We start from the raw sequence: 72,089 nt of genomic DNA on the forward strand, positions 1-72,089 counted from the left end.
GGGTCCATACTTTTACTTTGGTATAGGTTTATGCAAAGTGATTCTATTAGTAATGTGTAATTTAAACACACACACAAACTAGCAGGCCTTGCCCCCATCAATGTCTGGATGATATCAGAGAAAGCCATGTGGGAATCTAGAACTTTCTACCCTACCAGGTAGTTACAATGTGCCCCATCCTTCCCCACCAGGTTCCTTAGGTGTCAAAGTAAACTAAGTGAGAAGTTGGAACTTTCACCATCATCTAGTGGTAATGAGGTCCAAGGCCTCCTGATATTTGCTTTCCCTTCAGTGTAGGCCATAGTGGAAGTAGAAACAAGAAAAGAATCCCCCCGCTCTCCAAAGGTGGTTGAGGAGGGATACATTTTTATCACCACCTAGCAATAACAAGGCACCCCCACTTTCACCGTGTGTGGTGTCACAGGAGGTTTATTTCCAAGAATTAAAATACAGAGCCTTACAGCATAATATCCAAATTACCCCAGATACATTGAAAATTACTCACATATCAAGCACCAGAAAAAAATCTCATCTTGAATGAGATAACACATGCCAACACAGTAATAACACATAAATTAGATTTATTCACAAGGATTTTAAAGCCACCACCATAAAAATGTTTTAATGAGCAATTCCAAATATGCTGAAACAAATGAAACAATGGAAAGCTTTACAAAGAAATAGAAGATGCCAAGAGACAAATAGAAATTTTGGCATCGATAAATACCATTGAAACTTTAAAAAATACTTGATGGCTCAACAGGGTAATGGAGGAAACAGAGAAAAGAATAAGTGAACTTGAAAATAGGACATTAAAAATTTACTAATCCAAAGACCAGAGGGAATATAGACTGCAAATGAAAAAGAACAGAGCCTCAAGGACATATAAGACTATAGCAAAAAATCCACTATTCGTGTCATCAGAGTCCTAGAAGGAAAGGCAAAAGTGGGTTGGGCCAAAAATATATTTGAAAAAATAATGTCCGAAATGTTTTCGAATTTGGCAAAAGACATACAACTACAGATTCAGGAAATGAGAAAACCTAAAACGGGACAGATACAAAAAAAATTAACATAGAAACAAGTCAATTTCAGAAAACTTCAACAGAAGAAAAAACCTTGGAAGCAATGAGGTAAAACAATGCTTCATCTCTCCAGAAGAAAAACAATTTGAATGACAATGATTTTCTATCAGAAATAACGGTGGCCAGAAGGAAGTGATATATTTCTCAAGTATCAGAAAACAAGAACTGTCAATCCAGAATTCTGTATTAGGCAAAAATATTCTTTAGAAATGAAGGAGAATTAAATAAATTCTCAGAAGAAGAAAAATTAAGAATTGGTTGCAAACAGACCTACCCTAAAGAATAGCAAAAAGTTCCTGAAACATAAAGAAAATGAGTAAGGTGCCTGAAATCATCAGAAAAATGCAAGAGTAACAGAAAGAGCAAAGATATGAATAAGTACAAGAGATTTTTCTTGTTGAGTTTTCTAAATTATGTTTGACTTTTGAATCAAAACCTGTAACATTAAAATGGCTATCAATACCTAAATTTAAAAAATTTAAAAATTATATAAACAAGGATTGGTAAAGAGACTTCTAACGAGATAAGGTTTTTACACTTCACGAGAAGTGTTGGATATTTTGATACTGGTAGTGGTCACAAGAATTTACACATGTAATAAAATGACAGATGGATACACACATATTTTTTCAATGTCATTTTTTTGGTTTTAATGTTTTACTGTAGCTACAAAAAAATGTAACCACTGGGGAAACTAGGTGAAGAGTACGAGAGACTTCTCTGCAGTGTATTTGCAGCCTTCTGTAAAACTGTAATAATTTCAAAATCAATAGTTAAAAAATCAAAATACATCTAATAGACGAATAGTTTCATATGGAGAGCAGAATGATTAAAAAATGAGATATTTTGTTAATATACACCTGTAAAGGCATCCATGGAAGGTATCAACATTTGAAATTATGTAAGTCCAATGCTGCAGGAACATGGGCATACTTCAGCTTATTTTAGATGTTTTGGAAAGCCAAAGTCATCTCTGATACGTTCTACATTGATAACAATAACTTGGGAGACTTCTCAGTCTCCAAAATTATACTATTTCTAAAATATAGGTAAATATTATCTTCATCCTAAATCTTTCAAAGTTTAAGAATGTCGTTGATAGTCATTGCTCTAGAGGAAAATACAGAGATCAAGAAAAAAATATCTGGAAAAATGAAAAAGAATAATTTTAAAAGCTTCCTCAGAGAGACAGAGTTTCACATGGATATAGTTTACAACTCAGGCATGAATTTCTCACTTCTCTTCTAGTACTAGTTACTCTTTTGCTGAATGAATCTACCTTATGAACATAAGTAAAAAAAATGTTCCCATGATAAGTACAACATCATCAAATACAGCTATTTGTATAAAAGTTTCAAGTCAAAATGGACCCATTTCTGTTGTTCTTCTTACAGGGAGATGCTTATTCCCCTATCCGTCATTAAAAAGGTCAAAAAGTATACTCGCCTATAATAGAGAATATGCATAACATTTATTAACTCGTGCTTATTATAATGTTAACACATTATCTGCCACTTCAAGAATGTGGGCATATTTAGAAAATGTTCAATATGGTATCTATAAATTATTCCGTGGCAGATTTTGATTTAATTTTTTTCACCTTCATTTTAATAACAATGGAGTGGTTCTTAATATAATATTTTCATTATTTGCACATCCTTTACAAGAAGGCTTGGGATCCTATGTGTAATATTTACCCCAAAAGAAGTTCCAAACAGGTCAGACTTCTAATTGTTCATAACAAATAATTAAGGATTAGAAATATAGATGCTATACAATTCAAATATGAATCTTTTGGTATTAACCCCTCACCACTGAAAACACATTAACTGACTTGTAGTGTTTGAGCATTTCCACATGAAGAAAATGGATCACTGTATGTCTCTTAATATCTGCATAGCCTTAAACCAGAAGATAGAACATGATTGCTCAGGAGACACAAATGATTTCAAATCAAGTTATTTTAAGTACGTCATTTGAGCAGAATAACACAATGTGCAGAATACTGCAAGTGAGTTTTCTTTTCTCCAAACAGTGTGAGCTAAATCATGTTTACTATAATGATAATATTAATTATTCTATGGATATGCTAGAATTACGACTGATCTTATGTTGTTTACTGATCACGTTTTCCAAAACACTTTAAATTGTGCTTAACCCTTTCATAGCCTTTTATTGTTTACTGATTCATTCAACAAACTAAAATTATTTAACTAATTGGTAATAATGTGTACTGAAATAAAAAATAATAATGTCACTTCAGATTGTTACTGATTCTTAAGTATTCTCACCTATGGTCTTCATGGCCTAATGGTTTTAAGTTATACACAGTATTTCACTTAAAATATTATGGAAAACAGCATCTGCAGCTTTAAACAAATTACATAGTTCATATCTGTACTTTTTAAATCATGATGTGTTAAACTTTATTACAATCTTACAAGTTGAATTTAATTCTTTTATAATGTCCTCTAGGCTCTCTCTCCTGATGATAGATAGATAGATAGATAGATAGATAGATAGATAGATAGGCAGACAGATATTTTCCTTTTAGAAAACCTCTTGCTTTTCTGATATCCCACTCTCTCTGACAGCATTATACTCAAGTGCAAGGGTGGGAAATGTGTTGACTGCCAGGATATTAGATAGCTGGGTTAAATGCCATAATTAAACTGATATAATATAAAAGGTAATACAGAATCAAGAAAAAAAGTAGACAATGAAAATATAACTTTGTAAAAAAGTTTTTATTCTAATATACAGGTATGTTAATGAAAATAATAGCGTGAATGGTTTCTAAAAGACATACATGGACAGTATTGTTTTATGTTTTATGAATATGCCAGTAAGAAAATACTTTGACAAGAAGCAGAAATTCTAAAGGTTCAGTGTGAGATTTCCACCTATAATTTTCATTTGACTGGCTAGAGTTACTTGCATTACTTGAGTTATACTATTTTAAAAGTATTTGTCAACAGTATGTACCCCTTTGATATTTTTCCTCCCTTCTACGGTGACTTTTAAAATCCAAATCTAATCAAGCTGCCACTGAGGACACACTGATTGTTATATTAAACATATACATGTTTAAGCCTTGTTAAATACAGACTGGGTTTCAGTAAATCAGAAATGGTTAAAAAACACACAAAAAAGTGAGGCCCAGCGCGGTGACTCATGCCTGTAAACCCCGCACTTTGGGAGGCCAAGGTGGGAGGATCACGAGGTCAGGAGATTGATACCATCCTGGCTACCATGATGAAACCCCGGCTCTATTAAAAATAACAACAAATCAAGGGTATTCAGTTAGGAAAAGAAGAAGTCAAATTGTCCCTCTTTGCAGATGACATGATTGTATATTTAGAAAACCCCATTGTCTCAGCCCAAAATATCCTTAAGCTGATAAGCAACTTCAGCAAAGTCTCAGGATACAAAATTAATGTGCAAAAATCACAAGCATTCTTATACACCAGTAACAGACAAACAGAGAGCCAAATCAGGAATGAACTTCCATTCACAATTGCTTCAAAGAGAATAAAATACCTAGGAATCCAACTTACAAGGGATGTAAAGGACCTCTTCAAGGACAACTACAAACCACTGCTCAGTGAAATAAAAGAGGACACAAACAAATGGAAGAACATACCATGCTCATGGATAGGAAGAATCAATATCGTGAAAATGGCCATACTGCCCAAGGTAATTTATAGATTCAATGCCATCCCCATCAAGCTACCAACGAGTTTCTTCACAGAGTTGGAAAAAACTGCTTTAAAGTTCATATGGAACCAAAAAAGAGCCCGCATCTCCAAGACAATCCTAAGTCAAAAGAACAAAGCTGTAGGCATCACGCTACCTGACTTCAAACTATACTACAAGGCTACAGTAACCAAAACAGCATGGTACTGGTACCAAAACAGAGATATAGACCAATGGAACAGAACAGAGTCCTCAGAAATAATACCACACATCTACAGCCATCTGATCTTTGACAAACCTGAGAGAAACAAGAAATGGAGAAAGGATTCCCTATTTAATAAATGGTGCTGGGAAAATTGGCTAGCCATAAGTAGAAAGCTGAAACTGGATCCTTTCCTTACTCCTTATACGAAAATTAATTCAAGATGGATTAGAGACTTAAATGTTAGACCTAATACCATAAAAACCCTAGAGGAAAACCTAGGTAGTACCATTCAGGACATAGGCATGGGCAAAGACTGCATGTCTAAAACACCAAAGCAACGGCAGCAAAAGCCAAAATTGACAAATGGGATCTCATTAAACTAAAGAGCTTCTGCACAGCAAAAGAAACTACCATCAGAGTGAACAGGCAACCTACAGAATGGGAGAAAATTTTTGCAATCTACTCATCTGACAAAGGGCTAATATCCAGAACCTACAAAGAACTCCAACAAATTTACAAGAAAAGAACAAACAACCCCATCAAAAAGTGGGCAAAGTATATGAACAGACATTTCTCAAAAGAAGACATTCATACAGCCAACAGACACATGAAAAAATGCTCATCATCACTGGCCATCAGAGAAATGCAAATCAAAACCACAATGAGATACCATCTCACACCAGTTAGAATGGCAATCATTAAAAAGTCAGGAAACAACAGGTGCTGGAGAGGATGTGGAGAAATAGGAACACTTTTACACTGTTGGTGGGATTGTAAACTAGTTCAACCATTATGGAAAACAGTATGGCGATTCCTCAAGGATCTAGAACTAGATGTACCATATGACCCAGCCATCCCATTACTGGGTATATACCCAAAGGATTATAAATCATGCTGCTATAAAGACACATGCACACGTATGTTTATTGCAGTACTACTCACAATAGCAAAGACTTGGAATCAACCCAAATGTCCATCAGTGACAGACTGGATTAAGAAAATGTGGCACATATACACCATGGAATACTATGAAGCCATCAAAAAGGATGAGTTTGTGTCCTTTGTAGGGACATGGATGCAGCTGGAAACTATCATTCTTAGCAAACTATCACAAGAACAGAAAACCAAACACCACATGTTCTCACTCATAAGTGGGAACTGAACAATGAGATCACTTGGACTCGGGAAGGGGAACATCACACACCGGGGCCTATCATGGGGAGGGGGGAGGAGGGAGGGATTGCATTGGGAGTTATACCTGATGTAAATGACGAGTAGATGGGTGCTGACGAGTTGATGGGTGCAGCACAGCAACATGGCACAAGTATACATATGTAACAAACCTGCACATTATGTACATGTACCCTAGAACTTAAAGTATAATAATAATAAATAAATAAATAAAAATATTTGGGAAAAAATAAATAAATAAATAACAACAACAACAACAACAAAAAATAGCCGGGCGAGGTGGCGGGTGCCTGTAGTCCCACCTACTCGGGAGGCTGAAGCAGAATGGCGTGAACCCGGGAGGCGGAGCTTGCTGTGAGCTGAGATCGCGCTGCTACACTCCAGCCTGGGCGACAGAGCAAGACTCCCGTCTCAATAAAGGGCGGGGAGGGGATGAAAAGTAATGTAAAAGGAGTTGCTCCCTAATTATTTATATTGTACTAAACAAAATTCTCAGTTCCAAAACCAAAATGTAATGACTGCACCATTTTTCACTTTTTCTAGATGTGGTCAGAGAGTTTAAATGAAAGATATGATACATGAATACACTTGGTGAGTAATAGGTATTGCTGAATGATATAAAGTTTGAGAACACACTTTTTTGCTTGAAACATAAAATGGGTGATTTATATTATTTTATTTTTAAATTTAGAAATAAAGTATAAATTTTATATAATGCAAGTGCTTTTCCTAGGTTTCAGTTTTGTTTTAATTTGGGAGTAAGGATAAAAGAAGCTATTTATAAATAGTACTAAGTCCATGTGTTCTTTCCTCTAAATACATCTCAATGTGTTATGAAGATCAAATGTTCTGAAAAAGCAAATTTCCTCTAAACCTGAGTCCTCTCTTTCACTAGCAGAGAGAAAAAGTCTCTGCCAAAGTTACTGGATAAAAACAGAAACTGAATACTTTATTAAAGGAAAAAATAATTTTTTTTTTTTAATATTAAGTCAACTTGAAATAAAAGAAAAAAGTTAGCTATTCAGGCCTGTCCCTAACATTTGTGGGAGCTCGGAAGTATTGTAAATCTAGATCCACATATTAATGACTACATATTTATAAGACATCAATCAAGCTTAAGAATTGTTAAACTGTATTGAAATTCCTACATTGACAACTTCATAACAACTTAAAAAATTAAACTGAAATCTGCATTCTTGGACTGTCAGGAGGAGGTCCACATTGGAATGTGAGGATTGGAAAGAGGCTCCAGGTCAGTCAATTTCATTCTCTTCCCGTCTCTCTTTCCATCTTGCTTGATGAGGGGTTTGCTACATTCAAGATACCGCAGCCTATTTGTCCAACATCTTCTCATGAGACATCCCCTTTGACCAAGGGTTGTACACACCAGTCCACCTTCAAAAAGATTGGTTTAGGGAATAGCCTTGAACAGACCTTGAAAGCAATCTTAGGACCTTTTATTTCTCCTAAAGAGGAATCCAGAATCCTGAGTATTGGCAAATTGGCATAGCACATGGATGGGCATGACTTTTGTTTCACATGAGTACATTCACTTATTTTGTGGACTCCTCGCCACCTCCCTTCTTTTCTCCTTCCCAGCCCCCATGGGAGGAAGGTAAAAGTGGTTTATGGTTCACTCTAAAGGGCTGGCCTAGAACCTGAGTTCTTCTTCCGTTTGGTCTAAGTTTAGCATTGCAACTATCTTGTTCCACTGTTTACATTTACCACGAAATGGGTCAAACATATAAAGAGAGACTAAAGACACTTTTAATACATATATGTAAATGAAAGTTTATTAATAAAATTGAAGGACACATATCAACACATAGTCACTTCTTTTCTAGAAAGAAAACACTCCCTATTTTATAGAATTGATATGTGTATAGTTCTTTAGTAAGTGCTATGTGTGAGCAGAAAATGTAGAATACAGATCTTTTATCTTCAGGTCACTTAATACCCAGGTCTAAACATAAGAAACATAAACATAAAAAAGTAACTTGCAGAAACGTGCTGTGCAATATATATTGGGAATCTTCTAACGAGGGAGATGTCATCGTGGACTATGATAATCAAAGGAAGGTTAATAGAGCTTCCTATTATGTGATACTTGGAATAATATTATGGGGAAGAGGAAAAATGCTTTATGGATAACTTAAAAGACTAGTGCAAATTTGGTGATAAGCATAGAAAACATATTCAGAGGTATAGAATGCATACATTAGACAGAATAATGTTATTGTTTCAGAATATTTAAATATACAATTAGAAGTAAATGTTGGGACAAATTATGAAGGATTTAGAATATTAGATGTGAGAATTTGAACTTTATTCATAAATAATCAAAAAAAGAAAGAATGATTGTAAATTTCCCAAGAAAGGGCTATCCATCAAAAGGAAAGTCAGGGAACAACATGTACTGTGTATTCAAAAAAAAAAAAAAATCAAAAGACTCTCTTCCACTTTCACCTTTTAAGTATAAGGGTCACAGGAGGTAAAGAAAGTAGAAATAAATGTGAGAATTCATTGAAAAAAAGAATTTAAGTATATGAGTAGACATGGACAAACCAAGGTAATGACAATGTCTGTGACCACAAATTTTTAATCAGTTTGACAATAGTACCTTTGACGTAAATAGGAGAAACTTGAGTCAGGAACTTTGGCCTTTACTCATAGCACCTGGCATAAGAGCTGGAGCCAGTTTTAGGTTTTTGCTAGCTTTTGTTTTTTTGTTTTCTTTATACATAAATAACAGTAAAAAATGAAAATGGCTGGAAAAAAGTTGGAAATTTGAGACTGGAGCTCAGGATAGGATTATGATGTAGATTTAGTATACTCATTTACATAGAGGTGACGATTTACACTATTTTGAGAAGAAAAATGATGATTCTGACGGAAAGTTAAAAATCAAGAAAAGAAATAAAGTATTGGATAGACAGGAAAGGATTCAGGATAGGTTCATGTTATAAAAGCCTTAAAAGGACAGGTTGATAGAGTTTTAAAATATTACAGTAAATAATAATGTTAGAAAGAAATTGATGGCAGATTTCTCCCACCAAACATGCCATCATAATCAGACTACCTCCCACCAGAATTTAATCAAAACCATTGCCTTTTTCTCTAACAACAAAGATTACTATTTACTACTGCTATAGAATTTTGATACATTCAGGTCTATAGGAAAGGAATAAAACACCAAATGATTCTCAGCACAAAAAATGGATAATGAATATCCACTTATTGTTATTAAAATAATGGGCACGATTATGCTAATAGGTAATATTCTTTCTTTAGTATGAAATTGCCTTGTATTGTGTCTAAGAAAAAGTGTTGGTTGTTTTTGCAAAGTGTGTTTCAGGAGATTAAGTGTATTCATCAATCCACAGACTTCACTAATGAGAAGTGAACTGGAATTTGAAAGCACATACACTTTTCCCCTTAAACAATTGTCCACTTCATTTTGCAAGCTGAGAAATGGAGAAACAGGGATATCAATCTAGGTAAAGTCTGAGGTGCTACTCATATTAGGAGGACTCAGGAATCCAAAATCTGTACTTCCTCCCATAAAAAGGGGTGCGATTTGGACAGTGAGTTAATGTGGCTGCCTTCAAAGGCAAACAGACTTCGATGTGACTAGAAGAAAAAGACAATAGAGAGTCCCCAAAAGAGAGGCATGATTTTTAATGAATGAAAAATCAGAGGTACTTTACAAAATAATAGAACTTGGCTTAGTTAGTTTCATTACATTACAATACATTTGGTAGACTGTCCTATCCTTCAGAAATAACAAGAGCCACAGTGAAATGACAATAATGCATAGTAACTCTTTACTATGAGCCTAACACTAAAAATATTAATTATTTTGTATTTATTGTTTTATTTAATTCTCACAAAAATATAATGCCTATGCTACCAATACACACTTTTGCAGATGAAAAAATTGTATGAGAAGATATAATGAAATTCTTCAACTTTACATACCTAATAACTGCTAAGATTGACATTTGAATATACTTTGTCTGATTTTAGAGATTGTGACCTTAACCACTATGTCATACTTCCTCCCTGAAGTGTTATTGATTTATAGCATCAAATGCCAAGAACCTGGAACTACAGGCGTGTGTCATCACGCCTGGCTACGTTTTGTATTTTTGTAGAGATAGTTTCACCATATTGGACAGGCTGGTCTCATGTGATCTGCCCACCTCGGCCTCCCAAAGCACTGGGATTACAGTCATGAGCCACCACACCTGGCCTGTATTCCATTTTTATAAACAATTGTGTGTGTGTGTGTGTGTGTGTGTGTGTGTGTGTGTGTATTACAGTGATAGATTCTTTGCCTCCTTTCAACTCCCTGCAACAACAAATGTCTCTAATGGATATCATATCCTTTCATGAGTTTAAACTGAAGGTGATTTGCCATGTGGATCAAGAGTAGGATTGCTGGGTCATAGGTTTGGATTTCATTTCACTCCACTTTCCTCTCTGGATAGTTGCATCAGTCTGTACTCCCATCAGCAGTACATGTGAAGTCTAGTTTTCTAAATTTTTTAAAAAATATTTGTTATTATTTGAACATTATCTTCTATCTCACTAATGAGCTGTCCTCAAATTTAACCCTTCTGCTGTTTATATCATATATTTAATCCTTCATTTCAACAGATATGGTTTTCATACTCAAAAAATATTTTATGATTGCTAATTTCTTCTTTGGGTTTCAAATATTTTGCCTTATGTCTTTGAGAACATTTACTATACATATTTAGGTTTTTTTTTTTTAACTTTTTTTTTCTTCAGTGACAGTGTCTTTCTCTGTTACTAAGGCTGGAGCAAGTACAGTGGTGACAGCCTCCTAGCTAACTGCAGCCTCGACCTCCTGGGCTCAAGAGATTCTCCTGCCTCAGCCTCTTTAGTAACAGGGACTACAAGTGCATGCCACCACACCTAGCTAATTTTTTAAAATTATTATTTATTTTGTAGAGACAGGGCCTCTCTTGGTTGCCTGAGCTGATCTCAAACTCCTAGCTTCAAGCAATGCTCCTGTCTCGGCCTCCCACAGTGCTGGGATTACGGACATAAACCACCACACATGGTCACATATTTTAAACTATTGTTAATTTTTGTACATTAAACTGGTTGTCTTTGATATACATGTATTTTATTTTAGAGTCGTTGAATTCTTTTGAGGCCTATTTTTTTTCCTAGTAAGATTTATGATGTTGATTAAGAATACATGGCACTAAAAAATCAGGCTCAAGACTGACCTGCCAGAAGTGAGTTTAGAATTAAGGACTTCTTAGGAAATAACTGGATTCTGCCACCCTTTGTTTGCCCTCCTCCTCCATAAAAGTTGGTGTATTCATGTGTCCTGGGTGGTGCTGTTTACCAAGACTGGTCTCCCTCAGTTTTAGTCACCATCCTAACACTCATTGTATGGAGGTGCTGGATTAGAAGAGAATGCCTAGGGTTCAGATGATCTTTCTGCACTGGTCACTATTTCCTCATTTTCCAAGCCAGGTTGAGCCATATTCTGCCTGACCGACTCCAAAATGGCTTTAAAGGACTTAGCAATGGTCTCTTTTCAACTCTAGTTTTGCTAGAATGGGAGCTCCATTTGGTCAAGGTTTTGTCTTTCTGGCTCTGTAGTGTATTCACATTATTTGGAAGAGTGCCTTGCACACCGTGGGTACTCTAACTATTGAAAGAGAAGAAAAAAATACAGGAATGCAATGAAAAGAAATGGTGACCACTAAAAACTTCTGCCTCAGCATATTCTGGTTTCCTTACATCTCACTTTTCCGCTCTTTGCTGTCATTTTATTTCTCTACTCGCAGACTTTACTGTAGTTTGTAACTGCAAGGGTTTCTCACATTTTTTAGTATTAGATGCTTATTTCTATGTCATTTCCACAGTTGTGGTCACAGAAAGAAGCCCACATCATGTTAGTTATCCATCTTACCAGATAAAGCTTAGCTTAGTGTACTTCTATGCCGATTTGTTTGAATGACTAAACTTTCAATAATTTAATCCATCACTGATTAATCCAAGATTTGTCTCAGATGGAGCACAACTTCCACAACCTAATGTAGCTTCCACAACCTAATTTTTAATCTCCCAAAATGAAATTTACCAATTATTTTGTTATAATCATACAAACATAAAAATTCTGAACATCTCAAAAGTAAGAGTACTCTTGGAAAACAACAGCTAAAAAAGTGTAACAAATATGAAAATATGCAGGCTCTGTCTCTGACCTTTAATCATTCTATACTTCTGGGGAACACATTTATTCTGAGACTCAGTTTTTACAGAAGTTAAATGGGTACAAAAACCGTTCCTCTGCCTGGCTCATAGAATTTGTGTGAGAATAAGAGACAATTAATCTTTATAAAGGTATATTATATATATAGTAAAGTACCACAATTATAAATACAGGAGAATACTTGCTTCTCTTCATATCCATTTTTCTATTTCCAATGCTTGTTTGGTTTTAAAATTTTAATAGTATTTTCCTGCTATTCAATGTTTGACTACTAAAATTCTTATGTAAATGTTATCTGCAAAAAAAAAATTATGGACATAGAATAATAATTGTATGTGCTCAGTTTCTTGATTAAAATACTTTATTGTGATTATTTGTAAAGAAAATAATTGCACTGTAATTTTGATGTTGTACAAATTATAACAATTAAATATTTAGACTAAAAAAGATAATGCAAGAAGGCTAAATTTTATTGTTGTCATATTGTTAAGATTACGTTTTATTTATTCAAACCTGTTAATTGTTCCTAATCAGAAGTGAACCATTATCTATGTAAAAATAATTTGATCCAGAAAATTTTGGTCTCAAATTTACATAATGTCATCATTATTCTTTTTATGTTCTGAAAAATTTATTCTAAATTACCTAAAAAAAAAAGGGGGGGGGTTGATTCTATACTGCTATCTTTTATTCTCTATATCTCAGGTAAGAATAAAGGGAAACAAGTAAGTAAAAGAAAAACAAAGACAAAAAAGGAAATTGTACTCAAGTCACATAGACATCTAAAGTCTCAGATTTATATGAAACTTTCTGTTTGGTAGAGGATATAGAAAAGAGAAAGGGATATTGAATTTCTGACAACCTACGTGCTTAGTGCTTTGTCTACCAATGTGATGAGCACATATTTGTTTTTTCCTTGTTTTCTGCATTGAGACAAGTACATTATAAGCTTATCATACAAATGATTCAAAAAAAAATACTTCCCATTTATTTTCTATTAGTTCTTTTTCTCCCGAGGTTACTGCCCTGCAAGGAGCTATTTTAACCTCCTCCTGTCTTTGCCAGTGAGAACATCTTGACATGACTCCAATTCCAATTCTGATGTACTGGAAGAATAAAAACATGTTTATTTAAAAAATCAAAAGCATATTAACGATGCCATAGAAAGACATCTTGCTGAAGGTAAGTCCATTAATTTTACCTTTGTAAACATGTTTCAGCATGACTGTGTGATCAAGGTTTCACTGTGCAGACTACAACTGTAGCAATGGCAGCAGTCAAGAAAAAAATAGCAAAATATTTTTTAAAACAGAAGAAAACAGCAAGGCTTTCACAAGCCATTGTTTAAATTCATCTTTTATATCTTGTTTTGTTATGTTTTTCTCTCTTACTTTATGTATATAATGAAATACCATTATCACTGTCATCATCCCCAGATTAAGGTTTCCAGAAAGAAAGAAAGCTTATCCTAGAATTGATTTTTAGGCCAACTTACTTGAGATAATCAAAAACCAGAGGATTTTCATTTGCTTTGTCAGTGTAAGTTGGCTGCTGTGCATCTGCAGTGAAGGCAGCACAGGTCTCTGTTTGCATTCTGGGGTTTATTAGCAGCAATGACCTGTCACAGAGAGGCTCTGCAGCACAATATTTACACAGATCATTAGCAGAGCAGACCCTGTTTGCCTGATCGCTAATCTGTTTTGTGACTGCCTCAATTTCATCAAGGCTATAAATAAAATAAGCAATCGGAAAAAGCCCCAAAATGGGCATTGTCAGAGCTGGTGACACTTCTGGCAGCTATGGGCATATAAATCCTCTGATAATAATGCAGTGGTAGTGACAAATAAAAGACTGCATTTAAACTGTGAATCTGAAAATGAGTGTGTATGTTACTGCAAGAGGACTTTCTTTTCTTTATACTCTGTTGATTTCATCTTACTCTAGCCCTACCTATTGTGTAAACAAGCTTGCAATAGTCAAGTAGGATTTGCTTTTTTCTCCTTTCACTCAGGATTGAAATTTGCTTACTGCAGTTTGCAATGTAGAGGCCATGACATGTGAACCCATGGTGAAAAGTCACAAAAGAAGGGGAGTTCATAAGTGAGAGGGCACGCTGGACTTACTGGCCTGTCTGACCTCTGTTGCAAATATTACTCACAGAATCAGTAGCATTCAAAATGCTGACAGAAAGATTGTAAGAGGTCAGCAAAGGGTGAACCTGTATAAGAGCCTAGGGACCAACCTTTAAGAGTTACGATAAACTATTAGCTGTATGGTGGCCACGATTGAAATGCAACTGTTCATTTATTTCTCTTTTTTGCATTTTTTGATATGTGCCCAAATCAATAGTGATTACTTTCTCCTTTGTTGTAAAAAAAATGTATATAAAAGACTCAGAAGAGTCAAGCCCTGGGATGTTTTAATAAGCAGTTGACATTGAATAAAAACATTATTTGCAAAGAGAGTTTATTAAAATCTTTCAGCTTTGCTCCCTCTGTCTCCCTTGTCACTTGACTCTTACTGAGAACCACAAGGCCATCTACTAAAGATTACATGGTAATCATTAGTAGACAGATGCAATTTTGTCTACCATGTCATCTTTACTTTCTGTTCCAGGAAAATAAGAGTATTTTTAAAGTTAGTGGAAATTTACAGGTTTTCTATATACAGGGCATTGGCAGGCCAGAGGAATGCTAATTAATTCATGTCATAAATGTTTATTGTGCAGCTACTATGTGTACTGGATAGAAAGTAGTATCTGACAGACATGTTCCTTGCCCTCTGAAACTCAGTTTAGAACAGAGAATACAGGTTCAAATATAATGAACATTTGTTTTATTTTATATTACATCATATCTTTTTTTGTTTGTTTGTTTCTATCTTCATTTTCACCAGGGGAAGGGAATGTGTGGCTATTGGAACTCTTTTCCTATATTCATTTTAGGATTGCCATACCTCTGGTTTCCCAGGTATAGTTCATCAACTCTAGAGACAGATCTAGTCTTTGTGGGAACTGCAGCTTATAAAATGTGCAGTTCCTCTTTAGGAAAAAGGATATATAGCCCTAGAAAATGAGAAGATCCAACTTTAAATAATCATCTAAAATTTTGGAAGAAAATGAACTTAGTACAGTATAGTCTTACTTCTTTTCTGAGTGGAAGATACCTTATGTACCATACCAATTCCCAATAAGGTTCATCCTTTTGTCTGGGTTATTTTTAGTTTTCAGTAAAATAAATGCGTGTATACCACAATCCCTAAGTACTTCCTTTAGACCTTATGGTTTAAATTTGGTATGTAAAAGGAAGCTTCTAAAAGTGTTTTCTGTTTGCATGATTTATAGGCAAATATACCAGCACATATAGTTACATTAAAACTTAGATATTTAAGTATATGTTGGAAGAATGAAAAAATTGAAGAACAGAAAAATTTGAAAACAAAAGAAGGAAGTCAAATATCTTGTGAGAGTTCTTGAATGGAAAGTAGAAATTTAAAATGTAAAGTTTTAAAAAATAGAAATGTCCAGTAAATGCATGCACATAAACATGAAATAACTTAAATGTCATTATGCTCATTTTACTTGCATAAACTTTCAGGACACAAATACAGATAAGGACATAGTTACAGTAGTTAGAATGATTAAAAAATAGTGTGCCCCATACTATGAATTTCACACACATTTTGATTACTGGGAGACATTTAGAGTCAGCAGACTAAGTGTATAGGTGCTATATTATAAATTGTAAATTGGATGGGAGGCCACCAACTTTGGTATTGGCTATAGTACTTCAATTAAAGAAAAGTGGCTGGGCCTGGTGGCTCATGCCTATAATCCCAGCACTTTGGGAGGCTGAGACTGAAGGATTGCTTGAGCCCAGCAGTTCAAGACCCCCTTGGGCAACAAAGTGAGACTGTCTACCAAAAACTCAAAAAATTAGTCAGGCATAGTGGCACGTGTCTGTGGTCCCAGCTAAATGGGAGGCTGCCTTGGGAGAATTACTTGAGCCCAGAAGGTCAAGGCTGAAATTAGCTGTGATCATGCTACTGCACTATAGCCTGGGTGACAGAGTGAGATCCTGTCTCAAATAAATAAACAAACAAACAAACAAACAAATAAATAAATAAATAAAGGAAAAATAAAGAAAAGTGTCATTTACATCTGTTTGTGTGTTTTTTTAAAATCCTGTTTGAGGTATTTTCTTGTCACTGTACAAAGACACTAAACATATGCATTCTACAATAGGGTAATCAAGTTAAAAAAGAGAAATTTATTTTTTCATAGTATTTCTGTTAAAATTCATTGAAGGATATCTTACAGAAAATGTGACATTCTTACATTCTGATTATCAGGGCACAACTTGATACAATTGTAACAGGTGAATAATACTCTGGTAATCAGAATGCAGATTAAGAAAGAGACCACTAAAACCTCAGAACACTGCCTTCCTTGCACTATTTACTTTAAACTCTATTCCATCCATTAAAGATAGTGATGACTGAATTTTAACATAGACTGTTTGCCTGGTTGTACATTGACGTGTGTGTGTGTGTGTGTGTGTGTGTGTGTGTGTAACTCTTATTTTGATTTTATTTATATATATATATTTGGAGATGGAGTTTTGCTCTTGTTGCTCAAGCTGGAGTACAATGGTGCAATCTTGGCTCACTGCAACATCTGCCACCTGGATTCAAGTGATCCTCCTGCCTCAGCTTCCCGAGTAGCTGGAATTACAGGTGCGCACCACCATTCCAGGCTAATTTTTTGTATTTTTAGTAGAAACAGGGTTTCACCATGTTAGCCAGGCTGGTCTCGAACTCTTGAACTCAGGTGATCCACCCGCCTCAGCCTTTTGAAGTGCCGGGATTACAGGCGTGAGTCACCACGCCCAGGCATTTTGACATAATTTTAAACTTACAAAGAAGTTGCAAGAATGGTGGAAGAAAGTCCTATATTCCCTTTTCTCCAGATATTTTTTCTTAATTACATTGGAATATATTGGTAGTATGCTCTCTCTCTCTCTCTCTCTCCTTTCTATATTATTCGCAAATTGGAGCCATCTTATTATTTTAATCCTAAGTACGTTATTGTATATTTCCTAAAAACCAGAACATTCTCTTAATCATATTTTATTATACAATTCCTACATAGTTTAAAAAATCAGGAAAATTTAGAGTATATTTCAGTGTTTTTAAAAATATATACTAGGTATGAATTATGTCTTAATGGGTTAAACACAGACTTGTAACTAAATAACTCTTAACTAGGGCCGCTCTTTCCTTATAGAAGTTATTGACATTTTTTCAAGGAGAACAGATGAAATTCTAGGAGGCATGCCTTGCAAATTCATCATTTAACATGAGAACTGCTACTGGAAGAGCAACTGTTATTTGGGGCCCTAGATTTCAGTGAGGCCCTAAATGGCAACAATTTTAGAATTAACGGCAAATGCAGTCCCTGATTCTTTTTGTTTGCTTTTGTGAATAGACTCACTTCAGCGTCCATCAAATATTCCATTAAAGGTCAGCCTCTTGGTTTCTTGATGCAGTTGCTATTGGTGATATTTCTTAATATATTAAGATGGAACAACTTACCATTCCATTTTGAGTCATATTTTAATTCATTAAGCTATAATGTTTGAGTAAGTATAGGGTCTAGCATAGTACTTTGCACAGAATACTTTCAAAAATACAGATGTTTGAAAAGCAATCTTGCTCTTAAGGACCTTCAATGCTAATAGAAAGACCATTCCTGTAAGAATATGTGATGTGATTCCAAGTGCACTAAGGATTTTGATGAGGGAAAAATGATTTCTTCTTGGGTTTTTCAGAGAAGATTTTGAAAGAGCTGGCATCTGAGATGTGTGTGAAAGTTATGTAGGTTTTTTACAGGTGACAATAGAAAGAAAAAGAGTATACTGAAATGAATATGTGTGTTATGCCACAAAGACAGAAATTTTAGTAGAATTTAAGGTAGTGAATAGTTTGATGAGAAGGTGGTTTAGCATGAGCAAGAAAAATGAAATATTACTGGAACAATTGTGAAAGTTTATAAATTATTGGCTAAAGAGTTGGATATTTCTCAGAAAATGTAGGGAACAGTGAACATTATTTTATTTTTTGAATAGGTGATATATTTACATAACGCAGAATTGGAAAATTCCACAGTCTATCCTTTTCTATTGTCTTCCTGGTTCTTACCTCTTAACTACAGCTTCTTGGTGTCTGAAGTATTTTATGTATATATAAGAAATAGCAATATACATTATTGATTTCCTTTATTTGGATAGCATAACACACATCCTTTTGGCACATTGCTTTATTCATTAGCAATATATCTTGAAAAGCTTTCCGCATTAATACATATGGAAAATTTTCAGCATTTTTACTGCTGCAGAACATCAAAGGGATGTATCATCATTAAGTCATACTATATTAAAAACTTTTTTGTTTTCAGGATCTTGTTCTTATATATTTTTCTGCAATGAATATAGTCATATATGTCATTTTATACGTAAGTAGTTATTTAGGATAATCTGCCTAGAGTATAATTGATTGGACATGCACATACTCATTTTTTGTTTGATAAATATGTACTAATTTATACTCCAACTATGAGGATGCATGAATGGAAGTAACTATGTTTGCAGAAGTTCGTTATTAAATATGCTATTCTAATAGGTGAAATAATATTGATATAGTTTTATTTGTAGTTTTATTATGGTTGAACTTGAATATGCTTTTATATACTTTAAAGTCATTTGCATTTACTTAATTTTTTATTTTTATTTAATTTATTTATTTTTTTGAGACGGAGTCCCGCTCTGTTGCCCAGGGGCGCGATCTCGGCTCACTGCAAGCTCCGCCTTCCGGGTTTACGCAAATTCTCCTGCCTCAGACTCCCGAGTAGCTGGGACTACAGGCGCCCGCCACCACGCCTGGCTGACTTTTTTTAGTAGAGACGGGTTTCACCGCATTAGCCAGGATGGTCTCGATCTCCTGACCTCGTGATCCACCCGCCTCGGCCTCCCACAAGTGCTGGGATTACAGGCGTAAGCCACCGCACCCGGCCTGCATTTACTTTCTATCAATTGTTTATATGCTTGCCTATCTTTCTTTTGAGTTTGAGTCTTTTGCTCATAAATTTCTACAAACACTTCATATAGTAAAGGAATCATGCTATATGGAGAGTAAATATTCTTTAATTGATTACTTGTAGTTTCAATTGATTACAATTTGTTTACGATATTTCACTTGATCTTAGCCAAAAGGCTGAGAAGTGAATGTTTACAATATTTTTTCATGATGTTATTGTTAATGTATTCACATATAGCTATTTTTAATCTTTTAGCTTCTGGGCTTTTAGTTATAGTTACTCATACCTTAACCACTTAAAGGTTATAAACGAAATGTCCTATGTTTACTTCTAGAGACTTTGTGGCTTTGTTTTCTACATTTAATGCTTTAATCTCTTTGAAAATAATCTTACATGCAGTAGGGGATATGAATCTACCCATGTTATTTTTCCACAAAATGGTAACGCATATTTCTTTACTGGTTTGAGCATTAATATATGCTTTTTGGGATATTCTATTGTTTTTAATTCAACAATCTAGACTCTATTAAAATTCTCCTCACAGTCCTGCTTTAAAAAAAAAAAAAAACAACAACTTTTTTTTTCTTTTATGCTGTCCTCTGTCAGTCACATTTATTTGCATCCTCGTTCCTTCTTTCATTACAACTTATACCCTGCAAATAAAAGAAAGCCCACCAAAGCGATGAAGAGATTATATATTATATATTAAGAGGTAGGTAGGTAGAAAAGTTTTCAGCTCTGGTTGACTTATGGTTCAGAGATCTCAGCGAGGAAACACATTCTTTCTGCCTCTCCACCCTGCAGTTCACTTATTAGCTTCATCCTACTTCTGCTTCCTCTTGTAGTATGCAATGGCTGGTAAGAGCAATGAGCAGTACAGGATTTCTCTTTCAAATCCAGTGAATACAACGGAAAGAGTTTTCACCTTTTGTGAATAGAAGTCTTTCCTTCTTTATATTATAGTAGAGACTATTTGCACTGTCTACTTATTCCCAGATAACAATTGACAAACACAGGTACTGACTGATGTATGTCTGATTTTTTGAAACAGCCAGGAGCAATGGGAAAATAATTATCTACATTGTCTAAGAGTAACTGGGGCCCAAGTCTGGAACTGGGGAGTTCTGTTTATTTTATTCAGATATCCCTTCTATGGATAAAGCTGGTCTTTCCTTAAACACAGGGACTATTTACAAATAGAATGGATATCTGAATAAAAGAGGGATTCTGTTAAAAAAAAGAAAAAAAAGAAAAGGAAAATGTAAGAGGGTTAGGCAGCCAACTGTGTCCACTAGAAATTGTTTTCTTGAGAATTCTATCAGGGGCATTCTCTGCATTCTCTACTTTATATTTGTGGTTAATCCACTATTCTATCTCTCAAAGAATTGATCTATGTATGAACTGGTTTTGTTACTCTAATTTCTGTGTGTCCAGAATGGTAGCTAATTTTGCTTTCTCTGAATAGCTGATAAGACATATTTCTTTTAATGTGGAAATGAGAAGCTAATGACTTGATTATGATGTAAAAGTGAAATGCGTTACTGTGTTTACCCCCATTTTTATGTTATAGTCTATATTATGACACATGTATCTTAAGATTTATTTGCTCAATCCAAAGCTATGAATAAAATGGTAAATACTTTTATTACAGGAGAAATACTTATAGGAACACATTTGTTTTCAGAGGAAGAGATACTTCATTAGCTCTCAAGTGAATTTTGTATTTTTAGTACACTTAAATTCAGGTTTGCATATAAATTGAGTCTGTGATGTCATCTCAGAATTCACTGGGAGTAAGAGTTCTTCTTTAACACAGCTTTGTGAAGCTTTATCTCTTACTATTTTTCATTACTTCCCACTTGTTCTTTTGAAGCTGCTGTATTCTATAGACGTTTGAAGCAATTAGGGGCTGATTGACTGAATTTATTTGCTCTTGTGAGATAAAATTCAAGAGGTTTGTTTATTTGTTTGTTTGTTTGTTTGTTTTTGGAAACCTAAATCCTTCATTGAGAAAGAAAAGGATGGGAAGCATATCTTCTATCTAGGCTCTTCTTTTATATAGAGGACAAGGAAATATAAGTCATATCCCTGTTGTTATGAAATGAATCAAGTTCCCCTAAAATCTATATGTTGAGTCTCTAACCCACAAAGTCACTGCATTTGGAGATAGGCCTTTAAAGAGGTAATTACGGTTAATTAAGGTCATATGAATGGGACCCTAGTCCAATAGGACTGGTGTCCTTATAAGAAGAGGAAAAGACACCAGTGAAGTGCCTGGCCGGGCGCGGTGACTCAAGCCTGTAATCCCAGCACTTTGGGAGGCCGAGACGGGCGGATCACAAGGTCAGGAGATCGAGACCATCCTGGCTAACCCCGTGAAACCCCGTCTCTACTACAAAATACAAAAAACTAGCCGGGCGAGGTGGCGGGCGCCTGCAGTCCCAGCTACTCGGGAGGCTGAGGCAGGAGAATGGCGTAAACCTGGGAGGCGGAGCTTGCAGTGAGCTGAGATCCGGCCACAAAAAAAAAAAAAAAAAAAAAGAAAGAAAGAAAGAAAAGGCAATGTGAGAACACAGCAAGGAGGAGGCCATGTGCAAGCAAAGGAGAGAGGCCCCAGGAAGAACCAAACCTATTGACATCATGATCTTAGACTTCCAGCCTCCAGAACTGTGAGAAAATAAATTCCCACTCTTAAGCCACCTGGTAGATGATACTTTGTTATAATAGCCCTAGCAGACTAATACATTTGTAAACATGCTAAAAGAAGACTTTTTAGCAAACAAGCTAGTTATATTAACTAGTGGGAGGGTTTTTACATGCAGGGTGTTTTTAGCAGCATGTACTTGGTTATTTAGAATCTCCTATGTTAAAAAAAAAATAAAAATAAAAATAAACCCTGAATCTATAGATATATGGGGCATAGCTTCCTGGAAAATATTATGCATCCTTTGTGCCTATTTGATTATAAAATGAAAGTGCTTATTACTGATACTTTTTATCTTTTGTGTAAGTAATGTGCCAGAACTTATTTATTGTAGTAGGAAGAGATCCAGTGAATACTCCACTTCTCACCTTAGTTCTCCCTGGGCCTCTAGACACTACGCTTTTATATCCTAAAAATGATTAATACATTTCTACTTCATATGAGTCTAATTTGATAGTTTGATTCTTGTACCATCTCACTGAAGATAAAATTAGGAGTTATATTATGTAGACTATATAGATGAGTAGGTTATCATTTTTCTATGTTAAGTTTATATAGAGAAGAATAAATGCCACTGATAAATGGCGACGAAGCATAGAACAATGACTTTTCTACATATCTAATTCAATAAAAGTGTTTACATGTGGAAATTCAACAAAGTAAGTATACTCTGGCAATGCACATCAACTTAACTGGTGGGAATATTTACTGAGGTGGAAATACTGCAATTTTATAACATAGTCTACCAAGGATGGGTATAGTATAATCCACCAACTAAGATAAATTGTCTCCAGTTTTATTAATCCAATGAATATTATGTTGAAAGTGAGCCTTTAATATTTATATAGTTGTCTACTTCAAGAGCTTCTGATTATATACATCAGAAAAATAAAAATTTTTATTAACAAAATTTATTCAAAGGAGCCTCTTAAACATCCCACAGTACATAGCACATGGTCTAACAACCCTAACAGTCACAATAATCCACATAATGTCTCATTGTATATGCTTCTGGTTTTAATTTGAAAACAGCCTGTACTTTCTTTTTTTTTTTTTTTTTTTTTTTTTTTTTTTGAGACGGACTCTCGCTCTGTCGCCCAGGCTGGAGTGCAGTGGCGCAATCTCGGCTCACTGCAAGCTCCGCCTCCCGGGTTCACGCCATTCTCCTGCCTCAGCCTCCCGAGTAGCTGGGACTACAGGCGCCCGCCCCTGCGCCCGGCTAATTTTTTGTATTTTTAGTAGAGACGGGGTTTCACCGGGTTAGCCAGGATGGTCTCGATCTCCTGACCTTGTGATCCGCCCACCTCGGCCTCCCAAAGTGCTGGGATTACAGGCGTGAGCCACCACGCCCGGCCAACTTTCTCATGCTTAGTAGAGAGAAAAGAGTAGCTGTTCACCATTTCAAGCTTCTTTATTTGTTTGAAAAATGCATTCAGCGCCAGTGAGATTTACATATACTTTTAGTCATAAAAAAGTAAAAGTTTTTTCCTTAATGGCACCAAGCAATCTCAGTTACTGTAAACTACTTTTATGAAATACTTTTATAAAGTATTAGTAGTACTTGCTTTTAAAAGTTATACTTATGCTGTTCATAGAGATTTTGAAAATACCTTAAGGAAACACACAAAGTGAATACCTGTATGTTAAAAGAACCATCCTAGATGGAAGAAACAATTTAATGTATGTATTTGTTGTTAGGGATTTATATCTTGCCCTTATCTCCATCCTAACCACCCTAGCTGTATTAGTCTGTTTTCACGCTGCTGATAAAAATATACCCAAGCCTGGGCAACTTACAAAGGAAAGAGGTTTAATGGACTTACAGTTCCACATGGCTGGGGATGCCTCACAATTGTGTTGAAAGGTTAAAGGCAAATCTCACATGGCAGCAAACAAGAGAAGAGAGCTTGTGCAGGGAAAGTTCCCTTTATAAAACCATCAGGTCTCATGAGACTTATTGACTGTCACCAGAGCAGCATGGGAAAGACCTGCCCCCATGATTCAATTACCTCCCACTGGGTCCCTCAAACAGCACGTGGCAATACAAGATGAGATTTGAGTGGGGACACAGCCAAACCCTATCATTTCACCCTGACCCCTCCCACACCTTATGTCCACACACTTCAAAACCAATCACGCCTTTTCATCAGTCCCCCAAAGTGTTAACTCATTTCAGCATTAATGCAAAAGTTCACAGTCCAAAGTTTCATCTGAGAAAAGGCAAGTCCCTTCCACCTATGAGCCAGTAAAATAAGAAGCAAGTAAAATAAGCCATCACGAGCCTATGAGCCAGTAAAATAAGAAACAAGTTAGTAACTTCCTACATACAATGGGGATACAGGCATTGGGTAAATACAACTGTTGCAAATGGAAAGAAAAATGGCCAAATCAAAGGAGCTAACGGCCCCATGAAAGTCTGAAATCCAGCAGGGCAGTCAAATATTAAAGGTCCAAAATGATCTCTTTTGACCCCATGTCTCACATTTGGGTCACACTGATCCAACAGGAGGTTTCCATGGTCTTGAGCAGCTCTGCACCTCTGTCTTTGCAGAACACAGCCTCCCTCCCCACTGCTTTCATGGGCTGGCGTTGAGTGTCTGCAGCTCTTTCAGGTGCCCGGTGCAAGCTGTCAGTGCAGCTACCATTCTGGAGGACAATGGCATTCTTCTCACATCTCCACTAGACAGTGCCCCAGTGGGGACTCTGTGTAGGGGTGCCCACCACACATTTCCCTTTCGCAATGTCCTAGCAGAGGTTCTCCATGAGCACCCTGCCCCTGCAGCAAACTTCTGCCTGAACATCCAGGTGTTTCCATACGTTCTCTGAAATCTAGACGGAGGTTGCCAAATCAATTCTTGACTTCCGTGAACCCACAGGCTCAACAGGTGAAACTTGCCAAGGCTTGGGGCTCGCAGCCTCGGAAGTCATGGCCTGAGCTGTATCTTGGCCCCTTTTAGTCATGGCTAGAGCTGTACCTTGGCCCCTTTTAGTCATGGCTAGAGCTGCTGGGATGCAGGGCACCAAGTCCCTAGACTACACATAGCAGAGGGACCCTGAGTCTGGCTCATAAATCCATTTGTTCCTCTAAAACCTCCCAGCCTGTGATGAGAAGGACTGCCACAAAGGTCTCTGATGTACCTTGGAGACATTTCCCCATTGTCTTGGTGACTAACTTTCAGCTACTTGCTACTTATGCAAATTTCTGCAGCCAGCTTGAATTTCTCCTCAGAAAATGGGACTTTCTTTTCTATCACATTGTCAGGCTGCAAATTTTCTACACTTGTATGATCTGTTTTCCTTTTAAAACTGGATGCCATTAATGGCACACAAGTCACATCTTTTTTTGTTGTTGTTGTTTTGGAGTCTTGCTCTGTCACCCAGGCTGGAATGCAGTGGCATGACCTCAGCTCACTGCAACCTCCCCCTCCCGGGTTCAAGCAATTCTCCTGTCTCAGCCTCCCAAGTAGCTGAGACTATAGGCACATACTACGATGCCCAGCTAACAAATCGCCTCTTGAATGCTTTTCTGCTTAGAAATTTCTTCTGCCAGATACCCTAAATCATCTCTCTCAAGTTCAAAGTTCTACAAATCTTTAGGACAGGGGCAAAATGCTGCAAGTGTCTTTGCTAAAACATAACAAGAGTTACCTTTGCTCCAGTTTCCGACAAGCTCCTCATGTCCATCTGAGACCACCTCAGACTGGATTGCATTGACCATATCACTATCAGCATTTTGGTCAAAGACATATAACTATAGGGAGAACCCACTCCCGATGTTTAACGTGGGTTCTTTTCTATTTCCTAAGTGTCTCGGCTGGGTTGAGAAATAAAGGGAAAGAGCACAAGAGAGAGAAATTTAAAGCTGGGGGTCCGGGGGAGACATCACATGTTGGCAGGATCCGTGATGTTCCCCAAGCTGTAAAACCAGCAAGTTTTTATTAGTGATTTTCAGAAGGGGAGGGAGTGCACGAATAGGGTGTGGGTCACAGAGATCACATACTTCACAAGGTAATAAAATATCACAAAGCAAATGGAGGCAGGACAGGACAGATCACAGGATCACTGGATGAGATGAAATTAAAATTGCTAATGAAGTTTACGGCATGTACTGTCATTGATAACATCTTATCAGGAAACAGGAATTGAGAGCAGATAACCTGTCTGACCACAGTTTATTAGGTGGGAATTTTCTCATCTTAATAAGCCTGGGAGCACTATAGGAGGATGGGGCTTATTTCATCCCTTTTGCTTCAACCATAAAAGATGGGATGCCTTGAAAAGGGGCCGTCTATAGGCCTACCTTCAGGGCACATTCTCTTTCTCAAGGATGTTCCTTGCTGAGAAAAAAAATTCAGTGATATTTCTCCTATTTGCTTATGAAAGAGCAGAAGTATAGCTCTATTCCGTCTGGCTCACTGACGGCCAGTTCAAAGTTACCTCTCTTGTTCCCTGAACATCACTGTTATCCTGTTCTTTTTTTAGATGCCCAGATTTCATGTTCAAACACACATGCTCTACAAACAATTTGTGCAGTTGACACAATCACAGGGTCCTGAGGCGACATTCATCCTCCTCAGTTTACAAAGAAGATGATGGGATTAAGAGATTAAAGTAAAGACAGGCATAGGACATCACAAGGATATTCATTGGGGAAGTGATAAGTGTCCATGAAATCTTCACAATTTATGTTCAGAGATTACAGTAAAGACAGGTGTAAGAAATTATAAAAGTATTAATTTGGGAAACTAATAAATGTCCATGAAATCTTCACAATTTATGTTCTTCTGCTGCTGCTTCAGCTGATCCCTCCGTTCGGGGTCCCTGACTTCCCGCAACATACGACAAGTCTCTAGGGAGTTCCAAACTTTCTCACATTTTTTCTGTTGTCTTCTAAGCCCTCCAGACTGTTCCAACCTCTGCCTGTTACCCAGTTCCAAAGTTGCTTCCACATTTTCAGTTATCTTTAGAGCAGAGTCCCACCCCACTCCTGGTACCAATTTGCTGTGTTAGTCTGTTTTTACACTGCTGATAAAGACATACCTGAGACTTACAAGAGAAAGAGGTTTAATGATCTTACAGTTCCATGTGGCTGTGGAGGCCTCACAATCATGACAGAAGGTGAAAGGCATGTTTCACATGGCAGCAGACAAGAGAAGAGAGCTTGTGCAGGGAAACTTCCCTTTATAAAACCATTAGATCACATGAGACTTTACTCACTACCACAAGAACAGCATGGGAAAGACCTGCTCCCATGATTCAATTACCTCCCACCAGGTCCTCCAACAACACATGGGAATTCAAGATGAGATTTAGGTGGGGACACAGCCAATCCACATCACTAGAAAACAGCAAAGCTGTACAATTCTTAAACATTGTCATGGAAAAGTAATTCCACAACTCTACTTGGAACTATATGTGATGTTCTTTGAATTTATCATACCCTCTTTATGCTAAACTAAAATATTTAGCTGTAATTTATGATAACTATTTATAGTTCCTCTTTCTTTCCCTCTCTGAATTTTCTGCAATACCCTGCAGAGTTGCTATATTATCTACCTTTTTCTTTTAATTTTACTATTTTTGTGAGCAAAAATGTCAGAAGATGAAGTACCTTAAGTCAATTTTTTTTTTTTTTTTAATGGTGAAAAATTTTAAACACTGTGAGGGGCCAATAAAAGAGATTACTTTCATTGTTAGGGACATTTTGGCATGAGTCAAATAACATGACAGTCAATTTTGTTCTTTGATTAATGTACAAGTACAGTGAATTTCAGTTATTGGAGAGCTTCTCTTTCTCCTTTGACTTATTTGTTCTCTCAATTTCTGCACTCTCATTTTTGTTCTTTTGTAAAGAGTTTCTAGTAAGGACTATGTGTTAGTTTTAAGAACACAAACTTTATCAAAGAAAATTATCTCTTTAAAATATTTGCACTGATGGAAAGATATGTGAAACACCCAGTGTTATTTTATTGGACCTCAATTTAGTTTGTGTTTGTGTGTATGTGTGAGTATTTATCTGACATCAACCATTATCTTTTAACATTAGCATGAAACAACATGCTGGTCTGAAACATAAAAATATATATCGCTCTTACCAAAGCCAGTCTATATTTTAATTGCTTTTTCCTGAAAGTAGAATCACGTATAATTAAAAACAGATTGAAATGAAAGGGAAAAAACTGATTCTGTAATTAACTTACCATGTGACCTTCACCACACTGATAGTCCCTACATATCTAAATTTCTAAATCTGTAAAATGAAGCAGGTTGATTTTACATGATTTCAAAAATATATCATTTTTTTTGACAGTCCTAGAAGTTTTAGATAATTCTCTGTTCTAGTCTACTGCAAAGGAACAGCAGCAGGTGAAAACTATAATGTTTGACCCTGACGATTATTATGTGATATGTGTAAGGGTCTTAATGTGTACGATTCCATTTTTAGGGGTGCAGGAGATAAAGTTTATTTTCCAAAATGGATGATTACAAAATCATTTTTGCAATAAAAATGTATTGTCAGGGAATCTTTTGAATCAATGTGATTACTTATTGTGGAAGATACAGGCCATATCGCATAACGTCTTGCCTCAAGGATCTTATCACTTAGTGAGTGAAATAAAACTATTATACAGATAACTGCCAGTAGGCAGCACTAAATGTCTTAAGTGATGGATAGAGAGAGAGGTAAGAAGGGTCCAACCAAATGCTAAAATGTTAATAAAGCCCAGATCACAGGCGGTGATGATCAAATGAATTGAACAGGCTTAGGAGAAATCCATGAAAGAAATAAATCTGTATCCCTGGGATCTTTCCATTTTTGAGAACATATTACGTTTGAATCTCTTAGGGATGTGTGGTTCCCCTTCCCTTTAAAATAGTTACAGTATGACTTTCATTAAAATCTTGGATTTTGTCTATCATAGCAGACAATAGCAGTATTTTATGTCCTGTGAAGAACTGTATGCATAATTTTGGAAACAAGATACAAGGAAAGAGGCTCTCTAAGCTGTTAGAAACAAAGGATTTTTAAAATCTTTCTTCTCTCATACCTCCATAAAGGTTGTCTTTTCTCCTTTAAAGTTATAGGAAATATTCTGAATACTAATGTGACAGAACCAGATGCAATCCCCGAATACCGTATTTGCTTAATGATAAATTCCTAGTCCTTACCTTTAAGGAGATTTGACAATTCACTTTGTCCTTTAGCCTTGGGGTAGTCAGGAAAGTTAGGCACAATGTTTTAATGCTCGTTCCTCCTATTTTGCTGTTAGCTATCATTAATCCCTAATGCCTGGAACTGCATAAATTTCTTCCACAAAGGAAGCCCACAGGTCGTTTTTATTTGGAGCACTTTTTTTTTTAATGTGCGCCACAATATATTCTGTTATGTATTACCTCGTCTGAATGCAAAACTGTTTTATATGCAGATTTAAGGTAATGAGCACTCAAGTTTAAAAAATGGTTCTGGTATCCTGTAGCTTCTCAATAATAATATACTCTTACATTCCAACAGAGAAGGATGGATTATGGGTTTTTCAATTTGCATCAGGCATATTAATTGCAGAGTAGGGCTTCTACATAAAATATCAATGTACTGGAACAAACTGTTAATGTACCAGAATATGAACACTTACATTCATTTCTGGAGTTTTAAAAGGAATCATCCCCCTCCCCCGCTTTTTAAAATCTATACCTCTGGAGATGGTACAGTTTTTTAGTCAGTTAATGAGAACTATGTAACCACCATTTCTCCAAAAATCCTTAATTAGATTAAATGCAATAGGGCTATTTTAGTCATTTCTGCTGGGAAAGAATACAACAAGTCATTAGGGAAAGGGAATAATTTAGAAGGTTTGAAAGAAACTTATTTTAGAGTTACTTTTAAGAAACATGACATGGAAGATCAACTTTATGTCCTAGTTGGAGGCAGGGAGGCATACTCAACTTTTATTTGCATTATATTTCTCAACTGTGAAGAGAATACCTAAACTAGTAAAAGTTTAATTGAAAGTTTTATAAGTAATTTTCAGCCGACGTTTTGCACTGTAGGTTTGATTGTAGAGAACTGGTACTTTATTTCATGGAAGTATGTGAATTATATATTCTCTCATAAGCATAAAATTGTGAATGTCCATATTTTAAAAAAGCATTATAATAATAAAAACTTTCGTGTTGTAATTTGTCTAATAGATTTGGTAACTAATAAAAATTGTAGATACTCTGGTTAGACTAGAATATAGATTAAAATATTTTTAAATATGTTCATTTTTTCTTTAATGTGGACATTTCTTATTTTTCAAAAAATAAAGCAAGAGGAAGAAATAAAGTTGAGATTTAAACACGGCTACGTATTTTTTCCTGAAGCTTGTACTTAATATGCAAATACTAAGTATTTGGTAAATATTCATTAAGTAAATATCACATCTTTCACATTTATATTTCACTTTACATTTTTGATACTTGATAAAATCTGTGATTTTATTATTTTCTAACAAAAATGGAACGGGGGCCCACTTTTCAAATCCATTCTGGAAAAGACAATATTTGAATTTTTATGCCACAGCTGTAAGTAACGAATTATCTCACTGGAGAAGAGAAGAAATGCTACCCACGTAATCCAACAGGAGACTTGGTTCATTTTGTGTCTGGAAGAGTCAGGGCAATGTTACAAACTGAAATGAGTTTCCTTTTCAATCATCAGTTGAAAAAAGTAGTGAGAATGTCCCGCTAAAAAAAAAAACAATGTAACCTTTTTTCTTTTTTTTTTTCATCTTCCTGAAGAAATAATATGTGTTTGTTTGTGTGGGTGTATGTGTTTTATTTTGCAGTGTTCGTTTTGACCTCATTATTATGCTGTTATTAAAGGCTAAGTATGTCATGGGTCAAAATGAAGGCAAAGTAGACTTCTCTCAGCATTAAAGCACAACCTAATTTATGATAAAAGTAATTTCCATCCTGTTTTAAAGAAACAGCCCTGGACAACGTGAATTTTCCTTTGCTGTATCATGCTGGCTGAAAAACAGGGGTTAGATATGCATTCCATGCAAAGAACAGGGAAAATCACTAGAACTGTAAACTCTGCATTTGCTGGGTGCTAACATTTTGAGAAATGCTAAAACTGTGTTATTTTGGTTTTGTATTACATTTAGTACGTGTATTTTAAACTCAAAGAATTTGATTTTCAGTAAGAAGCCCAAATAAAGTGTTGCAACTGTTTTATTTAAGATCAATTCTTTCAACTAAACACTTTTTATTTCCAGATGTGTTTCCTCTCTTATTTGAAATGCCGCATAACACAAGATGCTGCCTGTTTTATGTGCTTTTTTCTACTGCATGCATAGATAGAAAATAGGTTCAAGTGCCTCATTTGAAAATCTTTTACTTAATTCCACCCATTGAAACGATGACATCATGTTTTCAGAATTTACCTTTCTTGGTAAACATCACCAACGAAAGGTTAATGTTTATGAAGGACATCTTAAATCTTAATTTGATGCATACAATATTTTAAATTTTTATAAACTTTTACTAAATTAAACAAAAACTGCTTTGAGGTTATAAGTGATAATTTTAGAGGTAAGGATGAAAGGCACTTGCCCCTCCTCCTGATGCATCTACCTTCTGTATCCTCTGATAAAAATCAAATGAAAATTAATCTCAGGTTCAAAGTGGTGTTAACTGTATTCAAGATCTTATGATGTCCTTTACTTCCTTTGAAGCATTACCTGATGACATAACCACAATTTCAGCATAGCTGTGGATTTTTGATTGTAGGTTTTATTTTGTTTTTTATTTTTACATTCTTGTGGGGAGAGGGATTTAATCTCTTAAACTTTGTTGGCAAATTACATTGATGAATGCGTTCTGACAGGAAGCTTTACTGAAATGAAAAGGAGTTGTGTGTAAGGGTGGGAATAACTATTCTAAGAGCTTTTTCATGGTTCTCGTTGCCAGGGAAACCACTGCTTTGTCTGTACGTGTTTGGAATGGCTGCCTCATTAGAACTCAGGCTCCTAGACAGTCACTTGTATTATTGATAAAATGAAAGGAATGAACCTATTTTAGTGATTAACTTCAAATTAATAAAAATAGCATATTTAAAAGATAGAGGTTTGAAAGCTAAACATACAGAATTATGGGGGAACAATGAATTTAATATTGATTAGGCCTGTTCAGCCACTTGTGTGACTGGAAGAAACATTTTATTTTTTCCTTTCTCTTTGCCTTTTTATATGTTTATGGGGAGTAAGCAAATGGATGATTATATGTTAATACCACCAAATAAATTTGGGATATGATAGATCCTGATTTTTTCATAAATATACAGATATGTTTTTTATTAATTCATTTTTTCCCCTTGCCATGACTGGCCTGTGTCATGGCTAATCAAAACAGATTGGATTTACTGGCTCTCAGGGGCACAAAAGGTAGTGAAAACTTAGATTGGAAACCCATCTATTATGGGTAGTTTCATTTTTCTTGTAAGAACAAAAGAAGTAGCACACTAAGAAATTATATCAACCAATATTAAAAACAAAGAGGATAATGTAACATATTATTGCTCTAAATTTAAAGTATTTTTAAAAAGACAAGAAACAGGCATAGATAAAAACATTTCAAGTTCAAGGAGCTAAGACTAACTCTTAATATAATACTACTTCTTCCTTTTTTTTTACTATAAGCCAAATTTCCTTTGGAAATTTTTTGACATTTAAAATGTTTGTTTTTAACTCATGACAAAGAGATGGAATATTTTCATGTTTTCTTCCAACAACAGAAGTTATTTAAATTTCTTGTTCTATCATTCTATATAAATATACTCAAAGTACTACAATCTTAAATATTATTATTTAATACTTTTTCCTAAAGGAACAAAGAAAAACAAAATCCAAAGATCTTTTTTAAAAGTCTATATTATTCAAGTAAGTTAGCTTCAAAAAACTGGCAATATTGTTTTTTTATTTGTAGTACTGTTTAAGGAAAAGAAATGTCAAAATGATATTTTGGACTTTGCAAGTCTTGTTTTGGTTAGAAATGTCAAAAACTTAATTTTATGTATGTTAAAACTTAAAATGGCCATTAGACATTCAAGAGAAGATGTTTATAAGGAATATTTTATAGATGTAGGATTCATGGGATGTGGATTTTATTTGTGTGTGGAATAAGAGAAAGGTGGGGATGAAGTCTGAGTTTAACATGACTCCCAGGCCAGGATGAGTAATTGTGTGGAAAACAGTGCCTTTCATTGAGATGAAACTGCTAAAACAATGGTTTTCAACCTTGCCTACACATAAGCATCACCTGGGGAACTTTAAAAAAAAAAATACTAATTCCTTAAATCCAACCTTAGAGATTCTTATTCAATTGAAATGAGTTCGGGTCTATAACAGTATTTAAAAAATTGCTCTCCTGGTGATTCTAATATGAAACCACCTTTGAATACCCTGATACTAAAATTCATTCTTGTGCTTCCTAACTTTCAGGTTGCCTGAACCTTAGGGGCACCTGAAATATTTTTAAAATCTCAATGTCCAGGTACCCCAGATCTATTATATCAACATTTCTGAAAGTCAGTCTCAGAATTTTATTTTTATTTTTATGTTTTTATTTTTTGAGGCAGAGTCTCTTTCTCCCTCTGGTGCCCAGGCTGGAGTGCAGTTGCACACTCTTGGCTCACTGCAACCTCTGCTTTCTGGGTTCAAGCGATTCTCCTGCCTCAGCCTCCCTAGTAGCTGGGATTACAGGTGTGCATCACCATGCCAGGCTTAATTTTATATTTTTAGTAGAAATGGGGTTTCGCCATGCTGGCCAGGCTGGTCTCAAACTCTTGACCTCAGGTGATCCTGTCGCCTTGGCCTCCCAAAGGTGTTGGGATTACAGGCCTGAACCACTGTGCCCAGCCCAGTCTCAGAATTTTAAATTTCCTCCAGTGATTCTTATGAGTGTCAGGGCTGGGGAATCATGTTACTAAAGAAAGAAAAGTTCAGGTAGAGAAGCTGCTGTTTGACAGAAACATGGTATTTGAAGTGGATCTGGAACACCATTCTGGAAGGACTTAGTAGGTTCTTCAATATGAATCCGATGTTATGCAGCAAAAGTCTATGTGGGCTACAGAAACATAATGTGTACCAATGGAACACTGCAAGAGGAGGGAGCCATGAGGGTGCTTACAAAGAAGGATGAAAAAGGAGCGAAGAGCAGAAGGTTGAGAAACAGTGGCCTTTGAGAGGAGGGAAGGAGAAAAAGAACCAGAACTGAAAACTGAGAAAAATATAGAAATGAATTTGGTAAGAATGATGTCATAGAAAGCAAGGCTTTTAAAGAAAAGTTGAGACTCAGTATGAAAAAATAATACAAAAACTAAAAATAGTTAACTGGACTTGGAAATCAAGGGAGATATTAGTGCCCTTCAAAAGAACTGTTTTAGGGGAGAAGTGGAAGTAGGAAGTATTTGGAGTACATGAGAGAGGAATGAGAAACCAACGTCTGAGTTAGTAGAACAGTGGTTTCAAAATATGACAGCGTATAAGAATCACATGGGAAGTTTAAAAACAAACAAACAAAATGATGCCTGTAACTGTACCCTAGACCAACGGAATCAGAATTTCTTGAGGAGGGAAAAGGACATCAGTGTGGTTCACAAGCTTCCCAAGGTGACTCTAATGTGCAGCCAGATTTGAAAAACATTTCATAGAATATTCTTTTCAGAAACTTGACTGAAAATGAAAGGTGAGGATTTAGAGTAGTTTCTACTTGGAGGTGGAAATTGTGAGAGAAAAATAAGAGACTTGACTATAAGAACTATGACAGAGCCACCGTGTTTGAACATTAGTTGAAAATACTTGAGATCAGAATTCAGGTTATGGAAGAAATGGAAGCATAGAAATCAAAGTCACTGGTGGAAAAATCCCCTCTACAAAGAGAATGGTGAAAAACTCATCCTGTGTGCCTGTAGAAAAAGATGTGAAAATGAGTAAAATTCTAATTTGGTTGCTTTTATTTTTATTTGTTATATAAAGAGATACAGACAGGATGTTGAGGGAATCTTACTAATAACCAGAATTTCCCATATGATTATATTCAATCCTTGCATTTGTAGTGGTGGAAATGTGAGGGACATGAAGTGCTTGTTATCAATTTGGAATAACTTATGCGGGAAATGGAAAAGATGACTGATAAAGATAATGTTTAGTTCATATAGACGAGGTGAGGTTTAGAGTGTCATAATCTACACAAATACGTAGTTTCCTCTAATGGCATTCTGATATCAAGATATACAAGGAGAAAAAAAATGGCACAGTGATGGAAGATATAATATAAATGAAGACATTTAAACACTAAGAGTGCAGGCATGAAATTTCTGTTTAAAATGGTCCATCGTTTTTTAGATGAAAGAAAAAACATGGGGGTGCTTATAAACTGAGATAAAAAAGGAAGAATCTGAATCTTTCAATAGTACAAAAAACAGATAGATACAGAAGTACTATCTTCTTTTAGTATTTGTGAAGTATTGGTTCCAGCACCCCTCAGATATCGAAATCTGCAGATACTCTAGTCCCTGATAAAAAATGGCATAGTATTTACATATAATCCACAGACATCCTCCTATATAATTTAAATAACCTCTAGATTACTTACCATACCTAAAACGGTGTAAATGCTCTGTGAATAGTTGTTATACTGTATTTTTTGTATTATTTCTATTGTTATATTGCTATTTTTATTTTTTTTTCTCAAATATTTTCAATCTGTGTCTCTTTGAGTCCACAGATAGAGAATCCATAGATAGGAAAGACCCGCTGTAGCAAAGAGGTGAGCAGGTAAAATAAGAAATTAATTTTACTAACACTCTTAGAGATTGAAGTTCTAATTTTGAAATAGTTTGGGATGAAGAATAGTCCAAGAATGTCTAGGAACACTATAATCCAAGATAATGGTTCTAAGATGTAAAGTATGAGTGAAAATTAATACATTTAAACCAAAGAATTTAGAAGTTATACCACTGTACACTTCTAAACCTAGATATTATTCATGACAAAAGCAGAATTCAGTATGAAAAGAAATAGTAAATGATCAATGAGTAGGGCAGTGGGGGAAGGAGAGAGAGGGGAGATGGGAGACAGGGGAATGTGAATAATCTGGGTTCTTGATGTTTCAGCTTCTGATAGCACCACAGCTTCCTGCAATGGATTATACACTGACACTAGGAAGATAAAAAATCACTGGGAGAAGCCATCTTTGGTTAGATTTGTCTTTTTGAGTTTCAAAATATCCATAAAATACTGTTTTTCTCATGGAATGACAGTAACTCAAAGCAACTCTGGATTTCTAATTCAAAACTATTCTAGGTTTCTAGGAATAAGAAAAGGTGGTTTTTTTTTTTTTTCACATATGTATGACTTTCACTGATGGGAGTTTACAGGGCTTGATTAAGTAGGAGATTTTGATAATATATCTTAAGGTATTAGAGTGATATGAATTTCACATGATTTTAGAAATATTGATAGTTTTGTTTTATTTTATTTTATTTTTTGAGACAAGAGTCTCTGTCTGTTACCCAGGCTGGAGTGCAATAGTGCAATCTCAGCTCACTGTAACCTCTGCTTCCTGGGTTCAAACAATTCTCCTGCCTCAGCCTCCAAAGTAGCTGGGACTACAGGTGCACACCACCATGTCCAGCTAATTTTTGTATTTTTAGTAGAGATGGGTGTTCATCATGTTGGCCAGGCTGGTCTCGAACTCCTGACCTCAGGTAATCCACCCGCCTCGGCTTCCCAAAGTGCTGGGATTACAGGTGTGAGGCACCACACCTGAACGATAGTTTTATAAAATCTAGATTTAAGGCAGAATTTAAAAACAGAATCTCTAATATGAAAACCTTTTTCTATATTATTATTTTTTAAATTTAAAAGTAAACTTTAGTGTCGAAAATGCAAACTTGGGGAGGGCAGAAAGATCATACATAAGGCTGCCACTTCACACCTGGAGGGTCGCATGGCGGCTGGGCAGAGGCACTCCTCACTTCCCAGATGGTGTGTATGAATCTCAAGGTAGGGGATAAAGACCTTAGATAAAAATCTTGAAAGTAAAAGTGGTTAAGAGAAAAATGCAAAAGAGTTTAGAGTGATGGGTGAAAGAACTCAATAATAGATTATCTTTCACAGACAAGGATGAAGAGAAAAATATGGTTTCAAAATACCATAAACAAAGTACAGATTTGTGTAACAGGTTATTGTATATGATAGTTGAAAGAAAATAATGATTTGAGATGGGAGGAAATCATTTTTATTAAGACATAATAATTTTCAATTTAATGGCTGGACATTTATGTGGCTTTTAAAAGTCAGTGCATTTCCAAAGTGGCACTGCAATACATGGAAAATGTCAGTACTGGAGATGTTGCATGCCATCCATGCAAAGTGCACATTCAAATCTTAAGAATGGATGAGATATCTCAAAACATAGTGATAAATGATGATAGTAAGAGAACCACAGAATGTTGAACCATGGTATTAAGGGAACATGTAGCATGGTGTGACTAGAGAACATAGTCTCAGAAATCAGACTGAATTGTGTTTGTATTGTGGCTTCAGGATTTGTTATGTTACCTTGAGCTTTCCTATTAAATGGACAATTTCATTGTATTCTTATTATAAATTAGAAACAATAACTTTCTAACAGGATTGTGGAAGTGTATGTGTGTTTATGTGTACACACACAGAGAATATAAATAATTATTAAATAAATATTTCTATTTTATGGTAGATTGTAAATAAAAACTAAATCAAAAGTTAAGTCAAAGTAGTCAAGAAGATTACAAGGTATAAGAAAAATTCAGTAGTTTAGAAAACAACAGAGAGAGGGTTTCAACAACAGTGATTGGTCAACAGTTTCAAAAACCACTAAGAAAAATTGCTCCTAGAAGATAAGAGAATGAGTCTATGCCTTACAATAAGCCTAGGATAACATTTCTTAATTTATTCCCTCAAAATTGAACCATAAACTACTTCTATCCATATTATCTTATTTGCCTCATGTAAAAGAAAAAAGGAAGCAAATGGTTTCCAAATGTTTAAAAGCATATATTGTCTCTCTCTCCATTCTTCCCTCTCTGTCCTCTCTCGTCTCTCTTTTCTCCCCTTCCTTCCCTCTCCTCCCACTGTATTTCTCCACATTTTCTAGACCTATCAGTTTTACAATAGAGAAGTCGCATTTGAAGATTTAGTAGAATCTTCCCAAATGAGATTATTATTTTCCATGGTTTTCAGGGGTATTCCATAACACAGACACATCAGCATTTATTCTTTCTGTAGTAGACATTTAGGTGATTTAAAACGTTTAAATTATAAATAATGATAATTTAGTAATAAGTATCTTAGAGAATTTATTCCAAGTTAAAAACAAAAATAGAGATTTAATATAAGTCCAACTGATAAACATATATAGTAGGTAAAATTTTAAAGTTATCATATACATAAAAATCCAAAAGCTGACCCAATTACATTTGTGTTTTTGGCATAGCAAGATTTATTTATTGATCAATGCCATGTGTGTAGTGAATATGCTTGCCTTGTCTCCCAGAAAGACAAACAAGCAGCCCATTACATTAGAGCATGTGGATTACGGTTTAGTCCCTACGGAAAAATAATATAACTTCCTTATTCTTACTCCAATCTTTAAGGATCTCAAATAAGAGAAAAATAATTGCATAATTCATCATCTTTTGTGATTTGATACATACATGATCATGTTATTGGCAGAAAATGAGTTGGTTTTATACATTTTATTGATGTGTCCCCAGACATTAATAATTAGTTGGCCATATTCTTGTTTCTCCACCTTCAGAAGAACTGGTTACTATGATTACTTTTTATGAGGGTGATAATTACAAAATAGAATTGAGCTGAATGAAATTAAAGAGAAACCGAAAAAAAGAAATTCCCTGCCAGGAAAGAATTTCATTTGAATGAGTACAAAGTTCTTTGCAATTCTTACTTAGCTGAAGTGTATTTCTAGTTGTGTTTGTAGACTTACATCATTATGAAAATAGCCACTTCCTAGGTTCTCATTTTTCGTATAAAAACAATGTTCACTAGGAGTAAATTTTTTCCCTGAATTCAATTTCTGAATATTCACAAGGTGAAAATTGTGTTCACCTCTTTTCAAACGGAGATTCTCTGAATTTTAATTGGGTGACTATTTCATAGATCAAATCTCAGCACACATCACTTTAAAATGTTATAGTGTAAAAGGGCCCAAAGTGTGTGTGCACACCTAGATGTGTGTGTGTGAGCGTGATATGGAAACTATGTGGATAGATAAATATCTAAAATAATATGTATATAGATAGCATGATGTTCTAATAATTACCAATAAGATCATGTCTTCAGCGGAGAGTAATGCATACCAAGTTTTTAAATCTTTAATTTTTTATTTTCATATCTGATTATTTCTGTTATGATCTCTTTTTTATCAGAGGAGTTACTAAAAATATGAGTAGATAAGAATACATTTGAATTTTTATGTGTATGATAACTTTAAAATCTTACCTACTTTATATATTTCTCAGTTGGACTTATATTAAATCTCTATTTTTGTTTTTAACTTGGAATACATTCTCAAAGATACTAATTACTAAATTATCATTTTTTATAATGTAAACATTTTAAATCACCTAAATGTCTACTACAGAAAGAGTAAATGGTGATGTGTCTGTGTTACGGAATACCCTGAAAACCATGGAAAATAATAATAAAGCTCTATATACATGGACATGGAAGGAATAAATTAATAAATTGTTTCACTGAATGAAAATCATCGTAGTTGTATAAATGAAAATATGTACCTTCAGGGCTGCAACATTATGTCACTCAAGCAAGTACATAATTCAGTAGTGCTATTAGGTAAGGATTATAGATATTTCTGCATACAAATATACAGTGAAGGGAAACAATTAATATTTTAAAAAAATATATATGTTTATACACATGTCGAAAAAGTTATGAAAGTAAATACTGCAAATTACTAACAGTGGAAACTCTTAACAAGTAAGTGTAATTTTGCTTTTCATTTTGCATTACACAGTTTTGTATTGACTGAAGTTTAAAATTAGATTTGCATTACATTTTTTTCTCTAAAAATGTAACTATAATTGAAAACCTAGTTTCTGAATTGTACATTCTGTTTAACTCATGTTCTTTCTCTTTAATCATCAGTTTCTTCACAACATGAAAAAGATACTAGGAACTTTCCAATTAAAGAAACAAAAAACTAAAAATCAGGAAAATAAAAAAGCATTTTAGAACCAAACCTTCTCTTAATGCCATCGCTCTTTATTCCAGGCCTCAAAATGAAATAGCACAGACTGTCTTTGTCTCCTCTCCCGAAGATGCTTGGTTTATTCAGTAATCAACTCCCAACTTTGCAATGGCCCAGAAAGATAGCCTTTACTTTGCATACCTTCTAAAATACTAGCCTGATTCAAGTATTTATCATTCTTGAATTATAACTAGTAACTTCACTGGTTTCTTTGCCTGTAATTTCTTACCTCTGCAGTCATCCCCAGATATTGCCATAGGGCTATCTTCCTAATGCAGAGATCAAATCATTTTGTTATTCTTAAAATATTTTTGGCTCTATCATCCACAGAGTAAGTTTCAGATTTCTAGACATAACATCATGACCTTTCATGTCCTATGGCCAGATAGTGATGCTCTTTTAGCATCACTTCTAACTTCCCTTCCTTCCTTCCTTCCTTCCTTCCTTCCTTCCTTCCTTCCTTCCTTCCTTCCTTCCTTCCTTCCTTCCTTTCCTTCCTTCCTTCCTTTTTCTTTTCTTTCTTTCTTTCTTTCTTTCTTTCTTTCTTTCTTTCTTTCGTTCGTTCTTTCTCTTTCTTTCTTTCTTTTTTTCTCTTTCTTTCTTTCTTTCTTTCTTTCATTCTTTCTTCCTTTCCTTCTTTCTTTCCTTCTTTCTTTCTTCCTTTCTTTCTTTCTTTCTTTCTTTCTTTCTTTCTTTCTTTCTTTCTTTCTTTCTTTCTTTCTTTCTTTCTTTCTCTTTCTTTCTTTCTTTCTTTCTTTCTTTCTTCTTTCCTTTTTTTTTAACTTTTAAGTTAAGGGATAAAGGTGCAGATTTGTTACATAGGGACACTTGTGTCATGGGGGTGTGTTGTACAGATTATTTCATCACCCAGGTTTTAAGCCTAGTACTCATCAGTTATTTTTCCTAATCCTCTCCCTCCTCCCACCCTCCAAAAGGCCCCAGTTTGTGTGTTGTTCCTGTCTACGTGTCCATGTGTTCTTATCAATAGCTCCCACTTCATAGTGAGAACTCCAAACATCCATAAGTATAATATACCATTTTATGCCTTTAAGTCTTGTCATTTACATCTCTTATTATTCTCATCTTTCAAGGCCCACCACAAATATCACACTTATATTTGACAATGGAAAGAAATATTCCTGCTCTCTTAGGGCACTTTGCTTTACCTATATTACAAATCTGATTTCATCTATACTAACTTTAGTTAGCTTTCATTTGTTTCACTTAGCACTAAATAATTTAGTCTTGAAATCAGGACCCACCTTCGATTGATCTCTGAACTAGAGTCCTTATCTGAATTCAATGTATTTGTTTGCCTTGCTTTTAACCAAATATATTTGGAATCCCTTTATCCATACACTTATGAGGAAACACTCCTGACAAGGTTGCTATTCATTAATATGACTATGGAAAAAAAATGTCACCTTAGTTCTATTTTAAGATATGAAAAAGTCTTATCTATTTTTAATAGATTTGATAATACCATGTATGAGTTTAAATCTTACTGATGCTGTACAGTCGTGTTATCCAATATGATAGCCAATAGACACATGAGGTTATTTACACTTGTGTTTTAAATTAATCAAAATAAAATAAAACTTCCAAAAATATAATATACCATTTTATGCCTTTAATTATTGTTCCAAGGTTTCAGTATATTATAGAAATTTTTATTATCACAGAATTTTCCATTTAAAAGCTCTGCTCTAAAGTTCAAACTCAAAATATAAATTACTCCTGTGCTAACTGGGTAAAATCCTGATACAGAAATGGCATACTTTACAATAGATTTTTTGCATTGTTTTTATCTAAGTTGAATATAGCTGTATTACTAGCTCACCAGACAACTGTTACAGGGATTCACCATATCTCTAACACTTTAAAATTTATTCTAATGAACTCAGTTGATTGCATATAACCCTTTACACGTCCAGGTCAAATGAATCACTGTACTAGAATCAGCTATTCTGGGGGAAAAGAGGAGAAGAGGTTGTGAATGTTTGTGGAATATGTATTATTAAACATAAGTCCTAGTACCCTGTGGTAGCAGATCTGACCATTCTGACCATCCTGTGGCTCAATTTTAGGAAATAATGTCTAAGAAGGAATCAAGAATGAATGGATGTATTGCACTCAAAAGATAAATTTGTCCTCATCACTAGTGTGGCTGTGTTCCATCCTTACTCAATAATTGTATACAATGTCATGTCATTAAACCTTACATAATGGTCTGTACCTCATTCATTCTCATCCTTCAAGGTTCACTTAAACTTTTTTTTTCCCCCCTAGGTTTTCTCCACACTAGCTAGGAAGTTTGCATGTACAGAATGTAATGAACAAATGAAATTTCTCTATGCAGGAATTCGACATTGTGTGTTGAATGCTGTGATAACAGCATTTCTTACGCAGACTCAATGTATATTTGATCATCTAACATGAAAATTGAAACTTGCATCTGCTTGAAAACCATCACTTTGCTGGCTCAATTTTAGACCTGCAAAGGAACTTGCTGCCCTTTTGTTAACTGGATGAGCTATGTATTTCACTTTCAAAAGACATCTGCCTGCAACTTTGATGGTGAGATACTGCCTCATAACATTCATTTTTCTCTATTAAGGTATTATAGTTTTGATTTAATAATTTTCAGCGGAGATTCATTTAACACTAGAGTGAATGAAAATCTAAAAAAGAATCAAATGGTTATTAGTGGAAACATAATAACCTTTACCAATTGACCTTTAGTAATGGAGAGACTCCTCAGTTGGAAGAAATCTTTCGTGTTGAAATTTTCCCGATAGAGAATTCTTTGCATATACAATCAATGAGGTATGGGCATAGCTTCATCTTTGATATAAATAACAAAAAATTTTCATAGAAAGCTATAGAATTAAAATTTATTTTTCAGAAAGAGTATTGTTTGTTTCTTTCAAAAGTGAAGGTAAAAATGATATTGGGGAAGGTACCCTCAAATAAATTAGTATAACCAAGTAATCATTTTTCAGAAATAGATTAGAAAATATTCATCCCCCCCAATTAATGTTTGCTAGTTACATTTATCGATTTCCTTTCTACAATGTTCATTTTAACATCACAATGCTTTCATTAGTGCATTCTATAATTATCAGGTATATGTAAATTGCCATTGTTGAAAATAAGGTTTTGTGGTTTAAAAATAAGATAGCCATTCGATATATATGTATTAACAGTAACCACAGCAAAAAATCAAAAATAAAAATTAAGAGCACTTTTTCTCTACTCCCTTTAGACACACTAATCCTTGGTGCCTTAAATTAGATTATATATAACAATTCTAATATATTGGTACCTACATAATTATATAACTTAATTTTAATCAGGAAAACAAATTCCTCATTTTAAACCTTTTAATTGTTGTATCATTTTGTTTTTCCGTTTTTATGCTTTTGCATGTTTAACATAATAAGAAACCTCAAAAGATATCTCTGGGCAACTTCTGAAGATTACTATGTTAAGATTGCTAAACAAATGTATTCAAATGCATTTTCATGACTGAATTTTTATTACTCTAGTTCAGTGTTTATTTTTTCCTTGCTTCTTTGAAAATTGTTTTAGGATGTTTCTGAAAATAACATCATCCAGATTAAAATGTTGAGAACACATAAGGCTCATAAAGAGTGTGGGACATAAGTGTGCCAGCTAATCTAGTTCTCAGTCTCATAAAGGGCAATAGTGGCACTTAAGAGCCAATATATCAGTTCCTTTTCATTGTAATAAAACCATTCCTGAAAGTGACTTTGTCCAGAGCAAATGACTCTAACATGTTGTACTTCAGAGGTAGATTGTCATAACTCACTAAAGAAAGTGACCATCTTAGTAAAAAAATTACCTGTTTATCCAAGTATTTTTTTTCAAGCTGTAGATATTTTCTCCTGCCCTCCCAAAACTTAGCACAACGTTTCAGTGGAAACAGGTATAATCTAACTGCTTTCATGGCCAACAAATGGAAAGGAATGCAGAAGAAACAAAGAATTAGGTGTTTTTCTGTTCTAATGGAGAAACAAGTTAAATACATTAAATCATAGAAAAACAAAGACAGAAAACACCCTGACAATATAAAACACTGATGAAAAGTCTACTGGTTAAAAGTGAAAATTTTGAAAGCAATAGTTGCATATAATCAGTGGATATGCCTTTTGCTTCTTTTCAAACAAGTTGTTTTTAAAGGTGTATTGCATTATGATCACATACTATGTATTTATTTTGTTAATTATATAATTCTTCTTAAGCTGAATCACTCAACTACAAAAACTTGGGCTTTATTTTTAACATTTTTGTAAAATTTTTTTTTCACATGGATTGCAAATATTGTATAAACCGATGTTTAACATGAATATATTAAAGATTTTTTTGGATTATAATTATAGGAAAGAGTTATACATTTGTATTCTCAAGACCTTTATTATACATTGTATAACGACACTTTCTACCAAATGTGAATGAGAAATAGTAAATAACCTTTTTTTTTTTTTTTTTTTTTTTTTTTTGAGATGGAGTCTTGCTCTGTCGCCCAGGCTGGAGTGCAGTGGCCAGATCTCAGCTCACTGCAAGCTCCGCCTCCCGGGTTTACGCCATTCTCCTGCCTCAGCCTCCTGAGTAGCTGGGACTACAGGCGCCCGCCACCTCGCCCGGCTAGTTTTTTGTATTTTTTAGTAGAGACGGGGTTTCATCATGTTAGCCAGGATGGTCTGGATCTCCTGACCTCGTGATCCACCCGTCTCGGCCTCCCAAAGTGCTGGGATTACAGGCTTGAGCCACCGCGCCCGGCCAATAGTAAATAACTATTAAGGCAAAAGACAAGAAGAGGAAAACTATGAGGAAAGATAATATAAATATTCCTAGCTTTTAAATTAATTTTTAATTCTGTTCTTTCTCATGACTTAAAAACAATAAGAGTCTGCACACCTGCATTCTGAATTCAGTGTTATCCTCTATTGTTAGATTGGAAAAGAGGCAAAGATAGAAAAATCATTCACTGGCTAGAGAATGCTTTTGGTCGGGTCATGGATTGATGCTGTTTTCAGTATATAATTTCATTGTCAATTGAAACAAAGGGCTAATTGAGCACAATATTGATGGGTGGTTCAGAGGCGAGACTAGTATAGTTCTCTAAAAGGGACTAATAATAACCACTCCTGTTTCACCTTCCACCAACATGTTGAGGAGAGCCATGCAGAAGGCAGTTATCTGTTCCTCAAACACATTTCTCCTGGTGCATAAATTTTCTGGGGCCTAGACTAGTGGCCCTATAGATCCAACCAGTAACTCTTTCTGTCTCTCAGTGGTTTATATCTTGAGTGACCTTTGTTCTGATTTGGTCAAAATCTTTATATATTTTGAAACTGTTATAATATAAAGACTTCACAAAGGGACAGAATACTAGTCTCTCATGGCACCTACTGTGTTACTGCTGGATAATAATAACTTTCAAATGATTCTTTAATTTTAATATGTTCATCATCACAAATTTCAAACTTTGGTTTAGGTTTGCCTTCTGAAGCAACACTGAGTACATTGTTTCCATTTTGACAAGTCAAACAACCTTTCTGATATTTGAGAACAACTAAGTTCTGTGGTTGATTGAAAACTATAATTTTGGTAATCATATTCTTCTTCATTTTGCATTTTCTTCCAACGTTTCCTTTGGAGACCTTATCCCAATGCCAGGTGCTTCAGAGGAGGTTTTCTCAACCTCACCGCTATTGATATTTCAGACCAGATAACTCTTGGTCACTGGGACGTGTCCTGTGTATTGCAGACTGCTTAGAAACATTCTAGGGAGTGTTTGTGGTGGTATGAAAATGTTGAGAAAAATTTCCTAAGCAGTTGGGAGAAGCTCTTCCCAATTTCCTAAGCAGTTGGGAGAAGCTACTTGATGCAACTCTGGCAAATGAAAAGCAAACAGAAGATACTAGCTGATGCCTCTGAGAAAACTCTTTAAAGGATGTAGTCACCTCCTGTGTGTTCTTTCCCACTGAATCTTATTCCGTGAATGCAGTGGCAAGTGATATGACAACAGAGTTGTGCTTCAAGCCTAAGCAAGCCTCTAAGAATACTGAAGTGAGAGGATTCCACCAGTCTTGGTCCTTGAATCTTTCTTTGCTCATTTTGGAACTAGGTCTCTGGATATCTTGCTGGGAGAAAGATAGTGGTAGGAACTAACTTTTTTAATCTACTAGTTTTATTTTGTCTTCTGCAAAGAAATTAAAATCTATAGAACCTCTAACTGATAGTAATAGCTTTGCTTTAGAAAAAAAGCAAGTGTCCATATTATAAATATCTCAAGCTTCTCCTTATGTTCAAGCTGTTTTCAAATGTATTTTTTTCAGTCATTCCATATTCATCATTTCTCAAGTACAATGGGCAAGGTACCCTACTCGGCTCCAGAGATAAAGATAAAAGAAACAATATTATTATTGCCTCAGAAAGTCTGAGGATAGTGAAGACAAAATTAATGGAACTGCTAGTGTTTTGTGATAATTATGTATAAACTATCAGGATAATAGGAGAATATTAGACAAGATAGGAAATGAATCTGAATAAAAAAGAAAAAATAATAAATTGTCACTGTTAAACATCTTAAAACATATGATAAAGGCAGGAGGAGCTATTGCTGAAAAATTCCTAATTTTATATCTGTTACCTCAGCATTATATTTGAAGACATAAAAGAAAATCTGAGTTTTAAATTTCCAAAACTATCTGTTGCCCATCCGCATGATTTTTCTTTTACTGTGTCACAGACTAGTATATTTTCAAGTGCCTAGCTAGGCTATATTGTATTTTTGTTTCAGCTTTAAAGTATTTAATAATATCTTTTCTCCCCAAAGACCTTGCTTAGAAGCCAAGAGATACACCATGAGGAGCAAGTGTTGTGGTAAGTACCACTCTGGCGACCTGTGGGCACGCACCTGCCTTCCTCCCAGTGTGCTGACTGCATTCCTCTCACTACCATTGTCAGATTTGCTTCATGAGCTCTAAACTGTGTCATTAGTTATGACTCATCAACTGTGGCATAGTCATATCAATTCCAGCCCAGTGTCTTCTGTCCTCATTTAAATACAAATTTTTCTTCTATTGCTAAGCTATCAAATATGTGTTATTCACTGAGTCTTTGTAATAAAAGGTGAAACAGCACCGTCTGCACTCAACAGTCAGTTTTTTTTAAAAAAAGTTTGTAACATTCAAATGATTTGCAAGCATTTTTCTAACACATTCTTTATTTTTGAAAACCAAATATCTATGACACCACATATGTATATCTGCTGATTGTAGTTAGCAATCTCAGCCAACACTTATTAAAAAACATGAAATTGTCAATCCTATCAAGTTGTTGGTTGGTTGGTTTTAACCAGCTTCTCAGCCACCTTGGAACTGACCTAGAGTGTAAAGGTCTTGAGGGTTCTCTTCATCAGTATTACCTGAATACAAGCCTTCTGAAAGGAAAAAGAAACTCTAGCTTTTCAAACCAGAAAGTCTAGTAAAATTCAATATTGTAAATGGAATGTCTTTATTTTTAACAAAATATAATCATGGTAGACAAATTCATTCTTACAGTTCTATTTACAATCCTCTTTCAGTTTTATCTATGTAAGCACTACCATTTAGGTTTATTATATTTTCTGTTCATGTTTTTTTTTCCCTACATTTTATTAGTCTCATTTCCCCCTACATTTTTATTTTAGTGCTGACCTTCAATTCCTCAGGTGTCAGTTCTTTGTATATAAATAATACTTTCATGTTTCATGAGGTCAGTTACCACTCAAATCATCACCAGTGGCAGAAAATAAAAACAACAGAATCCCAAACTTCCCCCTGGGATTTTATCACATATTATGATTTTAAAATCCCCACTTTACTGACAGATTGAAGTTTAACTATAGCTGATTTTAAACGACAGAAATACAACTGAGTTATCATATAGTTCATGATATATGACAAATCATATTAACATTATCTTTTGATATATCTCAATACCATTACAGATAATTATCTGATATCTTAGACCCATCTCAGATACTTTTATTTCTATAATAAAAATAGAAATAATTCAGGAAAATAAAATTGGTGAAAATTACAAAGCAAATATCCAATTTTTTTGAAAGAACAAACTTGTCTTTAATTGTCATTAAATGCCTTTAATTGTCATTCAATTGTCATTTTTGTCTTCTGTAGTTCTTCAAATATGTATTCGGGAAAAGTTTCCAGATCTGTCATTGGTATTTAATAGATAGTTATATTATATTGTAAACCACAATTTTATTTCAGAAATTCAAATATGAATTTCTATATTTTAATTAAAATATAATTCGGATACGTTTTCTCCCCTACCTCTTTCATCTGTAGGCTTTGGGAAGGAGTCATTCTTGGTTTCTTTTCCTTTCCAGCTATCTTTTGCCTTATGTACCTCCTCTCCTATTGGAGAGGAGGTTCTACTGACCACTCTAGGACTGAAGTCTGGAAATAGGAGAGGTAATGAAGAGAGAAATTTCTTTTTCAACTGATAGTAAATGATCATTTAATCTACAGCTGTCCATTCCCATGGAAATTTTCACTTTGTAGAACAAGCTTGCCCAACCCTCAGCCAAAAGGCCACATGCAGACCAGGACAGCTTTGAATGAGGCCCAACAGAAATTGGTAAACTTTTTAAAAACACTATGAGGTTTTCTTGGTGATTTTTTTTTTCTTTAGCTCGTCAGCTATCATTAGTATTAGTGTATTTTATATGTGGCCCAAGACAATTTGCCTTCTTCCAGTGTGGTCCGGGGAAGCTAAACGATTGAAAACCTCTGTTTTACAAGTTCATTCCATGCAATGGAATCCCACCCAAGTGTTCTCAAAGAACACTTGACTTCAAGCCATCTGCTCTCTTTCTTTGCTCATGTGGATCATATCTGATCTGGGCTTAAAGGTAATGCATTCGTGGGCCCTGCAATCCAGAAAGTGAAACCCCAGGTCAGCTACTTAATTTGCAGGGTCCCTTTTACAAATCATTTCTTCCAATGGTTTCTTTCTTGACCTGTCATGATGTTTTTTGTTTGCTCTTAATTTCACTCTCCCTTGGAAACAGGGATAGTCATAGAGCACTCAAAAGTACTCAGGATATGAGCCTGAGTCTCCTTGTATTTGGACTCAGACCCCTGCTGGGTAAGAGGTGGTAGTGGTCTCTAGGTATCCATGGGGGAGCAAGATGGCAAAAGGTGAGATCACATGGGAGTTGAGTCCCCATGCTCTTGGCTCATGCTCCGTTGTCCCATCAGAGTTCACTTACAAAACACAAATTCAAATATAAAATTGTTAAGGATTTCAAGACAGTAATAGTAAAGTTTTGAAGGATGTACTGAATGTGGGTTCTTACACAACTACAGTGGTCACAAACCCATGAAATTGACAATCCAAATGTATTAGCAACTGTTCTTTAATGTACCAGCAAGACAGCTTATCAGCCTTTGTTTTTTACAATTCTGGAAAATAATTAATTAAACATCAGACTCATGTGCCACTCCTAAATTTTGGAGAAACTCATCAAGCTTTATAAACACTACCCCTTCACCTGAGTGGATAAACATTGCTATCCTCCCATCCAATGTGGCTATTCTAGAACACCTTTCCCAAAGAAATTTTTCATAAGAAAGAAAATTCTTATTTTCCTCAATTCTGGTAATCATTTGTGGTGTTTTGCATTGTGTTATCTTGGATAGGAAAAAAGTACATTTTTTTTTCAAGATCTCCTTCTCTGCACTATCCAAAAGAGGAACTTGTATGTTACTGGGAAAAAGGAAGTAAAGTGGTGGCCCTTATTCTCTGAAGGTCATCATAATCAAATGCAGTATCGGATCAATGCAGAGGTTCCAGCCAGCTTGCAACCTGTCCTGAATCTGCTCTATTCAATGTTCAACACCTTTGCCAACTGTTGCCTCTGTTCATCAACAGCAGCCCAAGACCCACCAAAAGATTCTTAGATGTGAATCCACAGAGGTTGTAGCTACACAGAATCTCAACCTCTCAAAGGGCATCCCAGGAGCAACCCCTGCATAAACAGATATGTTTAATATTTCATATTGACTTGGTGAGATGTCCTCTGATCCTCGAACTTCCCTTTCAGATCTTGAGTTTCCCAGCTACTTGTACAACTCTACACATCTAATTCCTTTAATAAGTCCTTTATCCCATAAAACACATTATTAACTTTGCTCCCCTGTCTGACTGCTGTCTGATACATGATTTTGTACTTGTATTTTGAGTTAAGCAAGTTCTTACCAATGAATTTTAAAATCTACATCTTGTAATTCTATTGATTTACTTCCTATGGTCTTAGTCAAATTTTTGATTTTATGATCTAACTATACTGGCACTAATTCTTTATGCTGTGGTCATTGTATGAGGGACAAAATCAAAGTGTCATTTGTCAAGAAAGCAATGTGGAAAGGAGTAAAGAAGTCCCTGGGAATATTAGGTGCTCATATTGTACGAATTTGCCTTGGTCAGTTATCCCTAGGCTTTCTACAAAAAGCAGGTTGACATTAGATCCAGCAGTTTAATCTGTATTGTCTTTGATTTGTCACAGATGTGTGTCATGCCTATAATTCCCAGAAATTACACTGCTTCAGCCTCGCTGATAGTAAACCTGTGTTCCCATAGCTCTTATGATATATATCTAAGTAATGCCTGCAGGGAAAACATCCCTAAAGGTTCTGTCTATGTTCTGATAATGGATTCTTTTACTGTTACTTCCATGAAAGACGTTTTTGTTTTGTTTTGTTTTCTCTTACAGTAAGAAGACCAGGATATTCTGCCTTCACTATCAGTTTGTATAGAGGCTGATCTGTTCTTCCTTTTAGAAAATCAGCAGTTGGACCAATTTTCCTTCTGAAACTGTGATATATGCACCTGCATTTTACAATTTTATTCACTCTCCGAACATCAGACACAAATTTTGTTTCATCGTATATCCCCTAACTTTCTCCCCATTTTTTCTTATTCCTTCCTTTAGCTGACTAGGGCTATGCACACTCTGGGCTTTGAAGACATGGCCCAGCTTTGGTTCTGGGGACTGGCTGTGCTGTGCCAAATATTTCTTGTGCCATGGTCCCTCTTTCCAGAATAACTTTTTTACTTTTATTATTGGAAGTGATTGTGCAGAACTGATATAATTTCCTGATTAAATGTTTGGTAAGATTTAGCAGTGAACTTATCTGGCCCTGGTGCTTTCTGTTTAGCAGGGTATTAATTATTAATTCAGTTTCTTTAATAGATAAAGGCCTATTCAGATTATCTATTTCTCCTCATGTGAGTTTCAGTTGATTGTGTCCTTCAAGGAATTGGTACATTTCACCCTCATCATTACATTTTTGTGCATAAAGTTGTTCATAATGTTCCCTTACTATCCTTTAATGTACATGGGATCACTAATGATGTCCGCTCTTTCGTTTCTGGTATTAATAATTTATGTCTTCTCTATTTGTTTTGGTTAATCTTGATAGAAGTTTATCAATATTATTGATGTTTTCAAATGAGTAGCTTTTTACTTTTATCACTTTTTTTCTATTTATTTTTTGGTTTTAATTTTATTGATTTCCAATTCAATACAATTTTGAAAATGCATAAAGGAAGCACAGTATTATAAAATGCACCAATTATGTTGAAACATACTTAAAATATTTTTAAAATAATTTTAAAAATTATAGTAAAAGTTTTCTTCCTAATGCATTAATAAGACAACGTATATGAATTATAAGCAATATATTTTATTTGTTAAAGGCAGATGAGTGTTACGGTATTCTATTTAATTTGAAGAAATTATTAAACCATGAGGTAAAATTTGATAAATCCTCATATATATCATGTTGGATATCTAAATGATTTATTTTTGTTGTTTCTTTGTAATTTATTTTTATTGCTTGTCTGTTTACCATTGTTAAGTATATTGATTTGTAAGGATTTACTCTTGCAAATGTAACTAAGGTTTTCATAATTCACATGAGATGAAGGCAGGTGTCTCTCAAGAAAACTTCAAATTTTATAAGATATTTTGATGAAACTCCAGCTAGAGTAATTTTTTTCTGCTAAGATTTAAAATGGAAATTCTTAATGTTTTACAGGTTGGAAGAGTAATCTCTAAAACCTCAGTGTGATTTTCTGCTTCTGATTAGAATGTAGAAAGGTGAAAATGATGACGCTCCCACCCTTAAGGTGATAAATATTTGAATTATCTACAAAGTCATAAGTTGTTTTCAGCCCATCAGAGATGAGGTTGCATGGCAACCAAGTATACTGATTCCAGAGAGGAACTAGCCCTTAAAGATGGAAAGGACACACTTTTACAAAATCAGCAGTTGGACCAATTTTGCTTCCGAACTGTGATATATGCACCATGCATTTTACAATTTTATTCACTCTCAGAACATCAGACATACAGATTTTACTTCATCATATATCCCCTGACTTTCTCCCCATTTTTTCTTATTCTTTCCTTTAGCTTGACTAAGGCTATGCATCTGTAACCAATCAAAAAATGAAGAGGAAGTCACCATATAATCATATAAGAAATCAGCTAAACTTTAATAAATTCTTAAAGGCTAAATGTGGGTAAATGTGTAAGTTTAGAATATCAGGAAGCCTCAGACACAAGAAATGACTATTTCTCCAACTCTTGTCCATGGATCTTTGTCTGCTGAAGTGAAAGACTGGGAACTAGGCAGAAGATGAGAGAGATCATCCTGGATAGTGCAGGCTTCAGGTAGTAATCAGTTGCTGCTGGGGGACAGGCAAAAATCCTTGCCCACTAACCCAGAACATTCTTTCTTAGGAAGCAAAAGCTTTAAACCACTATAGAAAAGACAGCACAACTGTAATTTCCACTAATCACAGGCAAAGATGCACTGAGGCTTGGGAACAAGTGGAAGAAAACATCCTGTATCTTTGGAAGAGTGGTAGGAAACAGTTGTGGCTAAGATTCTACACCAATAACAACAAGAAGCCTTTAACTACTATAGAGCGGTAGACGTTTCCACCCAAAACCAACCACAGATCCAAGACAGGGTTTCACTGTCATAGATGAGTTGGACACAATGCAAGAACACTAAGAACACCCCATTTTGAGAAAAAAAAAAAAATCAGCTGAATTCAATGACAGTAGTCTAAAACCAACATGACAAAAAGACAGAAAAAGGAATGAAAACTTGGGCTTCTTTCACACAGGACGTACCTAAGACTGAATGAGGCTGGGCCAGAACAACATAAAACACCTCACTTTTTACCCCTTTGCCAAGCCTGATACCAAATAAAAAGCATCAGTTGTCTATATATTGAATAAGGGAAAGAGGAAAGACAGAGAACACCTCGATGGTACAGGAAGGTAAGGACGCTGAAAGCTGAGAGGGGAACAGAGATACTAAACAAAATCCTCCAGCACCCCAGGACCCACCTTAAATGCAGCCAACATCAGCCACTCCCATGGGAATTTGAAGCCTGTGTAGACTGAAGGTAATGATAATTACAACAAAATCTATATCCAGCTCAAACCCCTGACGAAAATGGCTCACTCTCTCATGCAAATTGTTGGACAAAATTTTGTGCTCATTTGCAGGCATAAATATTATTTTAAAAGTAATTACTGCTACTTACTTGATTTTGGAATAAAACATATGCTAGCCTTAGCTATGCAATTTGTTTTTCTATCTTCGGAAGTAGCATAATAAATAAGATTCTTAAAATTCTGATAGAATTTACTTATCTGAGGATTTGAAGGAACGATCTTTAATAGACTAATAAGTAAATATTGAAATGCTTGTTAGATACTTCCTGTATAATCCTATATTCTTTATCTTTAGTTTTTATTATTAATATTTCTTAGTTGTTGTAGTTCTTAAACATCTTTCCAATGTCTCTAGCATTCACATTTAGTATAATGAAGATATTTTAATACTTAAAAATTTTTAACTGTGCATATTACACAGTCTTCCTTATTGTCTTGATTAATCTTCCACAGGTTTCTCTATCCTAAATGTTTTCTCAAAAACTAACTTTTGGTTAGATTTACATTCTTTGCTGTTGCTTTAAAGGTTTTTGTTCATTGACTATTTATATTGGGCTTCCTCCACTGCTCTTTCTCCAATTTTTAATTGAAAAATAGAGCTCATATAATTTTAACCTTTAATAATAAATATATTTCAATGTACATTTTTTACCTTAAATTATATTATGTCATGTTGTCATGTAAATATTGCCTTTCTAGCATTTTAGTATTTAGGCCTTGTGTGTCATAAAATAATTTTAATGTGAGTAGTTATATACATATATATATATTCTTTTAAATTTTAACTTATGTCAACAACATGTTTTGGCTCTTAATTATTTAAAAATTTATAAAAGTCAGGATCCTTTAATTACTGCTTTTAACCCATTTGCATTTATTGTCATTATTGTTACATTTAACTTAGTTCAGCCAATTTATTTCATATTATACATTTACTCACATTTTTTGTTTGTTTCTTTTCCCCTTCTCTTAATTTTTTTGTCTATAGAATGGCTCACTATATTACTTTAAGAAGTATTTAAATTTATCTCTGTGGTAATTATCTTAAAATTTTAAATAAGAAAATAAATATTAGTTTCTTAAACTATTGATATCTGCATATTGTATCTAAAGATATATTTGCTTTGTCATAGTCATGTGTTTCTTAGATTTCAATTTCATCTTTCTCATTATATAGACATTTTTTATAATTTCAATTCTGTATTGCTTTTGTTTTAAAATTTTCTTTCCCTTTGTTTTTTTTTTCCTTGTTTTTCTCTTTTCTCTAAACTATAAAATGACTCTCTACTCAACTCCCTTCTTATGAAAATTGCATAAAATATGCATGGAGGTATCAAAAAGATTCCAAGGCATTAAAGATTACAGGGCTAACATACTGAAGAAAACAGCACTTAAGAGAATTGAGAACACTATTGACTGTCCCTTGACCCATGAAAGATTTTCTCACATGTAAGTGGCTGCTAATAGACCACAAACCTAAGTAGAAATATTCATAGTTTTATACTTTTAAGAGAATAAAATATATGGCTCAAGACTTATTAAGGAGAAAGGTCCATTTACACATCCCAGGCTTCACTTGATACTTCAAAGGTTTAGGAATATTAATGGAAATAAATAGGTTATCATTCACAATAATTGCAGTTCTGTCTCAAACCAGCTTAATCACTGATTATATGATCTGTAACACACCTTAGATAACCCTCCAAAAAACAGAGTTGGAGTTAATCAGAATTAACTAGTAGCTACAATCTCGTTAGAATATTAGAAATATTAAGGGCAAAAGCCACATTTAAATAGGTAAACTTAACGTTTTTCAAAAATGATGGAAGCCAGGCATGGTGACTCACTCCTGTAATCCCAGCACTTTGGGAGGCTGAGGTGGGTGGATTGCCTGAAGTCAGGAGTTCCAGACCAGCCTAACCAACATGGTGAAACCCTGTCTCTATTAAAATACAAAAATTAGCCGATCATAGTGGCAGGCGCCTGTGTTTTCAGTTACTTGGGAGGCTGAGGTGGGAGAATTGCTTGAAACCAGGAGGTGGAGGTTACAGTGAGCCGAGATCGTGCCACCGTACTCCTTCCTGGGCAACAAGAGTGAGACTCCGTTTCAAAAACAAAAACAAAAAAAGATAGCAAAACTATAAGTCACAGTCTCAGGAAGTGCCAGAGTGAAGCTTGATAAATACGGAGACAACTACATAGCTCATGTTGGAGAATTAATAACAAAGAGACTATCTCAAAAATAGTTCTAGAAAAAGCCATATTACCTTCAAAAAGTGGCAGTATGACTTAGAGATGACTTCTCAAATGGAAGCTAATTGGTAACTAGAATTTTATTTCTAATAAAACATTATAGAATATAAAAAAATAAATACATGTTCAGGAGAACGAAAAATAAGGGAACTCCCTATACCATATATACCTTACACTAAATGAAATAATAATGTTTTTCAAGCAGAAGAAAAATTATTTTAGATGTAAATGTAGAAATTTAGAAATGAAATCAAGAAAAGGAAGGACAAAACATCTGGATAAATCTAAATAAACAGTGACTATATAAATAAAATCCATAATATAAAATTTAAAATAAATATTAACAAAACTACCTAACAAAATATTAGAAGTATTATAAGATCTTCATAGTCTAAGAAAAGTAATGAAAATTTTATTTTATACTCATATTAGACACTAATAAGTCAAGGAATCATGAAATAATATCTAGGGCAAAATCAAAAGATACTTAAACTTATAGGAGATTATAAGGGGATATTGGAGAAAAAAACGCTTAATTGAGAAAAAAAGCAAGAAAGAACAAGTCGAAAATTCAACAGATGAAAAATAGCAGTGGTAGACCACAACAAAAATATCTTGAGCGAAATATAAATGATTTTAATACTTTAATAAAAAATCTAAAATGAATTTTAAAAGGTGTTATATGCTTTTTATTAAAAATAAGAATTGAGGGACTGGTCACGGTGGCTCACACCTGTAATCCCAGCACTTTGGGAGGCGGAGTCAGGTGGATCACAAGGTCAGGAGATCGAGACCATCCTGGCTAACACGGTGAAACCCCGTCTCTACTAAAAATACAAAAAATTAGCTGGGCGTGGTGGCCGGCGCCTGTAGTCCCAGCTACTCGGGAGGCTGAGTAAGGAGAATGACGTTAACCCGGGAGGTGGAGCTTGCAGTGAACTGAGATCGCGCCACTGCACTCTAACCTGGATGAAGGAGGGAGACTCTGTCAAAAAAAAAAAAAAAAAAAAAATTGAGGATGTCTGAAAAAAATTAAAAATGGTCTGTTAGGCTGACATAACCAAAAGAAAGCTGAGATAAATGTACTAATATCAGATGAAATAAACTTAATGGCAAGAAGCAGTACAAAGACAAAGGAATACCTTTCAAATGATAAAATGAGCAGTATACCATGATGTGACGATTTAAAATTTGTATGCATGTAACAGTGGGAGAAATATATGAATCCATATCATACTGGGGACTTTTGCCCACTTTTCTTATACTGTTGGAAGAAGTAGAAAAAATGTAATTAAGAATAATGAATTAGATATCTCTATTAGCAAATTTGACCAAATTGATATATATTGCATAATATTAAACTCCATAAACCTAAAATTGAATATAATGTGAATGCACCCTTAATATTTATTCAAATGCTCTATGTTGTGTCAGAGATCAAGCCGTGACAAATTTTCATAATTGAAAATAGAAATAATACATTTTCTGACAGCAGTTAAACTGTTAGAAATCATTTACAAAAGGACAACTTAATCCACAAATATTTAAAAATTAAGAAAGTATTCCTAAATAATTCACAAGTCACAAAATTAGTCTCAATGGAAATTAGAAAATATTTTCAGTAAATGAGAATAAATGTATGACATATTGAAACTCAAGCAAATGAATATCCTTGGTTATGCAAAGTCATACAGATGGTACAGTGGTCATTGGAGACTCAGAGTGGGGAGGGTGACAGGGGAGTGAGGGATGGAAACTTGCCTATTGGGTACAGAGTACACTATTCAGGTGATGACTATATTAAAAGCCCAGACTTCACCACGATGCAATACAACCATGAAACCAAAAACCCTTTATCCCTAAAGCTATTTTTTTTAATTATAGCCTGTAAGTGATATTGCAAAGAATAAAAGGTTAAATGCCAATAGTCCAAATATCCACAGGTTGAAAATAGAACATGCTTAAAAATGATTCATTTAAAGAAGCTAAAAACCAAACAGTAAACCAAGTCCAATGAAAATAGAAGTCATACAAGAGATATTAATGGAAGAGAATACATTCTAAAAGAATCACATAATCAAGGAGATCAAAAAAAGCCAAAAGCTTTTCCTGGTAATAATGCTAAAATAATCTACAAAATTCAGAGACCAAAATAATAATAATAATAATAATGAGAGAGAGAGAGGGAGGGTGGGAGCACAGTAATATAAAAAGAAAAGGTGTTACTACTGATCCTAGAGAAGGAAGAAATTCAAAGTTATGAGCTACATTATTGCAGTACGTATTTGACAATTTAAATAAAATTTGTAAAAAAACTTGAAAAATGTCACTTACCAAAACTGACATGAGAAGACATAAAAATCGGAATACTCCTGTAACTGTTTTTAAAATCCATAATCAATTTTTCTCATATATGCACAAAAGTTCTAGGTCCAGATGTTTCACTGGAGAATTCTCTAAAACATATTAAAAGGAAAGAAAACTAACATTACCTACATATTTCACCTATTGAAAAATTTCTCAGCTTGTTTTGTAAGATTACCAATAATTTTAACATAGAAATGTGAGAAGGACTTTACAAGAAAAGACAATAACAGGTCAATCTCTCTTACAACCTAGCTAAAAATAATTAGAATTAAATATACATAAAATTCAGCAATATATAAACACAAACATAGGTTGAGCTTGTTATGGGAATGAACGTGTTTTAGTGTTCACAAATTTTAAAACTGCAGTGCGTTTTCTTAACAGAATAAAAGCCAAAAATCATATGACATTCTCTATAACTAAAAAATAAACTGCAAAGTCTGTGAGTGACACAATCTATTACCTAACTTGCAATGATGAAAAAAATATTTAAATTATAAAAGGCTACATCCAAAATGACTGTGATGAACACCTGTGTAATGGTGAAGTGTTGAACATTTTCCTACTGACACTGGGAATGAGAAGATGATACCAAATATGATCAACTGTGTTCAACCTTACACCTGACAAAATTGCTAGTGAGAAAGTAAAGAAGGAAAAAAAAAGATACTAAGAACCTGAAAAGAAGTAATTAAGCTAATTTTTCACAAAACATGAATAATTTACAGATAAACTATTATATAAATACATTTACAAGGTACGTGCCTGTAAGATAATATTTGAAATCAATTGTATTTCTTTTTTAAGGAAAGAAGAACTTCTAAAATTGAAATTTGAAAAAAAATGATGCCTCTAACAATAACATCAGAATCACTATACAGTAATCAATTTACTAACTAGAATACAAAATCTGAAAATGAAAACCCAGAAAGCATTAGGAGAAAATTGTTGAAAGTCAGGACATTAGTTACCTGGAAAAGGTAAGCAAGTATTATCTTGGAAAGGAGTTTAGGAGAATTCTGGGTTGTCAGTAATAGCTAATTTCCTGACCTACATGGTTATTCATGTTTATTGCAAAAAGGTAGCTTACTTTTTAAAATTTTATAATATCCATTGAATGTTTATTATGTTATACCCATTGAGATCTATGTTTATGATTTGCACATTTTTTAGGCATGTGAAGCAACAACAAAACATTTATTAAAAAGAAAATTAATGAATAAATAATGGTAAATTTTATTATGACATCAGATGATTTGTATATCTGAGCGTTCTTGACATACCATCTATATTTGACTTTCTTGTTTGAATAATTTCTCTAAAAATGTTTTTAGTACCCTGCTTTGGGTGGGAAAACACTCGAGGGAGAATGTGTCTGGGAATATTTTTTAAAATGTTCTCAAGGTGCAATAGCATTTTATGTGGATATAAAATTCTACATTAAAGTTGTTTTCCTTCTATACTTTTTAAAAAATTTATTTCCATGGATTATTGGGGAACAGGTGGTGTTTGTTTACATGAGTAAGTTATTTAATGGTGATTTGCGAGATTTTGGTGCACCCATCACCCGAGCAGTATACACTGCACCCAATGTTGTAGTGTTTTATCCCTCACCCGCTTCCCACTTTTTCCCCTTGAGTCCCTCAAGTCCGTTGTATAATTCTTATGCATTTTCACCCTCATAGCTTAGTTCCCGCTTATGAGTGAGAACATATGTTTGATTTTCCATTCCTGAGTTACTTCACTTAGAATAATAGTCTCCAATCTTATCCAGGTTGCTGCAAATTCCATGAATTCATTCCATTTTATGGTTGAGTCATATTCCATTGAATATATATATATATATATATATATATATATATATATATATATACCACAGTGTCTTTACCCTCTCGTTGATCTCTGGTCATTTGGGTTGGTTCCAGGTTTTTGTAACTGCTAATTGTGCTGCTATACGCATGCATGTGCAAGTATCTTTTTCGTGTAATGACTTATTTTCCTCTGGATAGATATCCAGGAGTAGGATTTCTGGATCAAATGGTAGTTCTACTTTTAGTTCTTTAAGGAATTCCCATACCGTTTTCCATAGTGGCTGTTCTAGTTTACATTCTCACCAGCACTGTAGAAGTGTTCCCTGATCACCGCATCCATGTCAACATCTGCGGTTTTTTTTATTTTTTGCTTAGGGCTATTCTTGCAGGAGTAAGGTGGTATCGCATTGTGGTTTTGATTTGCATTTCCCTGATCATTAGTGATGTTGAGCATTTTTTTCATATGTTTATTGGCCATTATGTATATCTTCTTTTGAAAATTGTCTATTCATGTCCTTAGTTCACTTTTGATGAGATCTTTTTTTCTTACTGATTTCTTTGAGTTCCTTATAGATTCTGGATATTAGTCTTTTGTCAGATGTACAGATTGTGAAGATTTTCTCTTTACTCTGTGGGTTGTTGACGGTTCCTTCTGCCTTGCAAAATCTTTTTAGTTTAATTATTTCCCAATTATTTATCTTTGTTTTTATTGCATTTGATTTGGGGTTCTTTTCATGCAATCCTTGCCTAAGCCAATGTCTAGAAGTGTGTTTCCAATGTTATCTTCTAGAATTTTTAGAGTTTCAGGTCTTAGATTTAATTTTTTTTTTTTTTTGAGATAGAGTCTTGGAGTCTTGCTCTATCCCCAGGCTGGAGTGCAGTGGTACAATCTTGGCTCACTGTAACCTCTGCCTCCTGGGTTCAAGCAAGTCTCCTGTCTCAGCCTCCCGAGTAGCTGGGATTACAGGCGCTGCCACCATGGCTGGTTTACTTCTGTATTTTTTTAGTAGAGATGGGGTTTTGCCATGTTAGCTAGGCTGGTCTTGAACTCCTGACCTTAGGTGATAAGCCCGTCTCAGCCTCCCAAAGTGCTGAGATTATAGGCATGAGCCATAGCGCCCAGACATATTTAAGTTCTTAATCCATTTTGAGTTGATTTTTGTAGAAGGTGAGAGACAAGGATCCAGTTTCATTTCCTACGTGTGGCTAGCCAATTATCCCAGCACAATTTGTTGAATAGGGTGTCTTTTCCCCACTTTGTGTTTTTGTTTGCTTAGTCAAAGATCAGTTGGCTGTTAAGTATTTGGGTTTATTTCTGAGTTCTCTATTAATATGCCATTACCTTCTTGCAACCAAGTTGCAGTAAAAGTTTGATAGAATGCTTTGGTCCTCTGCAGGTAACCAGTTATTATTATCTTATAGTTAGAATTTTGTTTTGACTTAACCAAATTGGCTTAGAAACAGAAGACACATTCTTTTCAAGAGCATATAGGATATTTTACAAAATAAAACAACCATATGCTGGCTGTACAGCAAGTCACAGTCAATTTCAAGGAATTTAGATCATTCAGATTATGTCCTCTGGCCAAAACATCTGGAGAAAAGCACCATATTTTGTTTCTTTGTTTAAAGTTCTGTAGAGCATAGATGTATAATTTCTGTTATTTCTGATAAATGTAAGATAGCGGTAAATTGGTCTAGTACTTCTTTTCTGTCCTCCTTGCACAGTCACCCTTCCTGGTTTTGGATTTCTTGTAGTTTGTGTTGTGACACAAGTTTAATTTTTCCTCAGATTTTAAAGCCTGCTACTTGTTTCTGGAGTAGAAAGTCATTGGTCAAGATAATATTTTAATAGATATATCCATATCTTATCATTTCACTAAATTTAGGTAGTTAAAAATTTTCAAAGTTGACATTGATACATTTCTTCCAGTAGTTACATTTATTATGCCTTAGAACGTAGTGAGAAAAGGACGAAAAAACAGACTGTAATTTGGCAATTCAGGAATCAAATAATTCGATTTTTAAAAGATATTGTCTAAAGAAATGTAGACAAGCATGACACTTGTCACTACAATGCTTATTCTTCACAACTTAGACATGATTATGTAGGAGTTATGAGAGCAGGAACGAAATAGAGCAAATTAAGATAATATGAATGTAAACTTAAAGTTGACTCTAGATTTCCAAATCAAAGAAAGTATTATTTATTACAATGAAAAATGAAGAAAAGATGCAACTGTGTGGGTGAAGTGAATTTGCAATAGATGAAAACACTGAGCCAAGGGGATATCTACCAGACTCGAAAGAGTGAAATAAAATAAGCCAGCAAATATAACAATGAAAACTTCAAAAAATTGAAGCAGAACTATAAACCTGAAATCTCACAGAAGACAAAGGCTTCAATTAGTATTGGCTATAGCAAATAAGCAATTACTTGTGAACGTAAAGAATAACTGACTTGGGACTGTAATGACTATTATTTCTTAGTTCCTGAATATTTCTGACAAGAAAAGCAATGATTTGGATCAACTGTTATATTTTGATCCTTTACTTTCTAATTCTACATATTTCTACATTTCAATTTACATGGGATGGTTATAGTAATTTTTAAATCACCTATTATTTCCTTTCTATCTAGTTGAATTATTTTTGAAGTCAAAGTCAAACCTCTTTTGAGTTTATGTATACCATCTAGTTCTTACTGAGCAGCATCAGCATGCTGTTGAAACTTCTATTTAAATTACCTATTTTTAAAGTTTTTCTAAAATCCTTTCATAAACATTGTTTCTTCTTGTTACTACATCACACCTCTCAAAAAATTATATACCAAGAAACAGAGTTGGACACATGTACAAAGCAATGCAGCAGTATTAAAGAAGGAAATTGAGGAAGAAATACATATATCTAAAACAATCCTTCATTAGACCAAGAAAATTAAAATATAGACTAAATTTAATGAAATTTTAAAATCATATATTACTAGGTGAAGACTGGAAAAGAAAACTTTTTGAAAAATAAAGATTCATAATTTTGAACTACTTTATATTGAGTTAGAAGTTCAGTTAACAATAACCAACCAAATAAATTTTAGTAATTGAAATGAAGTACCAGAAGGAATATGTCAAGAAAGAAAGCAGATAAAATTTGGGATAATTAAAGAAAATTATGATTCAAAGTTAAATAAAATTTAGGCATTGAGTCTATGTAAATGTAATAGAATTAAATGGTAAAGAGAACAGAATGTAAGGAAGAACAGATAAGACAGGCACAAGGCTGGCCGCGATGGCTCACACCTGTAATCCCAGCACTTTGGGAGGCTGAGGCAGGCATATTACGAGGTCAGGAGTTCGAGGCCGGCCTGGCTAACATGGTGAAACCCCATCTATACTGAAAATATAAAAATTAGCTGGGCATGGTGGCACGAGCCTGTAATCCCAGCTACTGCAGAGGCTGAGGCAGGAGAATCACTTGAAGTAGGGAGTGGAGTCTGAGGTTGCAGTGAGCCGAGATTGTGCCACTGCACCCCAGCCTGGTGACAGAGTGAGACTCAAAAAAAAAAAAAAAAAAAAAGAGAGAGAGAGAAAAAAAACAGGCAGAAGTAGCTAAGTAGCTTAATGTTATATTTCAATATCTCTATATTTCAATATCTCTCAAATGGGAGATACAGAAAATAAGGAATTTTTTAAAAGAAAAAATAGTCTTATGAGACCTCTTTATAGCCCACTTACAGAGTTGTGAGACCTCCTTATAGCCCACTTACAGAGTAAATGTGTTAAAGAAATGTTTGCTATTTGGTTCTTTTTATGTTTTGGTCCTGTTGTTCAACAAGAAAAAGGAAAACAACGTTTGCACAAAAAAGTTATACAAGTCATTTTACATGAAAATTCAAATTATAGTTAGCAATTGGCTTTTACTTACAGAAAAAGAAGTTTAGCGTAATATGAAGTTTTAATAATAGGGGAATATAACGGTAAGTAAATGTGTTGGTGAAGCTCTATAAAAGTGGTTCATGCTTTGAGAATGTCAATAAATGCTCCAGGAAGACTTTTTATTTAGGAAGATAAAATATAATAAACTAAAATACTAAAATATGAACTAAAAACAAAAGTATGAAACAACTAAAAAGTGAAAAGGAATAGATTAGTAAGTGGAGAGGGAGGCAATTTGATGGGGATATTTGAAAAAATTGGAGGATACATGGATTGAGAGAAAGAAAATCCAGGTTGGAGGAAAACTTTAAAAACACTTGAAAATCACTAGAAAACATGCAAGAAAAATATGAAAGAAAATATAAAACCACAACTGAGAACTATAACTGAAATTATCATTATTTTTCACAATATAATATGTTTTTACCAACACTTGGAGTAATTTTTTAAAATTTCAATCTATTAATATAGAGAATGTTAATACACAACCTTACAACAAAATATATAATTCAAGAATTCTACCTATTTGGTTTGAAAGACTTGTAGAAATTAACAAAATTATCACCTAGGTTTGATTTCTCATGTTTTATACTTAAAATTAAACTTAATTATTTTCTAACAGTTTTGTACATCAAAGGTCCAGGCAGATTTCACTGGGTTTTTTACTCAGGAACTCACAGGGTGATACTGAAGGTATGGCTACTGTTAAGTTTTTATCTGGAAACTAGGGGAAAAGTCACCTCTAAGCTCATTCAGGTTATTGGAAGAATTCAGTTCCCTGTGGTTGTAGCACTAAGGCTCATATTTCCTCTGGATGTCCACTTGGGATTGCACAAGCTGCTAGAAGACACCCTTTGTTTCTTGCATGTGACCCCTTTCCGTCTTCAAAGGCAGCAACAATACACTGAACTCTTCTTGTGATTCAAATCACTTTGACTTCTCGGGCTGCAAGACAGATAAGACTCCTTTTTTTCTTCTTTTAACTTTTATTTCAGGTTCAGTGGTACATGTGCAGATTTGTTATATAGGTAAACTCACATCAGGAGGGTGTGGTATACAGAACATATCATCACCCAGGTACTAAGCATAGTACCCAGTAGGTATTCTTTCTAAATCCTCTCTCTCCTTCTGCTGTCTACCTTCTAGTAGGCTCCAGTGTTGGTTGTTCCTGCCCATGTGTTCTCTTTATTTAGCTCCCACTTATAAGTGAGAATATGCAGTCTTTGGCTTTCTGTTCCTGAATTAGTTTGCTAAGAATAATGGTCTCCAGTTCCATCCATGTTGCTGCAAAGGACATGATTCCATTCTTTTTATGGCTGCATAATATTCCATGGTGTATATATACCACATTTCCCTTATCCAATCTACTGTTGGTGTGCGTTTAGGTTGATCCATGTATTTGTTATTTTTTTTTTATTTTTATTTTTTGTATTTGTTATTTTAAATAGTGCTGCAATGGACATATGTGTGCATGTATCTTTATGGTAGAACAATTTGTTTTCTTTTGAATATATATCCAGTAATGGTGCAGGGTCAAATGGTAATTGTGTTTTTAGTTCTTTGAGGAATCACTACACTGCTTTCCACAATAGCTGAACTAATTTACACACCCACCAGCAGTGTATAAGTGTTCCCTTTCCTCCACAACCTCACCAGAATCTGATGTTTTCTGATTTTTTAATAGTAGCCATTCTGACTGGTGTGAAATGGTATCTCCTTGTGGTTTTGATCTGCATTTTTCTAATGAGTGGATGTTAAGGTTTACACATATGCTTGTTGGCAGCATGTATGTCCTCTTTTGAAAAGTGTCTGTGCATGTCCTTTATCCACTTTTTAATGAGGGTTTTTTTTTGTTTGTTTGTTTTTGGTTAATTGGTTTAAGTTTCTTATAGATTCTGGATATTAGACTTTTTTCAGAAGCTTACTTTGCAAAAACTTTCCCCCATTCTTTAGGGAGTCTGTTTACTCTGTTGGCAGTTTCTTTTGCTATGCAGAAACTCTTTAGTTTAATTAGGTCCCATTTGTCAGTTTCTCCTTTTGCTGCAATTGCTTTTAGCCCCTTCCTCATGAAATCTTTGCCAGTTCCTATGTTCAGAATGGCATTTCCTAGGATATCTTCCAGAATTTTTATAGTTTTGCATTTCACATTTAAGTATTTAATTCATCTTGAGTTGATTTTTATATATGGTATAAGGAAGGAGTCCAGTTTCAATCTTCTTGCATATGACTAGTCAGCTATCCCAGCACCACTTATTGAATAGGAAGTTCGTTCTTTATTGCTTATTTTTGTTGGCTTTGTTGAAAATTAGATGGCTGTAGATGTGTGGCATTATTTCTGGGCTCTTCATTCTGTTCCATTGTTCTATGTATCTGTTTTTGTACTAGCGTTATGCTATTTGGGTTACTATAGCCTTGTAGAATAGTTGAATACATGTATTGTGATGGTTCCAGTTTTGTTCTTTTTGCTTAAGATTGCCTTGGCTATCCAGGGTCTTTTTTGAGGGCTAGGTGAATTTTAAAAATAGTTTTTTTCTAGTTCTGTGAAGAATGTTGTTGGTAGCTTACTTTATCACCTTTTCATTCATTCTGGCCTTGGAGAATCTGATGATTATGTGTCCTGGGGATGGACTTCTTTTTTAGTACCTTGTAAAGGTTCTCTGTATTTTTTGAATTTGAATGTTGGCCTTTCTGAGAGGTTGAAGAAGTTTTTGTAGATGATGTACTGAAATATGTTTTCTAAGTTGGTTGCTTTCTCCACAATGTGTATAGCACACCACAGCCACCATTTAGAGAAAAGCCTCATCTCTCGCTGCTATGGGCCCTTGAACCCCTGTTCTCCAACAAGCAGAACCTGTAGCTCAGGCAAGCAGTGCAGCTGCCTCATCCTCTGGCTGAACACTCGCAGTAGCAGCAGATACCCATTTCTCAGAGATGGAACTCCCAGGGGCAACCAAAAGCCCCTCTGCCACTGACTCTCCAGTTTAACTTCCCTATTTACCCTCGAACTAGGGAAGGAGCAAAGACTGTGAGTGCTTTATCCAGCAAGCTGTAGTTGCTCTAAGGAGAAGAGGCCAGTCTGTCTCCCATGGGTCCTACCCACACCCTCTGCTAGCCACCAGACAGGATTCCCCCAGCTTAGGCTCACAGTCCAGCTGCCCCCATGCCAGGTTGATCATGCTAATTGATTGCAGTTCTACATTTTTCTTCAGTGGAGCCCCAAGTGACAAGAAAAGACTTTGAGTCACAGGGTCTCCTTCTCTGCTGCTTCCAAGCTGGGGAAGTAACATAAAGCCTATGATCATTTCAGAACCATGGTGGGCAGCCTGGATGCACCAAACCAAGATCTGCAGCGAGCACTCAAGTGGGAGAGGAGCCTACAATGACTTTCAAAAAGTTGAGAGGAAGCATAGCTGCAACCCAGGAGGAAATACAGAGGAGCCAGATGACTGAGGAGGAGCCTACATACTGATCATTACACTTAAGCACCAGCTACTAGATCACACCCCAAAACTTCAACACCAAAAATACTTTAAGCACCAGCTACTAGATCACACCGCAAAACTTCAACACCAAAAATACTTTGCTATCATACCCCACTGTGAAAAGAAAGATAAGAATTTAGCTACAAATAAAGGCCCTGAACAAAACTTCAGGCCTCTGAAAACATGTAGGAAAGAAGTCTACTCACTGTACTCAATTTACACTGCAATTAAAAGAACACCCACACACACAGATGAGAAAGAACCTATGCAAGTCTCTGGCAGCTCAAAAGGCCAGCATGTCTTCTTTCCTCCCAAAGATCACACTAGTTCCCCAACAAGGATTCTTAACTAGGCTGAGATGGCTGAAATGACATAAATCGATTTCAGAATACAGATAGGAACAAAGATCATTGAAATTCAGGGGAACATCAAAACCTAATTCAAGGAAGGTAAGTGTATTAGTCTGTTATCACCGTGCTATAAAGAACTTCTGAGACTGGGTAATTTATAAAGGAAAAAGACTTAACTGACTCACAGTTCTACACGGCTAGGGAGGCCTCAGGAAACTTACAATCATAGCTGAAGGTGAAGGAGAAGCAAGTACCTTCTTCACAAGGTGGCAGAAGAGAGAGAGTGAAGGGGGAGTGCCACTTTTAACCCATCAGATCTCATGAGAACTCACTCACTATCATGAAAACAGAATAGGGGAAACCGCCCCCATGATCCAATCACCTCCCACCAGGTCCCTCCCTCAACACATGGGGATTACAATTCAGGATAAGATTTGAATGGGAACACAGAGACAAACCACATCACTAAGAAACAAACAAACAAAAAAAATCAGGTGCTGATAGGTGAAATAGCCAGTATAAAACACAACCAAATTGACCGGCTAGAGTTGGAAAACATACCACAAGAATTTCACAATGCAATTGCAAGTATTAACAACAGAATGGATCAAGTTGAGAAAAGGATCTCAGAGCTTGAAAACTGGCTCTCAGAAATAAGACAGTCGGGCAAAAATAAATAAAACTGCTTTTAAAGAGCTCATTGTACTACATTAGGTACACTTGGATAATCTTCTTGTCTTCACAAAAACTGATTATTAACATTAATTACATCTGTACAATCCATTTTGCCATGTAATACAATATAATCAAAGTAACACTGGGAGGCTAAGGTCATGATGTTCATCTAATATTCTGTATGGCACATGATTGTATTGCTTTTTGAGGTCATTGAACACTTTCAGAATTCATGAAGGTTGGATATTCACTATAAATAAGATAGATATGGGTAATAAGAAGAGAAATATAGGGATTCTATACTTAAAAGATATTACTTTTCCATTTATATAATTAATAGTCACAATAAAAATTTTAAATGTGAATAAGTGAATAGCAACTATAGAAAGTTTAGCAAAATAAGGAGAATTAGATATATTAAAGAATTTTTAAGATGGTCTCAGAAAAAGTGTAATATTTGTCATTTATCCTGAAATGTCAAAAATTTCCCTAAGCAAAACTACTCAGCACCGATGTCTTAGTTTCATCCCTGAAAAAAATTAAAAAAACTCATTCAAGTGGATTTATTTTGGCAAAGTGAAACTGTGAATTGCTTGGCTCCAGAAGAGCTGCCCATACTCTGCAGGACTGCATTGCCCCACCCCATTCACCCCTACGCCACCCCTTCCAGGAACACTTGGGTCAGGATCCAGCCCTAGACCTGCAAAAAGTTGTGTTTCAGCTCTTAAATCATTAATAGGACCAGATTTTATTCAAAAAACTATTCTAGCATTTGAAATTATTTCCACTGCTTTGTTGCTCACACTGAAATCATCCCTCAAAAAATATGAGAAATAGAATATGAGCGCTGCTTATTCTTTAGGACAAAATTAGGATGGTATATCTAATAAATGAATTGTGATTATGAAGGTGGTTTTACATTTGTCCCTAGATTATTCTGTTTTTCTCAGGCCTCTGTGAATATTTCTCTGTGAGAGATCCTGACTTGCTGAGAGCAAGAACTATTGAAAGGAAATGAAGTAAATAACTGGTGGTTGCCTGTGGCAATTAGGAAAATAAAGAGCAAACTTCCCTCTTTGAATATTACTTAGTGTCAAGACTTAATTATAATCCTTGACTATACACGTCTAAATATTTAGGCACTTATATTTTTGTATTTGGGCATATGATATTACAAAATAATTTTGAGAGCTTAGAAACATACATATGTATTTTAGAACTCCAACCCCAGTAGCTTTCTCAAGTAGCATATAGTTTTCCAGTCTATTGGAAAAAGCTTGACTTAACTAGGAGAGATAAGTAATAGAGCTAGAGTTTCAAGTCTGTTCAATATGCATAATAATATTTCACCAGTAAAAATTAAATATCATGTATAGTCATATGCCCCTTAGTAATACTGATATGTTCTGAGAAAGGCGTTGTTAGGAATTTTGTCATTATGCAAACATAGATGTTTACAAAACCTTGACGACCTAGTCTGCTACACATCTAGGCTACATGATACACAGCCTAATGCTCCTAGGCTACACAACTCTACAGCTTGTGACTATACTGAACACTGTAGGCAATTGTAACATAACGGCAAGTATTTGTGTATTTAAACATATCTAAACATAGAATAGGTATAGTAAAAGTACAGCATAACAGATGGAAAATGTTACATCTGTTTTGGGAAATACTGTAGATGGAACTTGAAGACTAAAAGTTACTCTGGATAAGTCAGTGAATGAATGGCGAGTGAATGTGAAACCCTAGGACGTTACTGACTACGATTGTGGATTTTATAAAAATAATACACCTAAGGACCACTAAATTAACGTTATCTTACTATACCTTTTAATCTAATAAGACTTTTATATATTTCAACCCTTTGACTTTTCTATAACACTTAGCTTAAAACACAAACACATTGTACAGATATACAAAAATACCGTCTTCTTTTATATCTCTCTTTTATAAGAGTTTTTTCTTTTTTTTTTTCAGTTTATACACCTTTTTGTTAAAAAGTAAAATGCAAACACACACATTAGCCTAGGCCTACACAGGATCAGGATCATCCATATAATTGTGTTTTACCTTCACACCTTGTCCCACTGGAAGGTCTTCAGGGGCGATAACATGCATGGAGCTATAGTCTGCTGTGATAACAATGTCCTCCTGGTAACAAGTCCTCCTGAAGGCCTTGCCTGAGACAGTTTTACAGATAACTTTTATTTTTTAATAAGTAAGGGTATACCCTAATACAACATTAAATAGTAAAGTATATACATAAATTAGTAACATGGTAATTTATTATCAAGTATTATGTGTTGCACATAATTATGTGTGCTATTCTTGTGTATGATTGGCAGCACCATAGGTCTGTTTACATCAGCATCACCAAAGGCATTTGAGTAATGCATTGAGCTATGAAGTTATAATGGCTATTATGTCACTACATGGAAGAAATTTTTCAGTTCCATTAGAATCTTATGGGACCACTATTGTAAATGCAATGTGTCATTGACCAAAGCATTGTTATGTGGTGCATGGTATATGTTTCAAATAAATTGGTTTTCCCTTTCATTCTATTACTGTTCCACCACTAGCTGTTTTGTAGGTTTCTCTTTCTGTGCTGTTCATTAAATGTAGAACTCTTCCAAATGTACTTCTTTTATTTATCCTGTCCCAGAGCAATCTCATTAACATTCCTTGGAAATCGTTCCTCTCATCAGGAATACTCTTCTGAGGCCTGTACCTGAATGACCATTTGTCCCCATTAAGACTCATTTGGGGGCAAGTAACATAAATGGGAAAAAAAGTTGACTAAAGTAACTAAGTCCAGGGGTAGTCTGATTTAAACTAAAGGTGATTTCAGGCTCCAAGTAAGGTAATCAGGATTGAGCTTATCTCCATTTGTTATCTCTTCTTCTAGTGGGTTGGACCCATTTTCAAAGAATCCCTTCCCTTACATGGCAATCCATATAGAATCTCACTTCAAATTCAGTTTAAAGAAAAAAGCTTTTATCTTCAAAGGCAAAACCAAAGTCTGGCACCAGATTTCCATTGACTCAGACTGGATGCTGGTACTGTATGCTCTATTAAGCTCCAGTGAG

General features: G+C 34.8%; 1 long non-coding RNA gene across 1 annotated transcript; it reads left to right on the top strand.

Annotated features, from left to right (window-relative positions):
- Positions 1-13,580: 13,580 nt before the first annotated feature.
- Positions 13,581-51,404, top strand: LOC105477900 (uncharacterized). The gene is made up of 3 exons (XR_984987.2): positions 13,581-13,618; positions 47,417-47,463; positions 51,362-51,404. It is a non-coding gene; the product is annotated as an uncharacterized lncRNA (long non-coding RNA).
- Positions 51,405-72,089: the final 20,685 nt, after the last annotated feature.

This window comes from Macaca nemestrina, chromosome 7 (genome assembly GCF_043159975.1).
Source record: "Macaca nemestrina isolate mMacNem1 chromosome 7, mMacNem.hap1, whole genome shotgun sequence".
NCBI classification, from domain to species: domain Eukaryota; kingdom Metazoa; phylum Chordata; class Mammalia; order Primates; family Cercopithecidae; genus Macaca; species Macaca nemestrina.